Source organism: Erpetoichthys calabaricus, chromosome 12 (genome assembly GCF_900747795.2).
Source record: "Erpetoichthys calabaricus chromosome 12, fErpCal1.3, whole genome shotgun sequence".
Lineage (NCBI taxonomy): Eukaryota > Metazoa > Chordata > Cladistia > Polypteriformes > Polypteridae > Erpetoichthys > Erpetoichthys calabaricus.
This window is the reverse complement of record NC_041405.2, coordinates 122,706,439-122,778,527: the sequence shown is the minus strand read 5'-3', so window position 1 is coordinate 122,778,527 and position 72,089 is coordinate 122,706,439. Positions and strand designations below refer to the sequence as shown.

Genomic DNA, 72,089 nt, shown 5'->3' with positions numbered 1-72,089 from the left:
CGGAGAAGAAAGTATATGGAACCGTTATAAATGTTACATTAGCTTTTGATTACAGTGGCAATTTGAAATTTATGTTTTATAACAAGATGGTAAGTTAAATAGCACCTCATCTGATCCCCAGAGCATTTTACTAAAATGAAAATTGTTAAATATTAAATACGCAGTCAAGACATGCAGGATAGCATTCTCCAGTCTGCTAATGTAGCCCTGACTCATTACAGCAGGTGATCATAAATACTGCATACGGCTTTCAACAGTGTCACATTCTCTTTTTATGTTATCACATTCTGAAAAATTCATTAGGATACAAATTTAGTATGAGGGTTATGACAAAAGACTCTATTGATGCTAAAATTAAGAAATGCTAGCATAATGAAGGCACCACTCGCATTTTATTTCTATCAGAGTTTTTTCCTTATTGTTTTCATCCCTGCTATGATCAGTGTGTCTTTTCAATTATTTTTTAGTTCTGATGATTTTTTTATGGAAAACTAGGTAGAATGGCATATGGGGATATTGTTGTGATTCATTGCACTCAAAATGGTGTGAGACCCCGAAAAAAACCCGTACGCCAGGCTGGGATCACCCTAGCCTGCCCAGAAACAGGCCTCACCCTAAGCAGCCTGATCCCAAGCTCTACTGGTAGGCTTTTGCCTACTCAGACCTAAAAAATGAGATTTGGATTTGAATTCAAAAGTCTTCCAACCTTACAGGACCTGTAAAATTCCAGAGTCATGAAACGGGATGGGAAAATCATCACTGGCACTCACATCCATGCCACAAATTCTTTGACCTTCTTCCATCTACCAGGTGTTAAATTATATCAGGGCAAGCAAATATAAGAACAGTTTCATTTCACAGGCCAGTAAACTCATAAATGGTTAATCCAGCTGTCCCTGAGCCCCCACCCCCCATGATCTTGTAATATTGTTACATATAGATAGTGCTTAACTCTATTTATTCAGTATTTCTGAAACTGCCTGTCACTTTGCAGACATATGTTAACACTCCTTGTTTTGTATTTGCTTCAGGTATATTATTAACAATTGTGTGTATTTTTGTCAAGTAACTATATGTGGAGAGTCAAAAACAAAAAAAAGAGTCAAATTCCTTGTATATGCATAAACTTAAATGTCCCAAAATATATTTAAAAATACCTCTTCTGGGAAAAGAAACTGCAAACCTCTGGCTAGGGAGACAAAGACATCAAGAACTCTGTATAAGTTAAACAGATATTTTAAAATAAGCCAGAGCTTATGGCAAAAAAGGCAGTAAGGTACACAAACAAAGGCTATCCAGAGCAAAGTCCCAACACACAATGCAATATTCAAATACCACAAAACTGAAGCAAAATACCCAGAATTCAGAAAAAAATAACACTTACAATAGAAATGTTCTCTCTGAACATCAATGAACCACTGAAGGATCTTCTCATCAGTCTGGCAATATATAGACTGGGGGGGCGGTCCTTCAGGCAGGGGGCCCCGCCTCTTGGGGTTCATCCCACAAAACACAACAAACACAGGAGAAAATGTCATACATTGTAATAAATAATAAATAGAACAATATTAATAAAACATAGATAAATACCATAAACATCTGAAAAATAATACTTAACAGCAAAGAAGAAAAAGGAAAATAAACATAAACCAGGGAACACCCCATGGCTGAAACATGATATACTTTATTAATCCCCTTTTGAGGTCAAGTGCAGGTGTCATTGAAAGTTGAAATTACACCTTCACTATTTAAATAAGATAAAAAGTACACTTGAGTATATTTTTGTCATTTTTTACCATACTAGCTGTGCTAACATAATCAGCGTAGACCTCAGCATTAATGTTTGCAGTGGACCATCTATGGGAATGTATTTTGTAATACATGCAGTAATAAAATGCTTTGCATTTGTCATTCTAACAGTTGGCACATCACACACATTAGTATTAATGAAATGCTTCACTGCAAATGCTTGTGATGCACCATCTGTTAGTAGCAATGCATTTTATGAATATGAATGTTTGTGATGCGCCATATGTTGGAATTGCTGTGACACTGGGTAGTCCCAAAACACATTCCCTCCTACTAGAGGGAGGAAAACAGCATCAACCCAATGAAACCCATAAGATCAGAGACAAATCTTAATAAAAAGGAAAGGTTTATTTTCACAAAGACTGTGCAATCACCAGGCTCCGAAGAGTATAAGGGGATGCCTAAAGAGACAAGGCAATACCACAAATGAGTCTCAAATCAGAATCCAAAAGTTATAGTAGAAAACAGAGGAAAGGTTCAAAAATCAATAAATACGGTCCTAATACAAAATCCAGAGGCGTAGTCAAAAAACAGAGCACCTGTTCATCCATCCATCCATCCATTTTCCAACCCGCTGAATCTGAACACAGGGTCACGGGAGTCTGCTGGAGCCAATCCCAGCCAACACAGGGCACAAGGCAGGAACCAATCATGGGCAGGGTGCCAACCCACCGCAGGACACACACAAACACACCCACACACGAAGCACACACTAGGGCCAATTTAGAATCGCCAATCCACCCAACCTGCATGTCTTTGGACTGTGGGAGGAAACCGGAGCGCCTGGAGGAAACCCACGCAGACACGGGGAGAACATGCAAACTCCACGCAGGGAGGACCCAGGAAGCGAACCCAGGTCTCCTAACTGCGAGGCAGCAACGCTATCACTGCGCCACCATGCCGCCCGCACCTGTTCAAAATCCAGAAAATCAAAAGGAAACCAAGACAGAAACTCACAATAACTCTCTAATCCCTAGCACATTCTAAATGAACCACCAGGGACTATGGGAGGTGACCCCTTGGGGAGCCAACCACAAAACACAAGAGTCATAACCTAGGCCATGCCCCTTTCCTGATACACATATAGAAAAATGTACATTATAAACAAAAGAAACATTAATGCAAAATTAAACACAACAGACTAAAAACACAACTGTGAACCACAGCCAGGGGGAAAATGCTGGCTGAAACATGACAAGAACGACAAGTCATGTAGTTTGACTCAGTTCAACTGGTTTTCTTCTTTTAAATTGCTGGGGCAGGCTTGTGCTGTGTGACAAGCAATGAGCACTCATTCAGAAGTGCAATGTATATAATGCGATGAAAGCAGATGTTTTAGACCTGGCAGAGAGAAGAAAGGCTTGTCTGTCTGATGTCTTGTGCTTTATGTTCCAAGACAAAATGGAAATAAAAGGGCCCAGATTGCAGATGAACTTCCCACACTTCCTACACATGAGCACCAGCTCTGCCAGGCAGCACGTTACTGGCTGTCTGAGACAAGGGTGAACTTGTCCTACACTGGAAATGTAAAACTATGCTAGAAAGTTATTACACATTTGTATAATTTGATATACCTTGCAATTTCTAGTTGTGGGATCTGACAGAGGATCATCATGTTCATGAGACAAGACATTCCACGTGCCTACCCAGATGGGCCACCACAAAATGGGACCCGCCTTGGGATCACACCAGTTCCAATCCTCAACAGGCCTGACCCCATTGGCTCTCTGGAGTTTTTTGACTCTTCTGGGGATGAGGCTCCTAAATGCTTCCCCCAATCCCCTTCATAATGTGAGCAGACTTCTGTGGGCGGCTGCAGCAGAGATACTCCTGCAGAGAGCAGAATGAAGTCCTGTCTCCCATTTTAGAGCTGCGTGAGGTTTTTACGGTGGCAGGAGTGCCAATCCTGCCACCAACCCCCAAGTTTTCCCTACAAGTTGGAGGACCAATTGGAGAGCCAGATTCAGTTTAACATCATACCCAGGTAGTGACATTCATGTCTCTGGTGACTCATCCTATAAAGTCAGTAGACAGAATGGGTGAGCATGGGGGGGTCATGAGGTCCCTGAAAAGGGGTGTGTGGTGCTCCCAATATCTTTGCAAAATGATGAAGGTCCAAGTCTTTAGAGTTCTGTTGCTTCCTCTTTTGCTATATGGTTGCGAGACATGGATGCTATCCAGTGACCTGAGATGAAGACTTGACTCCTTTGGTACTGTGTCTCTTTGGAGAATCCTTGGGTACCGCTGGTTTGACCTTGTGTCTCGAATGAGGCACATTACCTGCATAGTGAGGGAGCATCAGTTACACCACTATGGCGCAATTCCCCTGAGGGTGATAAGGCTCGCAGGATTCTTATTATTGAAGACCCGAGTGGCTGAACCAGGCCAAGGTGGACGCCCGCGTAACACCTGGCTGCAGCAGATAGATGGCCATTTCTGGGGGGTAGGACTGCATGTCTGCCTGGGGGTGTGGCCAACAGGAACCCTGAACCATTTAGTCATGTGGTGGGTGCAGCAATGCTCTGTACCAGTGTATCCTCCCCAGCTTGACCTGACCTGAATCTGACACACTCGGGCAATGAAATCAGCAACTTCAGTCTTCAAGTTTAACATCCCCTCTGACTAGAAGTTGTGTAATGTGCCACCGGCTCAAGTAAATATGAGTCACGTCAACATGGAGTATGTATGCGCCAGACTGTAGAGTTACCTAGAATTTTTTTTTCAGATTTTGCCATTTGAGGAGATGAAGAAATGCATTGTAGCTTCTGTGTCAGCCATTGTTGATGGCAAGCTACAAACTGATGTGAGACTTAATAGACACAAATCGAGTATCTGTAAGTTTAACAAAAACTGCAAGAGTTTCTTCCAAATTGGTTCAGACTAGATGATTACGTTACTGAGTACTGCACTGCATTATTGAAAGTGTTTGATTATTTTTGAGTCATCCTGTATTTACATAAATGTACCATTTGTCTGCTAGCAGTGCATACTTTATAATATACACTGAGACCAGAATTGTGGCTTGTTAAACTACTGTCGTTTTGTTTCATATATTCACTTGTCCAGAAGAGATTGGAAAAGCCATATTTTCCATTTAGATGAAAAACACAATTCAGACAGCCATTCAAAGACCTTTTAAATCAAACTGAGCCGAAGAGGACATCAGCCTGACTTGGAGCATTAAGAGGTTTTATTTTTAAGCAGGCTGTAAACAAGGTAAGCGCTGTCAGATTTTATATGGCAAAAAATCCCTACACATTCTCAGCGGAGCGGTGTGTTCGACTGCGATAGCCACGCTGTCACTCCTGCTGCCATTATTTGATTCCTTTTTTCTTTTGTTGAAGTGCCACGCGTTTGACCTTGACAGCTGGGCTCCTTTTCTCCTGCAATGTGATCAATGAACTAATTTGTCAAGGTTTTGAAAAGCGCAGACCCTGCTCTTTAAGCTGGTGTTATATAAAGAAGTTGTGAAGAATATTTTCATCACGTACTCCTGAGTGCTCAAAACTGCCCACTTCTGCCGTGAGGCACATTGTCAGATGAGTCCTTAAGCAGGCTGAATCTGTTGAATTTGATTAGTTTGAATACATTTTAACGACATACAGCATCTATGAACTGAAGGCATCTTTAACTGAAGTCCATGGTGCTTTCATCACAACCATGGCAGTGACCAGGATAAAGATTACATGTTCGTGGTGAGGGCTGTCGGAATTCTGTATATATTTATGATGATCCTGCACCTGTAATTCAGGGTAAAATACAATCAATCAGTCACTTTAATTGCTTAATCTAATTTCTTGGTGACAGGAGCCAACAGCCTATTCCCTTCATCATTAGGCTCAAGGTAGGACCAGAGCTGTAAAGGACACCAGTCAATCATGAGACCCACTTACACACACACACACTCAAACAGGGCCAGCTTAGGGTCACCAATAACCTCGCCTGTGAGTCTCTGGGGATTTGGGAGGAAAACTGGAGTACCCAAAAAAAGCACAGATCAGCAAATTCATCCCTAGTGCTGACCATTTGTTACAAAAAGAAAAAAAACCTAATAGTTCATTGCAGAATCTGCAGGTAAGTCTTAGCCATTCTTGGGTGCTTTTAGCTGTGTGTTTTGGGTTATTGCCCTGATGGAGGATCCACGACATGCGAATGAGACAGAGCTTTCTGACACTGGGCAGTACATTTTGCTCCAGACTGTCTTGATAGTCTTGAGATTTCTTTGTTCCCTGAACAGACTCAAGGCACCCCATGCAGCAAAGCGGACCCAAGACATAACTCAGCCTCCGCCATGTTTCACAGTAGGTATGGTGTTCTTTTCTTTCAAAGCCTATTTTTTTCATCTGTGGACAGAGAGCTGATGTGATTCTCCAAAAAGGTGCAGTTTTGTCTCATCTGTCCAAAGGACATTCTCCCAGAAGCATTGTGGTTTGTCAATGTGCATTTTAGCAAATTCCAGTCTGACTTTTTTCATGTTTTTCTTTCAACAGTGGAGTCCTCCTGGTTCCTCTTCCATTGAGTGATGGATGGTGTGATCAGACACTGATGGTCCTTGATCTTGGAGTTCATCTTCTGTGTCTTTGGAAGTTGTCCTTGGCTTTTTGTCTACCCTTCTCTCTATCCTTCTGTCCATTCCGGGGTTGATTTTCCTCTTCTTAATAATATTTGAAACTGTTGCTGGAACATCAAGTTGCTTGAAGATGGTCTTCTAGTCTTTTGCCTTTTAACGTGCTTGTCTATAATATTTCCTTCTGATCTCTTCAGACGTCTCCCTCCTTTGCTTTCTCTGGTCCATGTTCAGTGTGGGACACACAATGATTCCAAATAGCTGAGTGACTACTTTTCTCCATTTAAATAAGCTGAATGATCACACGATTAGAGACTATGTGATTGTCATTAAAGAAAATAGCTAGTTTGAAATATCACTCTAATCCAATTATTTATGATCTTTTGTATGGGTGCCAACAAATTTGTCAAGGCAAATTTAGAACATTTTTGTAGAGTAAAATTTTTTTTTAATTTCTTTTCACACTTGCTTTGCTTTACTTGTTGACATATCAAAGGCATGCAGGTACGTATGTCATGCCTGCGTTTCATTTAATCACTTTTCACAAAGCATACAGCACTTTTTCAATGAGCTGTAAGGACACCAGCAAATTTGTCCAGATCTGTAAATAATTACTCTAATTTCTGTCAATTTGTTATTTTCAATTTTACATTGTTCATTGACTTTATGGGTCATTGACTGCACCTGCCAGACATTGTACACTTATTTTTGAGTTCAAACTGAGTTGATACCTGCAAACTAGTTGCACGATTCACGATCACTTGATTTTCAGATTGAATTAAACCCGAGATTTTGGAGGTAATTAACAAACAACACAGCAAATCCCCGTGATGGTGCAGGTCCTGCTCCATACTCCCTCTTCCGAGATTTGGGAGCCTCTTGAACCCGACACCGTCGATAATGTAACTGAAGGAGCTGTGCAATGAGGACATCACACGAAGCAAGGGGAAGGTGCAAAAGTGTTAATTGTTTTTATTAAAACAAAACCAAAAGTGTTCAAATGAATAGGGTGGTTCTCAAAGATCAAAGAATAAATAATCCATTAATACCAAATGAAAAAGTGCAGGTTAAAATCCAAAATCAAATCCTTTAAAACAAGGTTAAAATGAATGGGATGGAAGCCGACCCTTTTAAAATAAAAAAAGACCCAGTGCCGTCTTCCGTCTAACAGGCGGCTCCCCTGCTCATCCCATACAGGTCTTACAGTAGGGGAGTCGCCTCTTTTAGCAGGTGCAGCTCCCTTTCAAACTGGTCAGATAGCCTTCTGTCCCCTGACTACGTACAGCTTATATGCTGGACCAAGACTCGGGTTTCCCAGCGACCAGGGCACTCATCTTGGGGCTCTCCCTCCCAAGCCTCTTCGACTCCTGCTGCCTTCTGTGATGAGTCATCCATACTGCCGTTCACTCCAGCTTCTTGAAACCACTCAGCTGCCCCCATCCGAGTGTTGGCCACACACTACTCCTTAGGAGCTCTCCATCCCAGCAGCCTGAATTCTTCAGTGATCCTACTCTGTCTTGCTCGCTCGCTCACACCTCACCACACCGGCTCTTAAGGTCTCCAGCCTTGTTCTCCCTTAACCTCCATACTGCCTGTTTTCTTTTTTCCCCAACCTCCACACTCGCACTTCACCGTTTTATAATGGGGACGTAGCACAGGTGTGGAGATTACCAGCTCTTGGCATCAATTGCGGGCACAGGCGATTCTGCACCCGTGCACATAAGTACTGTCACACGCATGCACATGGGAAGTAGCTAAAGGCCCTGGATGAGAGTAATTCCATGCCAGACCAGGGGGTGGCAGAGTGCACTAACTCTCTCGCTTCTCTGCAGACCAGTTACAGGAAATTCCACATGGTCCCAATGACGCCACTTTCAATTGTGGGCCCAATGATGACGCCACTTCCGGTCCCAGCTTCTATAACACAATTTCCGGTTCCGGCCCCAGTGATGACGTCACTTCCACAACTCTCCTTTAAAGCTGCCATCTTTGTGCCAGAGAATCAGTTCTGTCTTGGACTCAAACCTGTATGCACTGTACATCCTTCAAAACTACTTTTGCAGCCAGGAAATAATATACAGGTGGCTGCCCTAAACCTTTTTCATGTCTCCAGTCTATTCTTGTGACAGTGCGGAAAAACCTGTGCCGCATCGCACCCGGGAACCACTCCTGCCATGCTACCATGCCCAAAGGTGATTATTTATTTTAAAATTGGCCATCCGTTTGGAGCCGCAGACCCACTATATCACAATCCCATTAACAACTGCATGTTAGCAGTCGTTTTGGCAAGAACAAAATATTTGTTTATTACAGTGGAACTAAATAAATGCAACTAACTACAATGGCAAAATTTCCTCATTTTCCTGTTTTAATTATAATTTTTTTAACTATGTTATCATTCTTGTGTTTTACTTGAAGAATTCTGTCAAAGGCAATTCAGTTGAGTGAATGAAATATAAACTGGATATTATTATCATCAAATGGAAATTCTTTCATAAGCAAAACAAAATGAGACCACGGTGAGGGTAGGCCACTGTCAGGTTAGGTCAAAAGTGTATGTCTCTATGATAGGGGGGGGGGGGGGGGTATGTTACCAATAAACTGGCGTACAGCACTCCCTCATCCTTGAGAAGATCTAAACTGCTCACACGCTCATACAATGGCGATAATTAAACACTTGCTTCTTCCAAGCTGAAACATTATTTCCTGATGCTGGACCTGGAGCTTAGTGGGGAATCAAATCAATTAAATGAATTTAAACTAATTAAAGAAATCAAATCAGTGAAGTGAAATGTAATGCCCATCGCTAGTCTTTACCTATTTTGCCCAGTGAAGGCTCAAGGAGAGTCAAAGCTAATGTTAGAAGCCTCAGGCTCAAAGCAGATGATGCAAAATACCTGGAAAAAAAAATACAAGCAAATTCCACATAAAGAGAGCAGACTGCGACTCAAGTCTCCTGGAGCTGGTACACCAGAAGGAGAGCTAATTGATCGGACCTGCTCAGGTTCTGCTTCTATGCTGATGAGACCTCAATTTATTTGAATTTTACACATGGATGCACACTGGTCATGGGCAATGAGACCAGGACATTAATGTCTCTTAACAATACAATACAATTTATTTTTGTATAGCCCAAAATCACATAAGAAGTGCCGCAATGGGCTTTAATAGGCCCTGCCTCTTAACAGCCCCCCAACCTTAACTCTCTAAGAAGACAAGAAAAAACTCCCAAAAAAAACCCTTGAAGGGAGAAGAAACATTGGGGAAGGCAGTTCAAAGAGAGACCCCTTTCCAGGTAGGTTGGGCGTGCAGTGGGTGTCAAAAAGAAGGGGGTCAATACAATACAATCCAATACACAGAATAGAACAAATCCTCAATACAGTATAAAAATAAACATTTTAGAAGTACAGAGCAGAATTTAACGGTAGATGATATCACATAATATGATTTGGATTTGTTTAGAGTCCTGGAGACCTCAGCCATCAAGCCGCCTCCCCCTATTGGCCATTCCACAGCTGAAACAGCGTTGGGCCAGCCAATCCGATGAAAGGACCCCTCTACCCCATGATTCCTGCGATCCTACATCAGGGATGACTTTATCTTAGGCAGGTAAAACAACTTGGCAGGTGGGCCATGGAACTAAGTGCCACATTTGAATACTGAGAAGAGAAACAGAATAGGTGAGGGTTAGTATCCAATTATAACTATCATGTTACTTATGTTTTAGTGCTAATGACTAGCAAAAGAGATGCAGTCTGTACAGTTAATCAGCAGCTCTAGTCAGGATATACTAAGCTGAAGTAGTGAGTCTTCAGCCGGGATTTAAAAGCTGAGAACGAAGGGGCATCTCTTATAGTAGCAAGCAGACCATTCCATAGTTTATGGGCCCGGTAACTAAAAGCTCAACCTCCCACTGTTATTTTATTAATCCTTGGAATCATAAGCAGACTGGCATCTTGAGATCTTAATGTGTGCTCTGGTTTGTAAGTCATGATAAGTTCAGACAAGTAAGCCGGACCTTGGCCATTTAATGCTTTATATGTTAAAAGGAGGATTGTGAAATCTGCCCTAAACCTAACCAGGAGCCAGTGTAAGGATTTAAGAACTGGAGTTATGTGTTCGTATTTTCTTGTTCTTGTAGTAATTCTTGCAGAAGCATTTTGGATTAACTGGAGGCTGTATAAAGATCAGTTTTGAACATCCAGTGAACACAGCATTGCAATAGTCAATCTTACTAGAAATAAATGCATGAATTAATTTCTGAGAATCCTGTTTATTTAGAAAGCGCCTTAATTTCCCAACATTTTTAAGATGGAAGAAACATGATTTGGACAACTTTGTAATATGCGCTTTAAATGACATGCTAGAGTCAAAGATAAATCCTAGATTGTGGGCTGATTCAATAAAATTAATGGTGATTCCAACTGACTTAAATGATGACAAAATATTGCTGTGATCAGCATCATTCCCTCCAACAATTAACATCTGTTTTATCTTTGTTTAAAGACAAGTAGTTCTCATCCATTCACTCCTTTAATTCACTAACACAACTAATTAAAGACAACATTGGAGAAACTTAGTTTGATCTAAATGAAAGGTAAAAATGGGGGTCATCCTCATACGAGTGAAAATTAACATTATGTTTCCTAATGATAGATCCCAGTGGAAGCATGTAAAGTAAAGACAGTAAAGGTCCCAGTACTGAGCCCTGCAGGACACCATATCTCACTTCTGTGTATAATGATAGAGTACTGTCAGCACATTTCTGTACATATTGGAATCGATTTGATAAATAAGAACTAAACCAAGCGAGCACGGTGCCTGTAAGCCCAACATAATTTTCTAGCCTGTGCAGTAAAATAGAATGGTTAATGGTGTGAAATGCTGTGTTTAAGTCTAACAACATAATTACGGTGAAGTTTCCTTCATCAGAGGATATCAGAATGTCATTTACAACCTGCGTTAGTGCCGTTTCTGTACTATGACCAGTGTGGAAACCAGACTGGAATTTCTCAAATAAATTGTAATGCATAAGGTGTGACTAAAGCTGATTGGCGACTACTTTTTCTAGTATTTTAGAGAGAAAGGGTAAATTTGAAATAGGCCTATAATTATTTAGTATGTGTGGGTCTAGGTCTGACTTTTAAGTAATGGTTTAATGACTGACACTTTTAGTGCATCAGGCACTGTGGCATGCAATAATGAACTATTGATAATGTTTAGAATAGATGCTGCAAGAACATCCATTGCACTTTTTACTAGTTTTATTGGCACTGGATCTAGGGAACAAGTAGTGGGCTTCATTTTAGAAATAAAGTTAAGACTTCCTTCTCAGTTACAGGATTCAAATTACTACATTGCTGAATGCAATGTGAGACAGGGTCTGCAAAGCTAGTATTTGGTTTGTACTGTGATGCTGAGATCTGGGATCTTATATTTTAAATTTTCTCATTGAAGAAGTTCATAAAGTCTGTTCTGCTAATATCTGTTGGTATTTTGCACTGTAGATCTGAATTTCCATTTGTTAATTTAGCCACTGTTCTAAACAGTGCCCGAGGATTTTTATTATTGCTATCTATTATTGTAGAATAGTATTCTGAGTGAGCTTTAAAGACGGCTTTTTTATATTTATTAACACACTCTGTCCATGCAATTTGAAAGACATGTAGTTTTGTTAAAATCCTACACTAAATTGTTTCTTGTGGAATCTCCAGCTCTCTTCATGAAAATTTGATTCCTTTGTACTAAATCTTTGCTCCTTCCTCCTCAGCCATTGTCCACATCACTCTCCCTTGTTTCCTCAGTAGAAAGGTCTCACCTGCCATTTGAAGCACTCTCTTGATTTTTTGTGGTCTACATGTTGACACTCTTTGACCTTTTTGGGTCCTCCTCATCTTTTTTGAATAGTGGGTAATGTTTTATGTTATACTCATCTCCGACTCTTACTTTAAGCTACTTCTGTAGTATCAAATTTTTATGCAATTGTTTACAGTGAAGTAGCATGATGGCACTGTGTTTAGTGTTGCTGCCCGACAGTCTCAGAGACGAGCATTTGAATTCCTAGCCCAAGTGGCATTTCCATGAACACTGCACAATCTTCTCATCTCTGTTTGTTAGGTTAACTAGTAGCTACAAATTAGGCTTGCATTAGTGAGTTTGGGTGTAAGCCAGAAAGCCCTATTGATGGACTGGTGCCCAGAGCACTCACCTTGAAATAAATTAAGAGGTTTTGATGACAAATGAATGGATGTTTCTCAGCCACAATCAAAGCACTTATCCTCCTCTGTGAACCACAGCAAGTTTACAACCCCCTCTTCGCCCCAAATTCACAAATGCCGTGTCACACTGTTGTTATTTCATGGTTGGATAACTAGGATTGCCTTTCCAAAGGCCTGCTTTCTCAAAGAATTATCGGAGTATACTAGACGCAAAATGCAGCTATAATTAAGACACATAAGTAACAACCATACAGTATCACCTTTCAATTTGATTCTTTTCCAAAATAAAACAATTTTCTATATTCTTCTGAGGAGTTCTAAGGCTGTAAATTTCCACAGCATACCTTAGACCAGGGGTGGGCAAACCTTTTGGCTCAGGGGCCACATTCACTTTTAAAATTTGACAGACGGGTCAGGCCAGTGCTAGATGCATACATATAAAACATAAACATGAAAAAGGCATTACAGTGTTAATGATTACATTCACTTTTAGTGGGAACAGTGTTGTTGATCACCTTTTTTTGCCAGTGCATCGAAGTCTGGTGTTAGGTTTGTTGTGGCAATTCTCAAAACAGATCTGAGGTGTTCATCACTCAACTGGGATCTGTGGGGTGCTTTGTTGGTGTTCATCACACTAAACGTCTGCTCACACACATACATAGAACCAAACAACAACAACATCTTCTGTGCCATCTTCTGGATGTTTAGAAATTTGGCTGCGCTTAATGAAGCATAAAACTCATCCAGTTTAAGAGAGTTGAACTTCTCCTTTAAGATGGTGTCACATTGGAGATCAATCAGTTCCAACTGCAACTCCTGTGGCGCCGTTTCAGGGTCTTGTGTGAAGGGACATGACACCAGCTGAAGTGACTTGTAAATTTTTCCAAAATCAGAGAGCCGACGGCAGAATTCTCCATGCAGGTCGTCCAGTGATTTCCTGTATTTTTTCACAAGTCGAGGGGCCTCTTTCAGCGTAGCGGTGTGGGGAAATGAGCGAATGAGTTGTTGGACATTTGCTTTGAGAATAAAGCTAGCTTGGTTTTTATGGCTCTGACGTTTGTGTACATTTCATGCACAAACTGGTCTTTCCCTTGTAGCTTCACGTTCAGCTCATTCATGTGTGTCAGCATGTCCACAGCAAAAGCTAAATCACAAAGCCAATCTATGTCACTCAGCTCAGGAAAATCGCCAGCTTTCTCAAGTAGCTCCAAAAATTAGATAATCTCCTGTTTGAGCTCCCACACTCGTTGACATACTTTCCCCAAAGTTAACCAGCGGACATTGGAGTGGTAAAGCAAGTCCTGGTGATCAGCGTCAGTTTCTTCAAGAACCTTATTAAACTGACGATGCTGAAGTCCCCTCGCTCGAATAAAGTTAACGAGTTTTACAATTGGCTTCACTACGTAGTCAAGCTGCAAAACAGATTTACACAGTGCTTCTTGGTGGATTAGGCAGTGTAAGAAAATTACCTCCTGCTCAGGGTTGTCCTTCTACACCCTCTCCTGAACTCTTTTGAGCAACCCAACGTTTTTCCCAGTCAGATTTGGCGATCCATCTGTGGTAACGTTGGCGAGCGTACTCCAAGGTAGCTTGTGCCTTTTGATGACCCCCGACATGCTGTCATACAAGTCCTCTCCCTGCGTTTTCCCCTTTAGGGATTCCATGTCCAAAAACTCCTCCATTATCTCAAAATTGTCATTAATCCTTCTGATAAAAATTAAAAGCTGAGCAGTGTCCTTTATGTCATTACTTTCATTCAGTGCCAAGGAATATAATGTAAATGACTCCGCTTTTTTGTTTAGCTTGCTAGCTAAGTCTTCGTCAATTAGCTCAACATGGCGAGTCACTGTCCTGCGTGATAAGCTAATTTTTTCAAATGTGTTCTTGCTCTCAGGACACAAGATACCTGCTGTCTCTACCATGCACTCTTTGAGAAACTCCCCTTCGGAGAAAGGCTTGCTGGTCTTTGCTAATTTGAATGCCAGCACATAACTTGTCTTTGTGCTTGATTTTTGGATGGCAGTTTTTCAGCTAAAGGTGTTTTGCTGAGCCTGCAAACTAGCTGCCAACCTCTGAGTAGTAGCCGTCCGTTCTTGCATTGACTGGTTGTTAGCGTAATTGGCATGCTTGGTGGAAAAGTGACGGCTGATGTTGTATTCCTTTAAAACTGCAATGGTTTCTTGGCAAATAAGACATACATCCATTGACCGGACTTCAGTGAAAAAGTATTTAGTTGTCCATTCCTTATTAAACACTCGGCACTCACTGTCGAATTTTCTTTTCTTTGGCCCACTCATTGTTCCAAATGGGTTCAGAGCAGTAGCAGAGTAATAACAGAGAGTAACCCGGACTCTGCAAAATCAAGTCAATGTATCACTGTGCCTAATGCGCCACCTGGTAGAACACCAGGCATTACAGGACAAGGTCAAATGAATGCAGTCATAATTATGATATGATTTGATTTGGGCAATTCTGTACCAATCTTCAGCACGCCGGATTAAAAAGACCAATGGGCCGGAGCCGTAGTTTGCCCACCCTTGCCTTAGACTAACTCATTTTCATTGGAGTGTGCCAGACCCCGACAGGTCCTCATACTGACACTTGAACTATTCCAGAAGCTTGTTATGCAGCTCTTAGCTAAAGCTATGCTGGTGTTTTGGATGCTACTTTTTTGTCCTGTGATATTTTACTCTTTTCTCATATTATACAGTATCTGCTATAATATTAGAAAAAAAAATTAAAATATTTGGAATCTGAAATGTCATGTAAACTGTTTAAGGCTCATCTTCTCAGATTTGCAAAAAATAAATTAAGGATGGGCAAAAATTAATTTGATAAGAAAAGTAAACAATTACAATTTAAGTGGGGATCTGAACAAGACAGACTTTGCAGTTTGTGTTTATGTATACAATTTTGGCTAAATATGAAGTGAGGTTAGGAGGGTGCACTGACACATTGCTTTGCCGCATCCACCACACAACAAACCACCACAGGATCCCAACTTTTTAGGACCCGAGTGCAGCCATGCAACGGGTGACACCTCATATGAAGCAGACGCATTAATGGCCACTAATGCCACCCATCTATCTGACTACAGAATATCAGCAGAGCTCAAGCAGCATGGAAGAATCAAAAACACATCAGGGTTTACTCTCAGATTTATTTCTATGTAAAAAAAAATGTACAAATATAGAAAATGTATTTACTGTATTAATCTATCATATGACATTAATCTGCAGTTATAAATATTTATATTCCAGGTTTAAAATGTCTTTAAACTGTAGCATAGATTGGAATATCTACTTAAAGGAACACTCAATAACTGAAAGAACCACAACCCAAACTAAAATACAACACAGAAGAAGCAAAACATACATTAAATAAATTGTAACAACAAAAGATGGCAGAAAATTAAGGTGCATTTAAGGGTTCACAAAAACAAAATATACAGAAAAGACGATCTCACTGATAAAAAAAAAACAAAAAAAAAAACAAAGTTTCAACATTATATACAGGATTTTACATTATACACAGTTTAGATAAAATACCTCATGAAATAATGATTTCTTTCAAAGATTTTTACTGTCAGTTAGTTTTTAAATAATAACTTTTGTTTGGACTCATCATACCATTTGTTTGAAAGTAAACCATGGACATTGACTCTTCTTCCATATAAACAGTAAAAAAAAAAATCAAAAATAAGTTTAATATTTCCCAAATGATAAATGATTAAACATTAAGATCTATAATAAATTCTAAGCATGTCCAAATGATCGCAGGTTATTGAAATATAACATCACATTCTCAAACCCATGGGGTGCCATCCCTTCATAGGACCCACTCGTACACACATCCAGACTCGCATGGAGCCAGTAAAGAATCCTGAAGCATTCTAACCTGCATGTCTGCACAATGTGGAAGGAAAACTGAAGTTTCTGAAGAACACCTCGTGTAGACATGGGGAGAACATGCAAACTCAGTTCAGAAGTTAGTGCCGAACATGCACCCTGGACACTGGCTCTGTGAGTCATCAGTGCTAACCACTGAGACAACTAAAAATGATGAAACTTGAAATATTTGCAATGGTATCTGATAACCTATAACACAAAAGATAAAGCAAAACTTTAAAACAGATAGACATCTTTAGTTGATTTAAAAATTACTTCATATTTTATAAATGTCAGCTACACATTGATAAAAATAGATTGCCATCAAACAATCAAGCAAAACTGAAGCAATTCAACTGCCAGAAATAATTTATAACATGTTCATCATATAAAAGTCCGTAGACTCTGTTAATATTTAGCTCAGCTTTGTGTAAGTCCATTATATACTACAGTACATTTTATAGTTCAGGTGAGGCACAGTTGAATTGAGCAGGGTTGTGAAATGAGCATTGCTAAGACATACCAGTTGCTGATCTATTCAACTATCAATAATTCTGAATGAAAGACACCAAACGTTGAGTATACTAAATATTACATAACATTCCCTAACGCAGTTAATCCATTTCAGGATTGTGGGGTAGGAGCCTCTCTGTGCAGCACTGAATTTAAGGAAGGATGTGGTGTTAGTCCAGAATAGGGTCCATTCATGCACACAACCCTACTCACATACCGGACCAATTTAGATTTGACAGATAACCGTAATTACATGATAAGGAAACAAGAGTACCTGAAGGAAACACCACACAGTCAAGGGGAGAATGTGCAGACCCCATATGGACAACAAAACAAAATAGATTTCAAGCCCAGGTCACCAGATCTGTAAGCCACCAGTGTTAACCAGTGTGCCACCATCACAGTTTTTCACATCAAGTGAAATGATGGATTCACAGGCAAGAGTTTTGGGCCACTGGATGAAAATGTACACATGAAATAAGATCAAGAATGTGACCCTGAGGCATTTTCTAATGCCCATGTTACAACAATAGAAATACAGTTCTGGGTGGGATCAAAATAGAGTTCTGGTATAACTATCAGACATTTGAGTTTATCAAAGGGGATTTGGCAACCAATATGAGGTTTCTTTCTTTACTTGCTGTACTGGCAACAAGACTGCACTGGGATATAAATAAACTACACTAAGAAATAAAGACTCCCTGAATGAAACAAGTTAAAGAATTTCAAAATTACAGAGTGATTTACCTCATTTTTTTGGTGTAGACCAATTTCACAATCTATTCTTTTTTGAGAACATTTTTAGGGCCTGTCTAATACTATAAATTATTAGATTTATATACTGTAACTAGATAACATGCACTTGGTTCTGTTTTAATAGCAACAACTACTTTTGGCATTTTAGCAGGGCACCTGAATGGTGTTATATACAACAAAGGCATTTTTGGTTTGTATCATATATTTCTGGTAGAAGGTACATCATTTTAATCATAAAGCAATAATAATTCCTGAGTTGTAGAGCACTTTATAATACATAGAAAGTGTTGCTTTGGAATGAGGATTTATTCTTTTGCTTTCAGTTGGTCTTTTTGGGACTCTTACTTCCAGATTGCCTTTTTATCCAGACTCCATTTGGTCACAGATTCATCCCATTTCACCACCTGCATAATAAATTCAAATCAGAAAGACAATCAGCTAAGGAGAGGAGACTGGAATTTCTCAAATAAATTGTAATGCATAAGGTGTGACTGAAGATGATTGTCAACTACTTTTTCTAGTATTTTAGAGAGAATGGGTAAATTTGAAATAAGCCTATAATTATTTAGTATGTGTGGGTCTAGGTCTGACTTTTTAAGTAATGGTTTAATGACTGACACTTTTAGTGCATCAGGTACTGTGCCATGCAATAATGAACTATTGATAATATTTAGAATAGGCGCTGCAAGAACATCCATTGCACTTTTTACTAGTTTTGTTGGCACTGGATCTAGGGAACAAGTAGTGGGCTTCATTTTAGAAATTAAAGTTAAGAATTCCTGCTCAGTTACAGGATTAAAATTACAGCAGTGCTGAATGCAATGTGAGACAGGGTCTGCTAAGCTAGTATTTGGTTTGTACTGTGATGCTGAAATCTGGGATCTTATATTTTTAATTTTCTCATTGAAGAAGTTCATAAAGTCTGTAATATCTATTGGTATTTTGCACTGTAGGTCTGAATTTCCAATTGTTAATTTAGCCACTGTTCTAAACAGTACCCGAGAGATTTTTATTATTGCTATTTATTATTGTAGAATAGTATTCTGAGTGAGCTTTAAAGAGAGCTTTTTTATATTTTTTAACACTCTCTGTCCGTGCAATTTGAAAGACATGTAGTTTTGTTAACATCCTACACTGAATTGTTTCTTGTGGAATCTCCAGCTGTCTTCAAGAAAATTTGATTCCTTTGTACTAAATCTTTGTTCCTTCCTCCTCAACCATTGTCCACATCACTCTCCCTTGTATCCTCAGTAGAAAGGTCTCACCTGCCATTTGAAGCACTCTCTTTATTTTTTGTGGGCTACATGTTGACACTCTCTGTGGTGGGTTGGCACCCTGCCCAGGATTGGTTCCTGCCTTGTGCCCTGTGTTGGCTGGGATTGGCTCCAGCAGACCCCCGTGACCCTGTGTTTGGATTCAACGGGTTGGAAAATGGATGGACGGATGGATGTTGACACTCTTTGACCTTATTTGGTCCTCCTCATCTTTTTTGAACAGTGGGTAATGTTTAATGTTATACTCATCTCCAACTCTTACTTTAAGCTACTTCTGTAGTAACAAATGTTTATGTGGTTGTTTACAGTGAAGTAGTATGATGGCACTGTGTTTAGTGTTGCTGCCCAACAGTCTCAGAGACGAGCATTTGAATTCCTAGCCCAAGTGGCATTTCCATGAACACTGCACAATCTTCTCATCTCTGTTTGTTGGGTTAACTGATAGCTACAAATTAGGCTTGCATTAGTGAGTTTGGGTGTAAGCCAGAAAGCCCTACTGATGGAATGGTGCCCAGAGCACTCACCTTGAACTAAATTAAGAGGTTTTGATGACAAATGAATGGATGTTTCTCAGCCACAATCAAAGCAGTCATCCTCCTCTGTGAACCACAGCAAGTTTACAAACCCCCTCTTCGCCTCTAATTCACAAATGCCATGTCACACTGTCGTTATTTCATGGTTGGATTACTAGGATTGTCTTTCCAAAGGTCTGCTTTCTCAAAGAATTATCGGATTATAATAGACGCAAAGTGCAGCTATAATTAAGACATGTAAGTAACAACCGTACAGCATCACCTTTCAATTTGATTATTTTCCAAAATAAAACAATTTTCTATATTCTTCTGAGGAGTTCTAAAGCTGTAAATTTCCACAGCATACCTTAGACCAGGGGTGGGCAAACCTTTTGGCTCAGGGGCCACATTGACTTTTAAAATTTGACAGACGGGACGGGCCAGCACTAGATGCATACATATTAAACATAAACATAAAAAAAAGCATTACAGTGTTAATGTTTACATTCACTTTTAGTGGGAACAATGTTGTTGATCACCCTTTTTTGCCAGTGCATTGAAGTCTGGTGTTAGTTTTGTTGTGGCAATTCTCAGAACAGATCTGAGGTGTTCATCACTCAAGTGGAATCTGTGGGGTGCTTTGTTGGTGTTCATCACACTAAACGTCTGCTCACACACATACATAGAACCAAACAACACCAGCATCCTCTATGCCATCTTCTGGATGTTTGGAAATTTGGCTGCGCTTAATGAAGCATAAAACTCATCCAGTTTAAGAGATCTGAACTTCTCCTTTAAGACGGTGTCACATTGGAGATCAATCAGTTCCAACTGCAAGTCCTGTGGCACCGTTTCAGAGTCCTGTGTGAAGGGACATGACACCAGCTGAAGTGACTTGTAAATCTTTCCAAAATCAGAGAACCGACGGCAGAATTCACCACACAGGTCGTCCAGTGAGTTCCTGTATTTTTTCTCAAGTCGAGGGTCCATTTACAGCATAGCCAGTGTGAGGAAATGAGCGAATGAGTTGTTTGATATTTGCTTTGAGAATAAAGCTAGCTTGGTTTTGATGGCTCTGATGTTTGTGTACATTTCATGCACAAACTGGTCTTTCCCTTGAAGCTTCACGTTCAGCTCATTCATGTGTGTCAGTATGTCCACAGCAAAAGCTAAATCACAAAGCCAATCTGTGTCACTCAGCTCAGGAAAATCGCTAGCTTTTTCAAGTAGCTCCAAAAATGAGATAATCTCCTGTTTGAGCTCCCAAACTTGTTGACATACTTTTCCCAATGTTAACCAGTGGACATTGGAGTGGTGAAGCAAGTCCTGGTGATCAGCGTCAGTTTCTTCAAGAAACGTAATAAACTGACGATGCTGAAGTCCCCTCGCTCGAATAAAGTTAACGAGTTTTACAACTGGCTTCACTACGTAGTCAAGCTGCAAAACAGATTTACACAGTGCTTCCTGGTGGATTAGGCAGTGTAAGAAAATTACCTCCTCCTCAGGGTTGTCCTCCTTCACCCTCTCCTGGATTCTATTGAGCAACCCGACGTTTTTTCAAGTCAGATTTGGCAATTCATTTGTGGTAACGTTGACGAGCGTACTCCAAAGTAGCTTGTGCCTTTTGATGACCCCCAACATGCTGTCATACAAATCCTCTCCCTGCGTTTTCCCCTTTAGGGATTCCATGGCCAAAAACTCCTCCATTATCTCAAAATTGACATTAATCCCTCTGATAAAAATTAAAAGCTGAGCAGTGTCCTTTATGTCATTACTTTCATCCAGTGCCAAGGAATATAATATAAATGACTCCGCTTCTTTGTTTAGCTTGCTAGCTATTGTAAGTCTTCGTCAATTACCTCAACACGGCGAGTCACTGTCCTGCGTGATAAGCTAACTTTTTCAAATTTGTTCTTGCTCTCAGGATACAAATTACCTGCTGTCCCTACCATGCACTCTTTGAGAAACTCCCCTTCGGAGAAAGGCTTGCTGGTCTTTGCTAATTTGAATGCCAGCACATAACTTGCCTTCGTGCTTGATTCTTGGATGGCAGTTTGTCAGATAAAGGTGTTTTGCTGAGCCTGAAAACTAGCTGCCAACCTCTGAGTAGTAGCCGTCTGTTCTTGCGTTGACTGGTTGTTAGCATAATTAGCATGCTTGGTGGAAAAGTGACGGCTGATGTTGTATTCCTTTAAAACTGCAACGGTTTCTTGGCAAAGAAGACATACAGCCTTTGACCGGACTTCAGTAAAAAAGTATTTAGTTGTCCATTCCTTATTAAACACTTGGCACTCACTGTCAACTTTTCTTTTCTTTGGCCCACGCAATGTTGCAGATGGGTTCAGAGCAGTAGCAGAGTAATAACGGAGAGTAGCCCGGGCTCCGCAAAATCAAGTCAATGTATCACTCCGCCTAATGCGCCACCTGGTTGAACACCAGGCATTACAGGACAAGGTCAAATGAATGCAGTCATAATTATGATATGATTTGATTTGGGCAATTCTGTACCAATCTTCGGCGGGCCGGATTAAAAAGGCCAACGGGCCAGATGTGGCCTGCGGGCCGTAGTTTGCCCACCACTGCCTTAAACTAACTCATCTTCATTGGAGTGTGCCAGTCCCCCACAGGTCCTCATACTGACCCTTGAACTATTCCAGAAGCTCGTTATGCAGCTCTTAGCAAAAGCTATGCTGGTGTTTTGGATGCTGCTTTGTTGTCTGTGATATTTTACTCTTTTCTCATATTATACAGTATCTGCTATAATATTAGAAAAAAAAATTAAAATAGTTGGAATTTAAAGTTTCTGAAGAACACCTGGTGTAGACATGGGGAGAACATGCAAACTCAGATCAGAAGTTAGTGCCGAACATGCACCCTGGACACTGGCTCTGCAAGTCAGCAGTGCTAACCACTGAGACAACTAAAAATGATGAAACTTGAAATATTTGCAATAGTATCTGATAACCTGTAACACAAATGATAAAGCAAAACTTTAAAACCGATAGACATCTTTAGTTGATTTAAAAATTGCTTCATATTTTATTAATGTCAGGAACACATTGTTAAAAATAGATTGCCATAAAACAATCAAGCAAAACTGAAGCAATTCAACTGCCAGTTATAATTTATAACATGTTCATCATATAAAAGTCCGTAGACTCTGTTAATATTTAGCTCAGCTTTGTGTAAGTCCATTGTATACTACAATACGTTTTATAGTGCAGCTGAGGTACAGTTGAATTGAGCAGGGTTGTGAAATGAGCATTGCTAAGACATACCAGTTGATGATCTATTCAACTCTCAATAATTCTGAATGAAAGACACCAAACGTTGAGTATACTAAATATTACATAACATTCCCTAACGCACTTAATCCAATTCAGGATTGTGGGGTAGGAGCCTTTCTGCGCAGCACTGAACGCAAGGAAGGATGGGGTGTTAGTCCAGTATAGGGACCACTCATGCACACAACCCCACTCACATACCGGGCCAATTTAGATTTGATAACCTTATCTACATGATAAGGAAACAAGAGTACCTGAAGGAAACACCACACAGTCAAGGGGAGAATGTGCAGACCTCATATGGACAACAACACAAAATAGATTTCAAGCCCCGGTCACCAGATCTGTAAGCCACCAGTGTTAACCAGTGGGCCACCATCACAGTTTTACACATCAAGTGAAATGATGGATTCACAGGCAAGAGTTTTGGGCCACTGGATGAAAATGTAAACATGAAATAAGATCAAGAATGTGACCCTGAGACATTTTCTAATGCCCATGTTACACAATAGAAATGCAGTTCTGGGTGGGATCATAATAGAGTTCTGGTATAACTATCAGACATCTGAGTTTGTCAGATGGCAACCAATGTGAGGTTTCTTTCTTTACTTGCTGTACCAGCAGCAAGACTGCACTGGGATATAAATAAACTACACTAAGAAATAAAGACTCCTTGAATGAAACAAGTTAAAGAATTTCAAAATAACAGAGTGATTTACCTTACCTCATTTTTTTGGTGCAGACCAATTTCACAATCTATTCTTTTTTTGAGCACAATTTTAGTGCCTGTCTAATACTATAAATTAATAGATTTATATGACTAGATAACATGCACTTTTTTCTGCCTCACTCCACGCTGTCCATGCAACGCGGCCGCAGAGAGCTTAAACAACTGGGCACATCCACATAAAAATGACAAGGGGTGAGCGAGCTTTCTTGAAGGCTTTTTACTGGACATACCTCGTTGTAAACTGAAATATATAGAAAAGAAACATACAGGCATTTACAGGTGTACAATCAAAGACAATAAAGAATGATTTACAAAACAATGCAGTACATAGCAGACAGTGTACATTTAACAATAAAGCTTTAAAAGACACTTACAAGGCGAGTGATTTCCACGGATGGATCAAGACAAAGAGAAGCGCGTAGACAGAGGTTCAAATTGCTGCGTACCACAACTAACCAGACCCAGGGGTTTATATACCCTAAAGACACGTTTTGGACGTGACTGGAACAAAAGATAAAGGGGTGCCTACGTGAGATACATGGGGTGTATTGTATTCAAATGTTTATTATGGGACCTACGTGCTTTACGTGAGTTTCATGGATTTTTATAGCACCACTGTAAGTGTGGGACGTAACTGACTGGTGTGTTAGTAAATGACAAGATGGAGGGAGAGCACAGTTCAACAAATAACAGTCGCAACTAACAAGATGTGGGGCAGAACACTCCCCGTCTGATATAATAACATTATATCACTTCTTCTTCTTTCGACTGCTCCTGTTTGGGGTTGCCACAGCAGATCATCTTCTTCCATATCTTTCTGTTCTCTGCATCTTGCTCTGTTACACCCATCACCTGCATGTCCTATCTCACCACATCCATAAACCTTCTCTTAGGCCTTCCTCTTTTCCTCTTCCCTGGCAGCTCTATCCTTAGCATCCTTCTCCCAATATACTCAGCATCTCTCCTCTGCACATGTCCATACCAACGCAATCTCACCTCTCTGACTTTGTCTTCCAACTGTTCAACTTGAGCTGACCCTCTAATGTACTCATTTCTAATCCTATTAATCCTCGTCACACCCAGTGCAAATCTTAACAACTTTAACTCTGCTACCTCCAGCTCTGTCTCCTGCTTTCTGGTCAGTGCCACCGTCTCCAACCCATATAACACAGCTGGTCTCACTACCGTCTTGCAGACCTTCCCTTTCACTCTTGCTGATACCTGTCTGTCACAAATTACTCCTGACACTCTTCTCCACCCATTCCACCCTGCCTGTACTCTCTTTTTTACCTCTCTTCCACAATCCCCATTACTCTGTGTTGTTGATCCCAAGTATTTAAACTCATCCACCTTCGCCAACTCTACTCCCTGCATCCTCACCATTCCACTGACCTCCCTCTCATTTACACACAAGTATTATGTCTTGTTCCTACTGACCTTCATTCCTCTCCTCTCTAGAGCATATCTCCTCCTCTCCAGGGTCTCCTCAACCGTCTCCCTACTATCGCTACAGATCACAATGTCATCAGCAAACATCATAGTCCACGGGGACTCCTGTCTAATCTCGTCTGTCAACCTGTCCATCACCATTGCAAATAAGAAAGGGCTCAGAGCTGATCCCTGATGTAATCCCACCTCCATGTTGAATGCATCTGTCACTCCTACCGCAGACCTCACCACTGTCACACTTCCCTCGTACATATCCTGTAAAACTCTTACGTACTTCTCTGCCACTCCCGACTTCCTCATACAATACCACAGCTCCTCTCAAGGCACCCTGTCATATGCTTTCTCCAGGTCCACAAAGATGCAATGCAACTCCTTCTGGCCTTCTCTATACTTCTCTATCAATATCCTCAGAGCAAACATTGCATCTGTGGTGCTTTTTCTTGGCATGAAACCATACTGCTGCTCACTAATCATCACCTCACTTCTTAACCTAGCTTCCACTACTCTTTCCTATAACTTCATGCTGTGGCTCATCAATTTTATTCCCCTGTAGTTACTGCAGTTCTGCACATCCCCCTTATTCTTAAATATCGGCACCAGTACACTTCTTCTCCACTCCTCAGGCATCCTCTCACTTTCCAAGATTCCATTAAACAATCTGGTTAAAAACTCCACTGCCATCTCTACTAAACACCTCCATGCTTCCATAGGTATGTCATCTGGACCAATGGTCTTTTCATTTTTCATCCTCTTCATAGCTGTTCTACTTCCTCCTTGCTAATCCGTTGCACTTCCTGATTCACTATTTCCACATCACCCAACCTCTTTTCTCTCTCATTCTCTTCATTCATCAGCCTCTCAAAGTACTCTTTCCATCTGCTCAACACACTCTCCTCGCTTGTGAGTACGTTTCCATCTTTATCCTTTATCACCCTAACCTGCTGCACATCTTTCCCAAGATGCATAATAACATTATATCACTAAACAGTACATATAAACAAATATTGTATGAATTTATCCATCTTTTTTAGGGACTAGTAGAATAGTTTTTGGAGATGCCTTAAGAGGTAGTTTTAACTTCTATTTTTCTTATAGTACCATCACTGCTAGGGAATACCGTGGTGACTAATCCCATAGGCCATTCATTGCGTGACAGTTGACTGTTCTTTAGCAACACAATGTCTCCTATTTGTAAATTTCTAGATGGGTGGGCCCATTTCTGCCTGCTTTGTAGAGTGGGGAGGTATTGATGTCTCCATATTGTCCAGAATTCATTTGCCATGGCTTGTACTTATCTCCACTGGCTTTTAAAAAGGTCATTCCTTGTGACATTACCTGGAGGTGCTGACACACCAGTTTTCTGGGTAAGCAGCATTGCAGAGCTCAATAAAAATTGCATCTCTGGGTCACAGGAAATTGGGACAAGTGGTCTGGCATTTAGTATCGCAGATACTTCTGTCAGAAAGTTACAAAGGACTTCATGAGTGAGGTGAGACAGTCTACTCTGTAGAAACATAGAGTCAAGTATTCTACCTGTCATGCCAATCATACGCTCCCAGGCACCTCCCATGTGTGATGCGTGAGGGGGGTTGAACTCCCAAGTACATCCCTGTTCGCTTAAGTATCGTAGGATGCTCAGAGTCTTTTACAAATCCTAGTTCTCTGCTAGCTCCAATAAAGTTTGTTCCGCAGTCAGACCTAAGTTGCTTTGCAGGACCACGTATTGCAAAAAATCTTCGCAAGGCATTGATACAACTACCAGTGTCCATAGATTCAACTACTTCAATGTGCACAGCTCTAGTGCTCATGCAAGTGAAGAGTATTGCCCAATGCTTGTTTTGAGCCACACCTCCTTTTGTACGTTGTGTGGTAACTGACCATGGGACAAACACATCCAGTCCTACATAGGTGAAAGGAGGGGATGTGTTGATGCGTTCTTGGGGAAGGTCTGCCATCAATTGTTTTTCCATCTTGCCTCTGAGCTTACGACAGGTGGTGCAAAGATGAAGAACAGAACTTACAAGTCTCTTACCACCAACTACCCACAGACCTGATGCTCTAATGGCTCCTTCTGTGAATAGACGACCCTGGTGTTGAATGTCTTTGTGATAGTGCTCCACTAACAAAGCTGTAAAATGACTTTTTCTTGGGAGTATAATAGGGTTATTTTCGCTTTGGTCGATATCTGCATGCTTCAGTCGCTCTCCTACCTTGATAAAGCCATCATTCAGCATAGGGTGGAGTTTAAGAAGAGAACTGCTTATGGGGAGGTTTCTCTTTGCTGTGAGTGAATCAATTTCATTTGAGTATGCCTCTCTCTGGACTGACTTAAGAATTACATTCCTTGCAGCAGTGAGCTCATCTGGGGCATGCGGTTTGTTACATCAATGCCAGCCATTACAGTTTCTGTGTGAGTCAGAGCGTGTCTTAAAAGAACGGACTATATGGATGAGAAGTGCAACAACTCTCAGGGCAGAATGCCAGGTGGAGAAATGTTGGAAGCGCTTAGGACTAAGTGGTCTTGGTGATTTTAATAGAGCAAACCTCAGGCAAGAACTGCCAAAATTCAGTCAGCATATTAAGTGTCCTACCAGGGACAAAAACACACTGGACCACTGCTACACTACATTAAAGGATGCTTATCGCTCTGTCCCTCGTGCTGCCCTGGGACTCTCTGACCACTGTTTGGTTCATCTTCTCCCAACTTACAGGCAGAACTTAAGATCTGCAAAGCCTGTGGTGAAAACGGTGAAGAGATGGACCAACGAGGCAAAGCTGGAACTACAAGCCTGCTTTGACTGTACTGATTGGAGTGTTTTTGAGTCTGCAGCGACAGACCTGGTTGAGCTTACTGACACTGTGACATCCTACGTCAGTTTTTGTGAGGATGTGTGTGCCCATGAAAACTTTTCGCACATACAACAACAACAAACCCTGGTTTACTACAAAACTCAGGCAGCTTCGTCAGGCTAAGGAGAAGGCCTACAGAAGTGGGGACAGAATCCTGTATAATCAAGCCAGAAACACATTGACAAAGGAGATCAGAGTAGCAAAGAGGTGCTACACTGAAAAGCTGGAAAATAGGTTTACAGCCAACGACCCTGCATCAGTGTGGAGAGGTTTGAAAGACATCACCAACTACAGGAAACCATCCCCCCATACTGAAGAGAACCATCAACTGGCCAACGAGCTGAATTTGTTCTACTGCAGGTTTGATAATCCCTCTTTCACACCTCTCACCCACGCCAATCAAAATACAGTCCCAGCACTCACTACCAAGCCCCTGCCCCTCCCCACTGACACCATACCTGCACTCAGGATCTGTGAAGGGGACGTGAGTCAGCTCTTCAGGAGACAGAAGATCAGGAAGGCACCAGATCCAGATGGTGTGTCACCCTCCTGTCTTAAAGTCTGTGCTGATCAGCTGGCCCCCATATTTACACAGATCTTCAACAGATCCCTGGAGCTATGTGAAGTTCCCTCCTGCCTTAAGCGTTCCACAGTTATCCCGGTTCCAAAGAAAACCTCCATTGCAGGGTTAAATGACTACAGGTCAGTCGCCCTGACGTCTGTGGTCATGAAATCCTTTGAAAGACTGGTGTTGACCTACCTGAAGGACATTACAGACCCCCTGCTTGACCCCCTACAGCTTGCTTACCAAGCAAACAGGTCAGTGGATGATGCAATCAACATGGGACTGCACTACATCCTGCAACATCTCGACTCTCCAGGGACATATGCTAGGATCCTGTTTGTGGACTTCAGCTCGGCGTTCAACACTATCATTCCAGAAGTCCTCCACACCAAACTCACTTGGCTCACTGTACCAGCTCCCATCTCCCAGTGGATCAAAAACTTCCTGACAGATAGGAAGCAGCAAGTGAGACTGGGAAAAATCACATCCAGCACACGAACAGTCAGCACTAGCGCCCCCCAGGGATGTGTCCTCTCTCCTCTGCTCTTCTCCCTCTACACAAATGACTGCACCTCAAGAGACCCGTCTGTTAAAATCCTGAAGTTCGCAGATGATATGACAGTCATTGGCCTCATCAAGGACAGTGACGAGTCTGTATACAGACGAGAGGTCGAACAGCTGGCCCTCTGGTGCAGTCAAAACAACCTGGAACTGAACAAGCTTAAAACTGTGGAGATGACAGTGGACTTCAGGAGGAGCCCCCCAGTGCTGCCCCCTCTCACACTACTCAACAGCATTGTGTCTGCTGTGGAAAACTTCAGGTTTCTGGGATCCACAATTTCCCAGGACCTAAAGTGGGAACTAAACATAAACACAATTGTTAAAAAGGCCCAGCAGAGGTTGTACTTCCTGCGCCAGCTCAGGAAATTCAACCTGCCTCAGGAGCTGCTCATCCAATTTTACTCTGCAGTAATCCAGTCTGTTCTCTGTTCATCTATCACAGTCTGGTTTGGCTCAGCCACAAAACAGGACAGGAACAGACTTCAACGGACAGTCAGGATTGCAGAAAAAATCATTGGTGTTGATCTGCCCTCCATTCAAGACTTATACAGATCTTGAGTCAGGAGATGGGCAGAAAACATCATTGCAGACCCATCACACCCTGGTTACAACCTTTTTCAACTTCTTCCCTCTGGTAGGCGCTACAGAGCACTGTACGCCAAAACTACCAGACATGTGAACAGTTTCTTTCCTCAGGCCATCACTCTCATGAACACTTAAGTCAATCTCACAGCATCAGGGACAATACTAGGTAAAACCGGAGTCCAATTCCTTGTATGTGTACATATACTTGGCCAATAAAGCTAATTCTGATTCTGATTCTGATTCTCTCTAGTCAGAGTGATGAAGCTGGTTATTTCTGGGCGTACCTCCGCATCTAGCTCAGGATGGATAAGTTCAAAGTTTTCTTGTGCTTCATGGGAAATTTGTTGTTGCTTGTGTAGAAAAGCTGGTCCAGTAAACCAAAAAGTGTTGGCAAGCTGAGAAGCAGGTACTGATCTTGTTGCAAGATCGGCAGGATTCTGATCTGAGGGAACATAATACCACTACTCTGGCTTTGTCGTCTGACGAATGCATTGGACTCTATTGTGTACATACACAAAGAAACTCCTGGCCTCATTAAATATGTAGCCGAGAACGACTTTACTGTCGCAGTAGAACTTGACTGAGTCCGACTGGAAATCCATCTCATCTAGAATGAGTTCTGCCAATTCTACTGCGAGTACTGCTGCACACAGTATGGTTGGTTATGGCTGGGGGGTCAATTTGGCTTTTCCCAGAACAAATCCCACATGACACTGTCCACTCTTGGTGGTAATTTTAAGGTATGCTACTGCACCAATGGCCACATTAGATGCATCCGAGAAGACACACAATTCAGTATGCTTTGCCTGGGCCAGGCCACGAGGAGCATATGTGCATGGGATATGAAGATATTTTAAATCCTGTAGAGAGTTTTGCCAGATCTTCCACTCTTCTAATTTATCCTTTGAAAGTGGGGTATCTCAGTCACCAGGGCCATGGGAGATTTTTCGCAGCAATGCCCTTCCTTGTATGGTTACCGGGGCTGCTAGCCCAAGGGGGTCAAAAAGGCTGTTGACTGTGGACAAAACTGCACGACGTGTAAATGGTTTTTCTCCTTCTGAAATTGTAAATGTAAATGTGTCAGATTCTATCTCCCAACTGAGTCCTAGACTTCTTTGGGCTAGAAGAATCTCTTTAGTAATATCCACATCCTTTATGCTTTTGGCTAGGTCATCTGCTGTAAAGGCTTTCATTACTAAGGTACAGTTTGAAGCGATTTTGTGTAGCTTTAGGTTAGATTGTGCCAAAGATGCTTGTGTCCGTTTTAGCAGACTAATGGTTTCAGTTTCCGTTGGCAGAGAAATAAGACCATCGTCTACATAGAAATGTCTCTGTATAAACTGCCGTGTATCTGCTCCATGCTCATGTTCACCTTCCACAGCTGCTTGTCTCAACCCATAGATGGCAACTGCAAGGGAAGGACTATTTCCAAAAACATGCACTCGCATCTGATATTCAGTTATGTCTTTAGTTTTGTCATTGTCTTGATGCCACAGAAACCTCATTTCCGGTGGTCTTTTCTCACCATGAAACAATAGAACATTTGCTCAATGTCTGCAGTTACTGCTACGGGTTCCTTTCTGAAACGGATCAACACGCCAAGCAGAGAATTATTTAAGTCTGGTCCTTTCAGTAGAATGCTGTTTAGTGACATGCCACAGTACTGTGCACTGGAGTCAAAAACTACCCTTATTTGACCAGGCTTCTGTGGATGATATATTCCAAAAATTGGCAGGTACCAGCATTCCTCCCCTTCTTTCAGTGGAGGGGCTGGTTCTGCATGTCCATTCTCGAATATTTTCCCCATAAAGCTGGTGAACTGCTTTTTCATCTCGGTCTTCTGTCTAAAGAATGCTGCAGAAGGACAAGGCGAGAAAGAGCCTGTTCACGATTATTAGAGAGACGAGGTCTGGGAGATTTTAAAGGGAGTGGTGCAACCCAGCTATTCGCTTCATCTCTGCATCTCTTCATCTTTTTCCTTAATTTTTAAAAAGACTTGATCTTCAATAGAGAGGGCACATTTGTTGTCATTTTTTGTTCTTTCAAATATTGACTTGCCCAGCATATCATTATGAGCAGACTTGATCAAAGGGGCCAATGGTGTTGGCTCCCCGCCGTAAGTCACCCTTTCTCTCAAGCAAAGGTGGTTGTAGCAAGGCGTGAAAAGTGACAGTCGTCCATTTTCCAGCACACTTGTCTTGAAAGTACAAACTGCCAGCTTGTGAGCATTTCCGAGGCAAACTTCACCTACAAGAACCCAACCTAGGTCAACTTTTTGAGCAAAGGGTGCATTGTCAGGGCCATTACTTTGCTGCCTCACTTTGTGCACTCTGATGATGTCTCTTCCAAGCAGTAGCAGAATATGGGCATTAGTATCCAATTCTGGAGCAATGTTTCTTGAAGGCTTTTTACTGGATGTACCTCGTTGTAAACTGAAACATATACAAGCATTTACAGGTGTACAATCAAAGGCAATAAAGAATGATTTACAAAGCAATGCAGTACATAGCAGACAGTGTACATTAAACAATAAAGCTTTAAAAGACACTTACAAGGCGAGTGATTTCCATGGTTGCATGAAGACAAAGAGAAGCGCATAGACAAAGGTTCAAATTGGTGCATACCACAACTAACCAGACCCAGGGGTTTATATACCCTAAAGATACGTTTTGGACGTGACCGAAACAAGAGATAAAGGGGTGCCTATGTGAGACACATGGGGTGTATTGTATTCAAATGTTTATTATGGGACCTACGTGCTTTACGTGAGTTTCGTAGATTTTTATAGCACCAATGTGAGTGTGGGATGTGACTGATTGGTGTGCTAATAAATGACAAGATGAAGGGGGAACACAGTTCAACAAATAACAGTCTCAACTAACAAGATGTGGGGCAGAACACACTTGGTTCTATTTAATGGCAACAACTACTTTTGGCATTTTAACAGGACACCTGAATGGTGTTATATACAACAAAGGCATTTTTGGTTTGTATCATATATTTCTGGTAGAAGGTACATCATTTTAATCATAAAGCAATAATAATTCCTGAGTTGTAGAGCACTTTATAATACATAGAAAGTGTTGCTTTGGAATGAGGATTTATTCTTTTGCTTTCAGTTGGTCTTTTTGGGACTCTTACTTCCAGATTGCCTTTTTATCCAGACTCCATTTGGTCACAGATTCATCCCGTTTCATCACCTGCATAATAAATTCAAATCAGAAAGACAATCAGTTAAGGAGAGGAGACTGGAATTGGACTCAAATAAATTGTAATGCGTAAGGTGTGACTGAAGCTGATTGGTGACTACTTTTTCTAGTATTTTAGAGAGAAAGGGTAAATTTTAAATAGGCCTATAATTATTTAGTATGTGTGGGTCTAGGTCTGACGTTTTAAGTAATGGTTTAATTACTGACACTTTGAGTGCATCAGGCACTGTGCCATGCAATAATGAACTATTTATAATGTTTAGAATAGGCGCTGCAAGAACATCCATTGCACTTTTTACTAGTTTTGTTGGCACTCGATCTAGGGAACAAGTAGTGGGCTTCATATTAGAAATAAAGTTAAGGCTTCCTTCTCAGTTACAGGATTCAAATGACTACAGTGCTGAATGCAATGTGAGACACGGTCTGCTAAGCTAGTATTTGGTTTGTACTGTGATGTTGAGATCTGGCATCTTTTTTTTTCTCATTGAAGAAGTTCATAAAGTCTGTACTGCTACTATCTGTTGGTATTTTGCACTGTAGATCTGAATTTCCATTTGTTAATTTAGCCACTGTTCTAAACACTACCCGAGGACTTTTTTTATTGCTATCTATTATTGTAGAATAGTATTCTTTAAATAGTGAGCTTTAAAGAAAGTTTTTTTAATATTATTTAAAACTCTCTGTCCATGCAATTTGAAAGACATGTAGCTTTGTTAACATCCTACACTAAATTGTTTCTTTTGGAATCTTCAGCTTTCTTCAAGAAAATGTGATTCTTGTACTAAATCTTTGTTCCTTCCTCCTCAGCCATTGTCCGGATCACTCTCCCTTTTATCCTCTGTAGAAAGGTCTCACCTGCCATTTGAAGCACTCTCTTCATTTTTTGTGGTCTACATGTTGACACTCTTTGACCTTTTTTGGTCCTTCTCATCTTTTTGGAATAGTGGGTAATACAGGTGCTGGTCATAAAATTAGAATGTCATGACAAAGTTGATTTATTTCAGTAATTCCATTCAAAAAGTGAAACTTGTATATTAGGTTCATTCATTACACACAGACTGATGTATTTCAAATGTTTATTTCTTTTAATTTTGATGATTATAACTGACAACTAATGAAAGTCCCAAATTCAGTATCTCGGAAAATTAGAATATCAACTAAGACCAATGCAAAAAAAGGATTTTTAGAAATGTTGGCCAACTGAAAGTATGAACTTGAAAAGTATGAGCATGTGCAGCACTCAATATTTAGTTGGGGCTCCATTGGCCTGGATTACTGCAGCAATGCGGTGTGGCATGGAGTTGATCAGTCTGTGGCACTGCTCAGGTGTTATGAGAGCCCATGTTGCTCTGATAGTGGCCTTCAGCTCTTCTGAATTGTTGGGTCTGGTGTATTGCATCTTCCTCTTCACAATACCAAGGTCAAGCGAGTTTGCTGGCCAATCAAGAACAGGGATACCATGGTCCTTAAACCAGGTACTGGTAGCTTTGGCACTGTGTGCAGGTGCCAGGTCCTGTTGGAAAATGAAATCTGCATCTCCATAAAGTTCGTCAGCAGCAGGAAGCATGAAGTGCTCTAAAACTTCCTGGTAGACGGCTGCATTGACCTTGGACCTCAGAAAACACAATGGACCAACACCAGCAGATGACATGGCACCCCAAACCATCACTGACTGTGGAAACTTTACACTGGAACTCACGCAACGTGGATTCTGTGCCTCTCCTCTCTTCCTCCAGACTCTGGGACCTTGATTTCCAAAGGAAATGCAAAATTTACTTTCATAAGAGAACATAACTTTGGACCACTCAGCAGCAGTCCAAAGGCGAGACGCTTCTGATGCTGTCTCTTGTTCAAGAGTGGCTTGACACAAGGAATGCGACAGCTGAAACCCATGTCTTGCATACGTCTGTGCATGGTGGTTCTTGAAGCACTGACTCCAGCTGCAGTCCACTCTTTGTGAATCTCCCCCACATTTTTGAATGGGTTTTGTTTCACAATCCTCTCCAGGGTGTGGTTATCCCTATTGCTTGTACACTTTTTTCTACCACATCTTGTCCTTCCCTTCGCCTCTCTATTAATGTGCTTGGACACAGAGCTCTGTGAACAGCCAGCCTCTTTAGCAATGACCTTTTGTGTCTTGCCCTCCTTGTGCAAGGTGTCAATGGTCGTCTTTTGGACAACAGTCAAGTCAGCAGTCTCCCCCATGATTGTGTAGCCTACAGAACTCGACTGAGAGACCATTTAAAGGCTTTTGCAGGTGTTTTGAGTTAATTAGCTGATTGGAGTGTGGCACCAGGTGTCTTTAATGTTGAATCTTTTCACAATATTCTAATTTTCTGAGATACTGAATTTGGGACTTTCATTAGTTGTCAGTTATAATCATCAACATTAAAAGAAATAAACATTTGAAATACATCAGTCTGTGTGTAATGAATGAATCTAATATACAAGTTTCACTTTTTGAATGGAATTACTGAAATAAATCAACTTTGTCATGATATTCTAATTTTATGTCCAGCACCTGTATTTTATGTTATACTCATCTCCGACTCTTACTTTAAGCTATTTCTGTAGTAACAAATCTTTATGCGGTTGTTTACAGCGAAGTAGCATGATGGCACTGTGTTTAGTGTTGCTGCCCGACAGTCTCAGAGACGAGCATTTGAATTCCTAGCCCAAGTGGCATTTCCATGAACACTGCACAATCTTCTCATCTCTGTTTGTTAGGTTAACTGATAGCTACAAATTAGGCTTGCATTAGTGAGTTTGGGTGTAAGCCAGAAAGCCCTACTGATGGAATGATGCCCAGAGCACTCACCTTGAACTAAATTAAGAGGTTTTGATGACAAATGAATGGATGTTTCTCAGCCCCAGTCAAAGCACTTTTCCTCCTCTGTGAACCACAGCAAGTTTACAACCCCCTCTTCGCCCCTAATTCACAAATGCCGTGTCACACTGTCGTTATTTCATGGTTGGATTACTAAGATTGTCTTTCCAAAAGGCTGCTTTCTCAAAGAATTATCGGAGTATACTAGGCGCAAAATGCAGCTGTAATTAAGACACGTAAGTAACAACCATACAGTATCACCTTTCAATTTGATTCTCTTCCAAAATAAAATAATTTTCTAAATTCTTCTGAGGAGTTCTAAAGCTGTAAATTTCCACAGCATACCTTAGACCAGGGGTGGACAAACCTTTTGGCTCAGGGGCCACATTGACTTTTAAAATTTGACAGATGGGTCGTGCCAGCACTAGATGCATACATATTAAACATAAACATAAAAAAGGCATTACAGTGTTAATGTTTGCATTCACTTTTAGTGGAAACAGTGTTGTTGATCACCCTTTTTTGCCAGTGCATCGAAGTCTGGTGTTAGTTTTGTTGTGGCAATTCTCAGAACAGATTTGAGGTGTTCATCACTCAACTGGGATCTGTGGGTTGCGTTGTTGGTGTTCGTCACACTAAAAGTCTATTCACACACATATGTAGAGCCAAACAATGCCAGCATCATCTGTTCCATCTTCTGGATGTTTGGAAATTTGGCTGCGCTTAATGAAGCATAAAACTCATCCAGTTTAAGAGAGTTGAACTTCTCCTTTAAGATGGTGTCACATTGGAGATCAATCAATTCCAACTGCAACTTCTGTTGTGCCATTTCAGGGTCCTGTGTGAGGGGACATGACACCAGCTGAAGTGACTTGTAAATTTTTCCAAAATCAGAGAACTGACGGCAGAATTCTCCATGCAGGTCGTCCAGTGATTTCCTGTATTATTTCAGAAGTTGAGTTGCCTCTATCAGCATAGCCAGTGTGGGGGAAATGAGCGAATGAGTTGTTTGATATTTGCTTTGAGAATAAAGCTAGCTTGGTTTTGATGGCTCTGACGTTTGTGTACATTTCATGCACAAACTGGCCTTTCCCTTGTAGCTTCATGTTCAGCTCATTCATGTGTGTCAGTATGTCCAAAGCCAATCTGTGTCACTCAGCTCAGGAAAATCGTCAGCTTTCTGAAGGAGCTCCAAAAATGAGATAATCTCCTGTTTGAGCTCCCACACTCGTTGACATACTTTCCTCAAGCAAGTCCTGGTGATCAGCGTCAATTTCTTCAAGAAACTTAATAAACTGACGATGCTGAAGTCCCCTCGCTTGAATAAAGTTAACGAGTTTTACAACTGGCTTCACTACGAAGTCAAACTGCAATACGGATTTACGCAGTGCTTCCTGGTGGATTAGGCAGTGTAAGAAAATTACCTCCTGCTCAGGGTTGTCCTCCTTCATCCTCTCCTGGATTCTTTTGAGCAACCCGACGTTTTTTCCAGTCAGATTTGGCGATCCATCTGTGGTAACGTTGACGAGCGTACTCCAAGTTAGCTTGTGCCTTTTGATGACCCCTGACATGCTGTCATACAAGTCCTCTCCCTGCGTTTTCCCCTTGTCACAAACTCGACTCAGGGTCATAGAAAGATTTGGGGCATCCACCCATATAATGGATTTCCTGGCTTCAAAGTCGTGCAAGTGAATACAGCACTGATGTGCACAAAACCGAGTCCAAAACAGAACTGAGGGAATAGGGAAAAGGTGGAGGCTTTTAAAGGGGAAGACAGAAAGTTAGGTCGAAGGGGTCAGGCTCATGAAGGTCTTCCGCCATAGGTTCGAGCTCAGACGTGACATCACAGGGGCTGGAGCCAGCAAGGTCTCCTTCCATAGGCTCTGTCCCGGAAGTGACGTCAAGAGGGCCAGATGGGATCTCCCGTGAATGGTCTACAGGAAAGGGAGAAAAAGAGTCAGTGCACTCTGCCACATTCCGGTATGACTCAGAATTGCCCTTACTTAAGCCCTTTAGCTGCCTCCCATGCGCACGTGTGTGACACCATTTAGGGATTCCATGGCCAAAAAATCCTCCATTATCTCAAAATTGTCATTAATCCCTCTGATAAAAATTAAAAGCTGAGCGGTGTCCTTTATGTCATTACTTTCGTCCACTGCCAAGGAATATAATGTAAATAACTCTGCTTTTTTGTTTAGCTTGCTAGCTAAGTCTTCATCAATTAGCTCAACACAGCGAGTCACTGTCCTGCGTGATAAGCTAAGTTTTTCAAATTTGTTCTTGCTCTCAGGACACAAAATACCTGCTGTCCCTACCATGCACTCTTTGAGAAACTCCCCTTCGGAGAAGGGCTTGCTGGTCTTTGCTAATTTGAATGCCAGCACATAACTTGCCTTTGTGCTTGATTCTTGGATGGCAGTTTGTCGGATAAAGGTGTTTTGCTGAGCCTGCAAACTAGCTGCCAACCCCTGAGCGGTAGCCGTCCGTTCTTGCGTTGACTGGTTGTTAGCATAATTAGCACGCTTGGTGGAAAAGTGACGGCTGATGTTGTATTCCTTTAAAACTGCAACAGTTTCTTGGCAAATAAGACATACATCCGTTGACCGGACTTCAGTGAAAAAGTATTTAGTTGTCCATTCCTTATTAAACACTCGTCACTCACTGTCGACTTTTTTTTTCTTTGGCCCACTCATTGTTCCAGATGGGTTCAGAGCAGTAGCAGAGTAATAACAGAGAGTAGCCCGGGATCCTCAATATCAAGTCAATGTATCACTGTGCCTAATGCACCACCTGGTGGAACGCCAGGCATTACAGGAGAAGGTCAAATGAATGCAGTCATAATTATGATATGATTTGATTTGGGCAATTCTGTACCAATCTTCAGCGGGCCGAATTAGAAAGACCAGCAGGCCAGATATGGCCCGCGGGCCGTAGTTTGCCCACTCCTGCCTTAAACTAACTCATCTTCATTGGAGTGTGCCAGACCCCCACAGGTCCTCACACTGACCCTTGAACTATTCCAGAAGATTGTTATGCAGCTCTTTGCAAAAGCTATACTGGTGTTTTCGATGCTACTTTCTTGTCCTGTGATATTTTACTCTTTTCTCATATTATACAATTTCTGCTATAATATAAGAAAAAAAATAAAATAGTTGGAATCTGAAATGTCATGTAAACTGTTTGAGGCTCATCTTCTCAGACTTGCAAAAAATAAATCAAGGATGGGCAAAAATTAATTTGATAAGAAAAGTAAACAATTACAATTTAAGTGGGCATCTGAACAAGACAGACTTTGCAGTTTGTGTTTATGTATACATTTTTTGGCTAAATATGAAGTGAGGTTAGGAGGGTGCACTGACACAGTGCTTGCCGCATCAACCACACAACAAACCACCACAGGATCCCAAATTTTTAGGACCCGAGTGCAGCCATGCAATTGGTGACACCTCATATGAAGCAGACGCATTAATGGCTACTAATGCCACCCATCTATCTGACTACAGAATATCAGCAGAGCTCAAGTAGCATGGAAGAATCAAAAACACATCAGGGTTTACTCTCAGATTTATTTCTAAGTAAAAAAAAAAAATGTAAAAATATAGAAAATGTATTTACTGTATTAATCTAGCATATGACATTAATCTGCAGTTATAAATACTTATATTCCAGGTTTAAAATGGCTTTAAACTGTAGCATAGATTGGAATATCTGCTTAAAGGAACACTCAATAACTGAAAGAACCACAACCAAAACTAAAATACAACACAAAAGAAGCAAAACATACATTAAATAAATTGTTACAACGAAAGATGGCAGAAAATTAAGGTGCATTTAAGGGTTCACAAAAACAAAATATACAGAAAAGACGATCTCACTGATAAAAAAAAACAAAAAAACAAAACAAAGTTTCAACATTATATACAGGATTTTATATTATACACAGTTTAGATAAAATACCTCATGAAATAATGATTTCTTGAAAGATTTTTACTGTCAGTTAGTTTTTAAATAATAACTTTTGTTTGGACTCATCGTACCATTTGTTTGAAAGTAAACCATGGACATTGACTCTTCTTCCATATAAACAGTAAAAAAAAAATCAAAAATAAGTTTAATATGTCCCAAATGATAAATGATTAAACATTAAGATCTACAATAAATTCTACGCATGTCCAAATGATCGCAGGTTATTGAAATATAACATCACATTCTCAAACCCATGGGGTGCCATCCCTTCATAGGACCCACTCGTACACACATCCAGACTCGCATGGAGCCAGTTAAGAACCCTGAAGCATTCTAACCTGCATGTCTGCACAATGTGGAAGGAAAACTGAAGTTTCTGAAGAACACCTGGTGTAGACATGGGGAGAACATGCAAACTCAGTTCAGAAGTTAGTGCCGAACATGCACCCTGGACACTGGCTCTGTGAGTCAGCAGTGCTAACCACTGAGACAACTAAAAATGATGAAACTTGAAATATTTGCAATGGTATCTGATAACCTATAACACAAAAGATAAAGCAAAACTTTAAAACCGATAGACATCTTTAGTTGATTTAAAAATTGCTTCATATTTTATTATTGTCAGCTACACATTGTTAAAAAATGATTGCCATCAAACAATCAAGCAACACTGAAGCAATTCAACTGCCAGTTATAATTTATAACATGTTCATCATATAAAAGTCCGTAGACTCTGTTAATATTTAGCTCAGCTTTGTGTAAGTCCATTGTATACTACAGTACATTTTATAGTGCAGCTGAGGCACAGTTGAATTGAGCAGGGTTGTGAAATGAGCATTGCTAAGACATACCAGTTGCTGATCTATTCAACTATCAATAATTTTGAATGAAAGACACCAAACGTTCAGTATACTAAATATTACATAACATTCCCTAACGCACTTAATCCAATTCAGGATTGTGGGGTAGGAGCCTCTCTGTGCAGCACTGAACGCAAGGAAGTGTTAGTTCAGTATAGGGACCACTCACATACTGGGCCAATTTAGATTTGACAGATAACCTCATCTACATGATAGGGAAACGAGTACCTGAAGGAAACGCCACACAGTCAAGGGGAGAATGTGCAGACCCCATATGGACAACAACACAAAATAGATTTCAAGCCCCGGTCACCAGATCTGTCAGTCACCAGTGTTAACCAGTGGGCCACCATCACAATTTTACACATCAAGTGAAATGATGGATTCACAGGCAAGAGTTTTGGGCCACTGGATGAAAATGTAAACATGAAATAAGATCAAGAATGTGACCCTGAGACATTTTCTAATGCCCATGTTACAACAACAGAAATGCAGTTCTGGGTGGGATCATAATTGAGTTCTGGTATAACTATCAGACATCTGAGTTTGTCAAAGGGGATTTGGCAACCAATGTGAGGTTTCTTTCTTTACTTGCTGCACTGGCAACAAGACTGCACTGGGATAAAAATAAACTATACTAAGAAATAAAGACTCCCTGAATGAAACAAGTTAAAGAATTTCAAAATAACAGAGTGATTTACCTCATTTTTTTGGTGCAGACCAATTTCACAGTCTATTCTTTTTTTGAGCACAATTTTAGTGCCTGTCTAATACTATAAATTAATAGATTTATATGACTAGATAACATGCACTTGGTTCTATTTAATGACAACAACTACTTTTGGCATTTTAACAGGGCACCTGAATGGAGCAATATATACAACAAAGGCATTTTTGGTTTGTATCATATATTTCTGGTAGAAGGTACATCATTTTAATCATAAAGCAATAATAATTCCTGAGTTGTAGAGCATTTTATAATACATAGATAGTGTTGCTTTGGAATGAGGATTTATTCTTTTGCTTTCAGTTGGTCTTTTTGGGACTCTTCCTTCCAGATTGCCTTTTTATCCAGATTCCATTTGGTCACAGATTCATCCCGCCTCGCCGCCTGCATAATAAATTCAAATCAGAAAGACAATCAGTTAAGGAGAGGAGACTGGAATTTCTCAAATAAATTGTAATGTGTAAGGTGTGACTGAAGATGATTGGCGACTACTTTTTCTAGTATTTTAGAGAGAAAGGGTAAATTTGAAATAGGCCTATAATTATTTAGTATGTGTGGGTCTAGGTCTGACATTTTAAGTAATGGTTTAATGACTGACACTTTGAGTACATCTGGTACTGTGCCATGCAATAATGAACTATTGATAATGTTTAGAATAGGCGCTGCAAGAACATCCATTGCACTTTTTACTAGTTTTGTTGGCACTGGATCTAGAGAACAAGTAGTGGACTTCATTTTAGAAATTAAAGTTAAGACTTCCTGCTCAGTTACAGGATTAAAATTACTACAGTGCTGAATGCAATGTGAGACAGGGTCTGCTAAGCTAGTATTTGGTTTGTACTGTGATGCTGAGATCTGGGATCTTATATTTTTAATTTTCTCATTGAAGAAGTTCATAAAGTCTGCACTGCTAATATCTGTTGGTATTTTGCACTGTAGATCTGAATTTCCATTTGTTAATTTAGTCTGCTCATTTGGATTCTGAACCACATAAAATGATGATGATAAAGATAAATAGAATAGTCTTAGGTAACTCATGTTCTGTATAGTGTAGTTTAACCATTATGAATATTTAAACTTACAGTTAAAAATATTACTACAATTAAGATTATGTTCATAAAAAAGATTCTATATTAAAAGCAAACATTTAATGACAAAGTAACCATGTTTTAATTTTTTAACTTATCTCTTCTTAATGTAGTGTTAACAAGCTTTACAGCAGGATACTGTCAATTCTGAGTTTCAAGAAGCTAAAGTTAGAAGCTAAGTTAGAAAACAGACTTTACCAAATTTTTAAAGACTGGTATAAGCCAGGCAGCAAAGAATATTCACAATACAGTTAAGGCTACTGTCCTGTAAAACACAGGCATGCTGTTAAAGGTGTCTAATGGCTTTGATTTATTTAGCTTGTATCCGGAGTGATTTCACATCACAGTGTGACTACTGGCAGGTTAAGTGATATGCTCAAGATCACAGAGTGGGCCATGTCAGCACTGTACTGGAACCATTATGGCTTTACAGTTCAAATTCCTCACTCCTGTTAGTTTACTGCTAGGGGTGCCACATAAATTAAGACCAGAGGCAGCCATGCACACTCGTCACCTCTTTAATGAATAGCCCTCCAGTAGAGAGTACAAAAGTCAGAAAACGGAAGGCCACACAGTTACTGGCCTGTTTGCTGGGCTGCTCAACCACATTTGCCAGTTCAGTGCTACATCAGTGCACTTGATTTGTAAATCATTAAGTTTTAAAATGAAGCACTATAGACTGTATTATGTACGTCACTGAAATTAATATGTAAGGCCTGAAGGGTTTATTCCAAGAGCAGCAACATTAATATACTGTTATTATTTTTTCTTTAGTACACACTAGTCTTAAAGTAATTCCAGCTATTAGAAATATTAAGCACACCACTTGCAAAGCTCACCAAATCCTGAGCAGGTCTGCAGGAGGCTGGAGCTTATCCCACCATTTGCAAAGGGTGCAAGGCAGGGACAATCAGTGGACAGGGTGCCAGCCCAATGCAGGGCTAACACAATCACACACACACAAACCCCTGCGCACACACACACACACACACGCACACCCACGCACACACACACACACACACACACACACTAAATACAGACTAGGGCCAATTTAGTGTCACCAATTCACCTAACCTGCATTAGTTTGGACAGTGGGAGGAAACCGGAGCACCCAGAGGAAATTCATGCACACACAGGGAGAACATGCAATCTCCATGCAAAGAGGACCTAGGACGCAAACCCTGGTCTCCTTACTGCAAGGTGGAGGTTCTACCACTGCACCACCATACTGCAACCCTCACCAGGAAAAGCAGAAATGAAGATGAGACAAGAAGAGAATTATTATGGTGTATTTTTACGTGATGCAAAATTTCACTACATACCTATCCTCCCCTTTTCATCAGTAGTAGATATGTAACAGAAACTAGGGATGCTTTTAATTTTGGAAGGGACTATTGTTAAAATTCTAAACAACAGAAACTTTCTAACCAAAATTTTGGACAGTTTTAAGCGAGACAGATGAGCTCGATATATAATTTTTAGTTGAATAATTCTATGCTTTGCACATATGGAGCTCGAGTGAATTCTCTGCAATGCTACCTTCCACTCCTTTTCTGATATATTAATTATGAGATCTTTTTCCCATTGTCCTCTTGGATCTTTGAAAGGAAGAGACTCTAATAAAATTTTATATATTGCAGAAATGGTTGTCTAAGTCCTTGAAATTGAGCAGTATTTTTTCTAGTCAGGTGGAGGGTACAAGATGAGGAAAATCGGGCAGGTTCTGTTTAACAAAGTTTCTAATTTGAAGATAGTGAAAGAAATGTGTAGCTGGAAGGTTAAATTTGGAATGTAATTGTTCAAACGATGCAAAGATATCGTCTATATAAAGATCTCTGAGCAATTTAATCCCAAATCTTTTCCAGATATTAAAAACTAGATATGTTTGCGAGGGTTGAAAGAGGTGGTTCTCCTGCAGAGGTGCCACAGATAAAAGATTTTCCATCTTAAATTGCGTTCTAAATTGGTTCCATATTCTGAGTGAGTGAAGCACAATTGGGTTATTAGCATATTTGCGATAACTTGCATTTATTGGAGCGCAGAGCAGGGAATATAAAGAAGTACTACAGGATTTTACTTCTATTGCAGACCAAGCCTGTGTATGTTCATTTATTTGTGTCCACGTTTTTATGGCTTGTATGTTTGCTGCCTAGTAATAAAACCGAAAATTAGGTAGAGCCATGCCACCTTCTGCCTGAGGTCTTTGTAGGGTCGCTCTTCGGATACGTGAATGTTTTGAGTTCCAAATAAATGAGGTTATGGTTGAATCTAATTGCTTAAAAAATTATTTATTGATATACGTATATTGGAATGTTTTGAAATAAAAAAAGAAGCTTAGGAAGGATATTCATCTTAACAATGTTAATTCTTCCGGCTAGAGTAAGATGAAGGGTTGATCATCTATGCAAGTCTTGCTTAATTTTCTAGTTTCTGTAGATTTTTAAATTGTCTTCAATTTTTTCTGTTTTGCCCTTTTAATGGAATAGTACTGAAAAAAAATTGCTGGATCTCTTAATTCCCCCTTAATTTTTTTAGCTTCTCAATTGAACTTTTAGAAACTTTTAATTCTTAGTTTCAGATTCTAGTATTTCTTTCAGTCTGTATTTTTGGTCTTTGATGTTAAATTATTTTTTTAATCATATATTTTTATTATTGTTTTTGTGTATAAGTCAATCTGTTTGTCTTTTCATTTTGTTCTTTTTTTTGAAAATATTGTTTTTTATGATGGATTCATACTGTCCCTGAAGTGATATCATTTATTATTTATACTACAAATGCTTTTTATTTTCTCATTCCCCTAGTGTTTTTGCAAATTACGGCATCTTTGTTTAAATAAGTATTTTGTATTTTCTACAAGACTTTAAAGTTAGCCATACATGGTAAATCAAAGAATCACACTGTTCAGTCAAATGAGTAACAAATCATGTTATTATATTACTATTTGTTATTAGTATTTGTTAATAACAAATCATGGATGGGATGGAGACATTGGCACTGACCAGAAAACAAGAGACAGAGCTAGAGGTGGCAGAGTTAAAGATGTTAAGATTTGCATTGGGTGTGACGAGGATGGATAGGATTAGAAATTAGTACATTAGAGGGTCTGCTCAAGTTGGACGGTTGGGAGACAAAGTCAGAGAGGTGAGATAGTGTTGGTTTGGACATGTGCAGAGGAGAGATGCTGGGTATATTGGGAGAAGGATGTTAAGGATAGAGCTGCCAGGAAAGAGGAAAAGAGGAAGGCCTAAGAGAAGGTTTATGGATGTGATGAGATAGGACATGCAGGTGATGGGTGTAACAGAACAAGATACAGAAGACAAGAAGATATGGAAGAAGATGATCCGCTGTGGTGACCCCTAACAGGAGCAGCCGAAAGAAGAAGAAGTCAACTGAATAATAAATATTCTACAGTGTAACTGCTGTCATAGAGATGCTCAAAACTGGCATCAAGAACATCATTTTGGCTTGCTCTGATACATGTATACCATATAGAGCTCATGGGGTAAATTAAGTTCAACTGTAATGAGATGATATAGGAATCTATAGGGTGAAGAAAAGCCTGTGCCTCTTTTGAGACATCTAGTCTGTATACTCATGTAGCAAAGATACTTGAATGATATCTCCTATTTATAAATATGCCTTCCACCTTATTATAATGATAGCAAATACCATTTCCACAGTGAGGTACTCCAATTAAAAATTACAGCATTCATTTCAAAAATTGGCAAGTAATACTTATGTTTCATGATACATTTCAGTTCTGAAGCGTTTATCAAATCAGACTTGACTCACTTTCAATTCCAAGTTTAAAAAAAACAATTAAAATATCAGTTGTAATTAAGTTAAATGATTTTAGCACAGATTCAAGCTTAAATATTAAACAGTTCAGGGATCGTTACTCACATTTTTTCCTGATATGATCATGGCCACACATGCAGCTATTAAAAGGCCTATCATTCCATAGGCAATCTTGATTCTTATTTTATTTCTTGCAGAATGCAATATCTCATGGCTAAATAAACAGAAACAAAATGTAGACAGCAATGTTTTTGTTAAAAATACATCCATCCATCCATTATCCACTGCTTATCCAAGGTCGGGTCGCGGGGGCAGCAGCCTAAGCACAGAAACCCAGACCTCCCTCTCCCCGGCCACCTCCTCCAGCTCCTCTGGGTCTGCCCCGTGGTGTTCTCTTGTGGGGCACGCCCGGAACACCCCCCCCCAGGGAGGCATCCAGGGGGCATCCTGACCAGATGCCCGAACCACCTCAACTGACTCCTCTCAATGCGGAGGAGCAGCGACTCTACTCCGAGTCTCCCGGATAACTGAACTCCTCACCCTATCTCTAAGGGAAAGTCCAGCCACCCGGCAGAGAAAACTCATTTCGGCCGCTTGTATCCGCGATCTTGCTCTGTTGGTCACTACCCAAAGCTCGTGGCCATAGGTGAGGGTAGGAACGTAGATCAACTGGTAAATTGACAGCCTCACCTTTTGGCTCAGCTTTCTCTTCACCACGATGGACCATTGCAGAGCCCGCATTACTGCAGATGCCGCACCGATCCGTCTGTCAACCTCCCGCTCCATTCCTCCCTCACTTGCGAACAAGACTCCAAGATACTTGAACTCCTCCACTTGAGGCAGCACTGTGTTCCCAACCCAGAGACAGCATTCCACCCTTTTCCGGCTGAGAACCACGGCCTCGGATTTAGAGGTGCTGACTCTCATCCCCGCCGCTTCACACTCGGCTGCGAACCGCTCCCGTGAGAGCTGGAGGTCACTGTCCGATGAAGCCAACAGAACCACGTCATACGCAAATAGCAGAGACGAGATTCTGAGGTCACCGAACCAGACCCCCTCCGCTCCTTGGCTGCGCCTAGAAATTCTGTCCATATAACTTATGAACAGAATCGGTGACAAAAGGCAGCCCTGGCGGAGTCCAACCTCAACAGGAAACGTGTCCGACTTATTACCGGCAATGCAGACCAAGCTCCTGCTCATCCTGTATAGGGACTGAATGGCTTGTAACAACGAGCCTTGTACCCCGTACTCTCGAAGCACACCCCAGAGGATGCTACAAGGGATATAGTCAAATGCCGTCTCCAAATCCACAAAACACATGTGGACTGGTTGGGTAAACTCCCATGCCCCCTCCAGGATCCTTGCCAGGGTGTAGAGCTGGTCCTGTGTTCCATGGACGGGACGGAATTCGCATTGTTCCTCTTGAATACGAGATTCAACCATCGACTGAACTCTCTTCTCCAGCACCCCTGAACAGACCTTACTGGGAAGGCTGAGGAGTGTGATCCCCCTATAATTGGAACACATCCTCCGGTCACCCTTCTTAAAAAGGGGGACCACCATCCCGGTTTGCCAATCCAGAGGCACTGCCCCCGATGTCCATGCAATGTTGCAGAGACGTGTCAACCAGGACAGCCCCACAACATCCAGAGCCTTGAGGAACCCAGGGTGAACCTCGGAGCTTTTTAACTACCTCGGCGACCTTGGCCCCTGATATGGACGGGCCCCACCCCGGAGTCCTCCAGCTCTGCTTCCTCTAAGGAAGACATGTTGGTGGGATTGAGAAGTACCTCGAAGTATTCCTTCCACCTATCAATAACGTCTGCAGTTGAAGTCAGCAAGGCCCCATCTCCACTGTACACAGTGTTGGTGGAGCACCGCTTTCCCCTCCTGAGGCGCCTGACGGTTTTCCAGAACCTTTTTGGTGCCGACCAAAAGTCGTTTTCCATGGCTTCCCCAAACTCCTCCCATGCCTGAGTTTTTGCCTCTGCAACAGCCGATGCCGCCACATGCTTGGCCTGCCAGTACCCATCAGCTGCCTCTGGAGTCCCACTGGTCAACCAGAACTGATAGGACTCTTTCTTCAACTTGACGGTCTCTTGAACCTTAGGTGTCCACCACCGGGTTTGTGGATTGCTGCCACAGGAGGCACCGACAACCTTGTGGCCACAGCTCCATTCTGCTGCTTCGACAATGGAGGCTCGGAACATGGCCCATTCAGACTCAATGTCCTTCACCTCCCTCGGAATGAAGTTTAAGTTCTGCCGGAGGTGACAGTTAAAGATCTTTCTGACCAGTTCCTCTGCCAGACGTTACCAGCAGACCCTCATTATACATTTGGGTCTGCCTGGTCTGTCCGGCAGCCTCTCCTGTCATCTGATCTAACTTACCACCAGGTGGTGATCAGTTGACAGCTCAGCCCCTCTCTTCACCCGAGTGTCCAAGATATAAAGTTGCAGATCCGATGACACGATTACGAAGTGCACTTATGGACACCCTTATGCTCGAACATGGTGTTCATTATGGACAATCTATGGCCAGCACAGAAGTCCAATAACTGAACACCACTCGAGTTTAGGTCATGGAGGCCATTCCTCCCAATCACAACTCTCCAGGTTTCACTGTCGTTGTCAATGTGAGCGTTTAAGTCTCCCAGCAGGACGATAGAGATCCAAGGACCTGTGCCTCACAGCGCTTCTTCCAGGTACTCCAAGAAGGCTGGGTACTCTGAACTGTCGTTCAGCGCATAAGCGTAAACAATAGTCAGAGTCCTTCCCCCAACTCGAAGGTGCAGGGAAGCAACCTTCTCGTCCAATGGGGAGAACCTCAACGTGCAGGCCTTGAGCCGCGGGGCCATAAGCATGCCCACCCCTGCCCGACGTCTCTCACCCACAGCAACTCCAGAGTCGAACAAAGTCCAGCCTCTGTCAAGAGGAATGGTACCAGAGCCCAGACCGTGCATAGAGGTGAGCCTGACTATATCTAGCCGGTACCTCTCAACCTCTTGCACCAGTTCAGGCTCCTTCCCCACCAGAAAGGTAACATTCCATGTCCCAAGAGCCAGTTTCGGCAACCGAGGGTTAGAATGCCAGAGTTCCCGCCTTCGGCCACCACCCATATCACATTGCACCCGACCCCTATGGCCTCCCTTGCAGGTGGTGGGCCCACTGAAGAAATTGTTTTATTATACAAAGAATGCACAAATGCTTTTACACAATGTTCATAAGCATGCATGCATATATATCAATCTGTCCAGAATACAGCCCCTTTACTACCAATCTATCTACAATATAGTTTCTTTACCATCTATCTTATCATATAGTGTCTTTCATATCTATCTATATATCTAAAATACAGTGCCCTTACTATCTATTACAGAGTGTCTTTCATATCTGTCTTCTTATAGTGCCTTTTCATCTATATACTGTATCTATAATGCAGTGCCTTTAATATTCATCTATGTATAAAAACAACTTACGAGATTATTTCAGGTATTTCTTCTTCCTTTTTGAAGCGCCCAGCCCACAGCAAGATTTTTTTATCGAATGAAGATGGATTTAGTCCTTTGAAGTTGAAAGCTGAGCTTTGTCCTTGAAAAGACAACAAGGTAAAAGGGGACATGAATTAAGGTAATATAATTTACAGTAGCAGTAAACATATACAATACTATAAACTGCCCATTTTTTTCCCAGACTTGTACATTTTTATCTGACCATTCTGGTTATACATTTTTTTAGGTACCCACAGTTACACTGTGCTTACAAGCTGTAGTGACTAGTATGAAACTAATAAGATTATTTTTTGTCTTTCACAGTTTGCTGAGAAGCATCTTCCTATTGTTACAAATTACTTTTTTCAAGAAGTAATGAAATTTCTAATTTTTCACTTGTGGTAAAGTTGACTAACACTATTGCCTTCCTCACTCAAGTTTCTTATACAACTCCAAACAGCAATTACAATATGTGAGGAACTCATCATGGCTCGGTACTGGATGATGATTGTTATGCCTCTGTAGTAATAGACAGGTCCAAGAACTTCCAGCAGGTCCTGTCTAAGAAAGGAGGAAGCCACCATAGTATTAAAATCGATTATATGGGGAACTGAAAGGCAGGGTGCACCACCAAAAAGGAGGTCCACAAGGAGATGTTGCTTGGAAATATCCCTTGATATATACATGGATAAGATACTTGTTAGAACTACAACTGGATCTAGTTGTCACTACCTATGTACGAAAAAATAAGAGTGTAAGAACTGCAAAACAAAATTAAAAAAATGCTTAAAGGCTGAACTAGCAATTCCTCTTTGAATTTTGGTTATGTCCTGTACATTTCCAGGCATTTGAAAATATAAGAAAGTTTACATGTGGTTTAAACCACAGAAAGTGGGGCATCCGTCGATAAGGGCTTCAAGGTGAATTTTCGTTTTGACTAATGAGAAGATGTCTTTTGCTTGGAGACACAGGACACGGATACTGTATGTACTTAACACAAACACAGATTAGGTCAGGTCACTAGACAGTAACATCAGGTTAACAACTTACAGCTTTTCTGCAGCAATGTACATTAACTAACCCTTGAAAGTCAATGCAAACAATTCCTACAAGGGTCTCAACTTTTGTTGATTACTTACAAGCCCTCTGTTTGTATAAAAGCAGTCCTGGAACAGACTGTGCTGCAACACCTTCTAAAACATTTTTTGTACAATACTGCACAGTATATTGCTATCATATAGGTGGGGAAAAGGCAGTTAATAAAGGAATACAGATGAACAATTAGAGCCCTTAAAAGTGTAGCGCTGTCCTTTGGGGAAATTTCACATAAAGCCAAGGGGTCAGTGACTCAGCCGTTATACACAGTGTTATGATTTTAAGGTTCTGAAACCTGTATAACTCAATTTTGCCTCTTTATTTAGGTTTACTTTTATTTTTGACCTGTTGATTGTTAGCAAACATGTTTGACTTTGTCTTTAGATGTAGAGACAGGCTCAGTATGCATATAATGTACAATGCATATAATGCATTGAGGATTAAGGAACTCAAGTGTTTTGAACTTCACAAACAGAAGTTAGCCTATCTGATGTCTTCTGTTTTATGCACCATGACAGAATGGAATAAAAGAAAAGAAAAGAGCCAAGACTGTGGCTGTACTTGCTGTACCCTTTGTACAGCCCCAGCTCCATCAGGCAGAAAGTTACTGACAGTCACAAAAAGTGGTGAGTTCAATTGTGCTGGAAGGTCAGTGAGCACTTGCTAAATTTGACATGCCCAGAGAGTTTCAATAGTGTAAATTGACAAGGTCTGGCAACGTTTGATATACCCAACGACTAAAAGTTGCCCAATGTGACGTTGGCTTTAGCAGTGACTTGCTACAATAAAGTCAAAACTGCTTCATTTTTAAATGCAGGCCAGGAAGTGTTGTACAGTGCTCTGACTGAGCTGTTGGAGGTGTTGCACCAGCCCACAGAATGTAACTGGATGTCTTTAATTTGCTTGATTTTCTTAAGATTACGTAAATGATGGCCAAGACTGAAAACCATGGGAAGTCATATAATGTGATGCCATCCTTAGTGCCTGTCTGTTACTCTAATTGCCCTTCAGGCCTCGTGTAGGACTTCAGGATGCCCTGTGCCCTCAGGTTGCTGGCTATGCCTTGGTAATTCTTGACTCTTGAATAGTGAATAGTAACGTTTTGCTAGCTGAGCACTTTCACTATGCTATTTACAAGAAACGGTGTAAGTAAATGAAACTTTAGCAGGCTGTTTTACTCATTGCTACAGGGCTTTTTAAGTGTAGCCCTTACATGGTTAACAAGCAAAACTATAATATTTTATATTAAAAATTTAAAACAGGGTGGATGATGATGTTGTTAAAAGAAACCAAACCTGTCTATATGACTGTCTTTCACAAATGTAAGTCCTATCTTATTAAGCAGATATTCCTAAAACTTAAACACCATGTAAATCTATCAGCAATCCATTTTTAAACCGGCTTATTCCAAGCAGGGTCTATTCCAGCAAGCATCGGGCAGAAACAATCCCTAGAAAGGAAAGGGTGCCAGTCCATCACAGGGGGAACACACACACAAACACACATTAGGACCAATTTAACAATTCCAGATAACCATAATGTTTATTATTAGACATAATGTAAAAAGCATTAAAGTCGTAAAACATTTATTTGTAAAACATTTATTGAAATGGACTCATAAATAAAAATGATCAGTGAACTTTATGGCTGCATATCTGCTGCCTTTATGTTTTAACGGACCTGCAATCTGGCATCTACAGTAGGTGGAACCTTATCATGTACACATTATGAACAAACACTTTGAGCAAATCCCTGCAAGCAATGAACAGCTAACTTTGTAAACAACAAAATGACCTTTGTGGTGGACCAACTTCTTGATGAATCACTCATATTAAACTAAATATGACTTCACACCATTCTGGAAGTCTTTACTAAACATATTTGACTGTCCAAAACTCAGAGAACAACTGGACAGCTAGTTATTGTGTCAGTTGTATTCCCATTAGAGACCTCATCTCCTCTGAGATTTAGTTCTGAAACTTTTAATCAGGCTGAAGTTTTCAATTTCACCATCACTGTTACCATCAGCATACGCTACATTTTCCTCCATCAGTCCATTTTCTGTGCCCACTTTGTCCAGTTCTGGGGTTGTGCCCTATCCTGGCAGCATCAGCTAAAAAGAGAGATTCAACCCTGAATCCCAGTCCATTATAAGGTTCTCACACACACACAGCTAATTAACCAGGCACATGTTAGGCACCAAAACATTACAAAAAGTTGACATACTGCATTAATTTGCCTTTTCTAGCTTTATTAGTCATTGCATTTTTATTTTGCATTTTAAAACTTGATACCAAACTAATATGAACAAAACATAATCTAAAACTTGGCAATACTGCCTGGTATCTTCTGCTCGGCTCCAAACCTAAAACTGAGATTTTCAAAATAAAAGCTAAAGGAACCTGTGGTTATGTGGATGGCATTCCTGTGCCTTCAGAAAAGGTCATTTACATTTGGCCTAAAAACAAATCACCTGGCGTATGCACTGACTCCAACTGTCACTGCTAAAATGCCAGCAGGAAACATCTCTGTGAAAGGACCTTGATCCTATCACATTTTTTTTTATAAAATCATCAGATGTTTCCTCAAAGTCACCTTTCCTTGCATATTTCAGTGAGCTTCTTTGAACTGCAAGCACAATTCAAACACAACTTTGAATGTAGCATCAAACCAGTCTTCGGTTACTTTCAAAGTGTTCTCGGTATTTGAAATATTAAATTTGCTGTTGGGTATGGTTTTCTGTGAAGGAGGAAATAATTACAGTATATAAATAAATATCCCAAAGAAATACACTGTTTTCTAACAATACATTGAAAAATAAGTCAACAAATTGTATCATTTTATTTTAGAAGAAATAAATAATACAAAACATTGGGTATGGGCAATGGTTAGCACCAACAGACTGGATTCAAATCTTGCTCCACTCACTGTCTGTGGAGAATCTACAAGTGAATGTTTAGGCTTTCTTTATGTGCTTCAGTTTAAGCCAACATCCCAAACACAAGTCAATTATGTTGTCTAAACTATGAACTGGCCCTGTAGGTATGCACATTGCCTTCTCTTATCTCCTGCTTTAGGCACAATGCTGCTATAACAGCCTCCATCCAACTGTGACACCCCACTGAAATAATTGGGCCCAGAAAATGGATGGGTGATGAAAGACCACATTATTAGCTACCAGTAACCCCGCGATTCTCGAAAGAATCGCAAATCCAAGAATGGCAATCACTTTCTGTTCCCTCCGATATTTGGAGAGATGCAATATGGAGGGTGGGTGCGTCCTGGGACATTTTTCATTTAATTGAATAAACATATTTGTACTAAAGCGGTTTCTTTTGGAGCTGTGACGCATCTGGTTCTGGTGTTTCAGAAGCACGTTGTAGGCGCCTTCATTTATTGTTTTTATCCATGCAGTCTGTTTTTTGTGTTTCTATGGCTGTGTCGTCAGCTAGAACTTGTTTGCTGATGGTGGCGGATTCGCATGCTGAAGTAACCATGGCGGCAGATCCGGGCATGGAGGGCTACTTTACTAAACAAAGGTGGTATATGCGGTGATGTGGGCGGTCGCGTTCAGGCGGCTGTACAACCTGGCGTGCACGCTTTACCTCAGGTTTAGTTCACAGGTCGTAGCCATACGGGCTCGTTGTTGTATTTCTAATCGGTGAGCTGTTTCTTTTTGGAGCCATGACTCCTTTGCCTGTGCTGTTTCAGAAGCGCGTTGTAGGCGCCCTCGTTCATTGTTTTTATCCATACGGGCTCGTTTTTGTATTTCCGTTAGTTGAGCTCTTTCATTGTGGAGCTGTGACGTCTTTGCTTCTGGTGTTTCTGAAGCGCGTTGTAGGAGCCTCCGTGTATTGTCTTTATCCATGCGGTCTCGTCTTTGTTGTTCTGTGGTTGTGTCATTAGGTAGAAGTCGTTTACTGTTAGGAATCATAATCCAATTTACTTTTAATACTGAATTACTGTTATGTGATTCACATATGCCACACTGACTGCTGGCACAGTGGATTAGAGAAAGTTTAGTTTACAGTTTGTGTTGTTTGGGCGCCACGTACTGACTCTGGGAAGTACGGGCTCGGTTTTGTATTACTAATCGTTGAGCTCTTTCCATTTGGAGCCGTGACTCCTTTGCCTCTGCTGTGTCAGAAGCGAATTGTCGGCACCTTTGTTCATCGTGTTTATCCATATTGGCTCGTTTTGTAATTCCGTTATTTGAGCTCTTTCTTTTTGGAGCCGTGACTTCTTTGCATCTGGTGTTCCTGAAGCGCGTTGTAGGAGCCTCCTATGCGGTCTCGTTTTTGTTTTTCTGTGGCTGTGTTGTTAGGTAGACGTCGTTTAACTTACTTTTAATACTGAATTACCGTTATGTGATTCAAAAATGCCACACAGACTGCTGGCACAGTGGATTAGAGCAAGTTTAGTTTACAGGTTGTGTTGTTTGGGCGCCACCTACTGACTCTGGGAAGCCGCTGGGTTTGACTCTAGGGCGCTGAGGTGCAGTGCGCATACGTTTCGGTGCATCCGCCGTCCGTGCATAAATTAAACTGTTGTTTAGTAATATAGATTAAATACATGGGACAAGAAAAGAGTAATTTTTTACTTTGGGAGGCATTGTGATGTGTTTAGTGGTATTGCCTCATAGCTAGGCAATCCTGGCCAGAATGCTTTCTGAGTGGAGTTTGCAGGTTCTCCCTATGTCTTCATCGGTTTTCCTCTGGACCTTCTTGATTCTCCCCAACCTCCCAAAGACACGTGTTACTTTTAAATCCAATTCTAGATTCGGCCAACCTGTGTGAGTGAGTGTGCCCTGTGATGGACAGGCATCCCAGATAGAGTTGGTACCTGCCTTGATACCAGTGAGGCCAAGGTCAACTCCACTATGATAGATACAGTGGTGTGAAAAACTATTTGCCCCCTTCCTGATTTCTTATTCTTTTGCATGTTTGTCACACAAAATGTTTCTGATCATCAAACACATTTAACCATTAGTCAAATATAACACAAGTAAACACAAAATGCAGTTTGTAAATGGTGGTTTTTATTATTTAGGGAGAAAAAAAAATCCAAACCTACATGGCCCTGTGTGAAAAAGTAATTGCCCCCTGAACCTAATAACTGGTTGGGCCACCCTTAGCAGCAATAACTGCAATCAAGCGTTTGCGATAACTTGCAATGAGTCTTTTACAGCGCTCTGGAGGAATTTTGGCCCACTCATCTTTGCAAAATTGTTGTAATTCAGCTTTATTTGAGGGTTTTCTAGCATGAACCGCCTTTTTAAGGTCATGCCATAGCATCTCAATTGGATTCAGGTCAGGACTTTGACTAGGCCACTCCAAAGTCTTCATTTTGTTTTTCTTCAGCCATTCAGAGGTGGATTTGCTGGTGTGTTTTGGGTCATTGTCCTGTTGCAGCACCCAAGATCGCTTCAGCTTGAGTTGACGAACAGATGGCCGGACATTCTCCTTCAGGATTTTTTGGTAGACAGTAGAATTCATGGTTCCATCTATCACAGCAAGCCTTCCAGGTCCTGAAGCAGCAAAACAACCCCAGACCATCACACTACCACCACCATATTTTACTGTTGGTATGATGTTCTTTTTCTGAAATGCTGTGTTCCTTTTACGCCAGATGTAACGGGACATTTGCCTTCCAAAAAGTTCAACTTTTGTCTCATCAGTCCACAAGGTATTTTCCCAAAAGTCTTGGCAATCATTGAGATGTTTCTTAGCAAAATTGAGACGAGCCCTAATGTTCTTTTTGCTTAACAGTGGTTTGCGTCTTGGAAATCTGCCATGCAGGCCGTTTTTGCCCAGTCTCTTTCTTATGGTGGAGTCATGAACACTGACCTTAATTGAGGCAAGTGAGGCCTGCAGTTCTTTAGACGTTGTCCTGGGGTCTTTTGTGACCTCTCAGATGAGTCGTCTCTGCGCTCTTGGGGTAATTTTGGTCGGCCGGCCACTCCTGGGAAGGTTCACCACTGTTCCATGTTTTTGCCATTTGTGGATAATGGCTCTCACTGTGGTTCGCTGGAGTCCCAAAGCTTTAGAAATGGCTTTATAACCTTTACCAGACTGATAGATCTCAATTACTTCTGTTCTCATTTGTTCCTGAATTTCTTTGGATCTTGGCATGATGTCTAGCTTTTGAGGTGCTTTTGGTCTACTTCTCTGTGTCAGGCAGCTCCTATTTAAGTGATTTCTTGATTGAAACAGGTGTGGCAGTAATCAGGCCTGGGGGTGGCTACAGAAATTGAACTCAGGTGTGATACACCACAGTTAGGTTATTTTTTAACAAGGGGGCAATTACTTTTTCACACAGGGCCATGTAGGTTTGGATTTTTTTTCTCCCTAAATAATAAAAACCATCATTTAAAAACTGCATTTTGTGTTTACTTGTGTTATATTTGACTAATGGTTAAATGTGTTTGATGATCAGAAACATTTTGTGTGACAAACATACAAAAGAATAAGAAATCAGGAAGGGGGCAAATAGTTTTTCACACCACTGTAGATAGACAAGCCAATCCGTGTCAGACCAACATATTGGATAGATAGATAGATAGATAGATAGATAGATAGATAGATAGATAGATAGATAGATAGATAGATAGTCGACCCATGTCAAACCAACAGATTTTACAATTTGCTTCATATATGCTGTCAATAATGTCATTTTACCCAATAACTGGTGTGAAACATTTAGGCTGTTCAGTAGTTTAGTAGTTCAGTAATTTAGGTTGTTCTGTAGTTTCTGAGGATTTAAAATTAGATGTGGTCTTAATTTTATTGAAAAGATGAGTGCTACTAAACAAAGCGCAATATTCTGTAGGTCATAACTTTTCAACAGTTAATGCTAGATGCATGTAAATTTCAGCGATTGTTATGTAGTATTAGATGTCTTTAATGTTTAAAATAGTTGGTCCACAGTCGTATATTTGCCTGATTATGCCTTGCTGAAAATTGCATAAAAAAATTATTTTGTGCTTTAGTGCAACTTTGGCCCTCTAGATCTCCACACTAAATCACATCAGATCTTTCAGATTTTGAGAAGTATTACTCATGTTATAGTTCTTATTTAGCAGCTAGGTGCCTGTTTGAAAGAAATAAAACTTTCTGATTTATGAGGCATTAAAAATGGAAAAAAAATAATTTCATGCCTATAATTCAATTGTATATTGCCCATGTACTGCAAAGCCCACCATAAAAAGGATTGTGTGACTGGAAAGAGCATGATTTAAGTAGAAAATGCATATAATATTAAGTTGGTACCTTGAACTGACTATTGAGGCCCATCCATTTCACCTGGGTTTGTAAAGAGGAAGTGTTACAGAGTGAAGAAAAAATCCACAGCTGAGATTTTGTAGGTCAGCCACCTTTCCTGGAACGCGAGACAACCACTCATTCGTTCCACTCCTGCCAAACCATCTGCTGGTCAGCGGGGTGCCAGGTGCTCCTAGTTTCATTGTGGATCTGAGTGGGATTCATCCAAAAGAAATGGTTCAAACTGTTCTGAAATCAGGAGTCTGTCTCACAGATATAATTCCTAGGAAATACGCTGCGTCTGTCTATGACCAACAGTGGGAATAGCCAACATTATTGTAACACCAAATAAGTAACAAGATGGCCAAGTAATATTTATGCATCCTCATGGCTCCTCTTGGCCCAAGAGAGCACATACCTTTTGTGCATATCCTGAATATCACTGAGGCATCACTTACACCAATAGGCAGGCAATATAAAGATCCAAATGATGTGGAAAAAGGCATCTTTGCATTCTTCAAAGTCTTAAAGTTGACACTATTTCTTTGCAGTTTGTTTTGATTACAGAAATGGGTTTAGTAGAATATAGCTGAATAAAACAATCGACTATTTAGACATAAACACATATAAAACTTGTCTCTATTTGTTTTGTTTCATTTCTTTCTGTCTTGTTATAAGATGCAACTGAGAAGGCAAATTTCGTGTTTTCTTATGACTAAGTAAAGCAACCCTGATTCGATGCCTATGTACTTTGCATTTCTCTTTGTAGTAAAACATGACATGTTTGATACCTTACTCAATATACTTTGTTTCAATGTACCAACTTAATATTTTGTGCACTTGTAATTAAATCATGCTCTGTCCAGGGTATAATTATTTTTATGGCAAACTGGCCAATATGAATTTGAAATATAGACATGAAATGATTTTTTCCTTTTATAATGCCTCAAAAATCAAAAGGTTTGATTCTTTCAGATGAACTATACCATGAGTAAGAGTGTACTCACACTAGGAATGTTTGTTCAATACCATGCCCAAGTGTGATTGTCCCCCCTTCCTACTCCTCCACTGGCCTGAACTCACACTGCACTTAACGTTCTGGGCCTGGGCACACTTTCGTCAAGACCATGTGACTTCTTGTAAAGCCAAAACAAGATCCCGACACGTTGTGAAAACATGCATGTCAAAATGATTTTACTTATTTTGTGGTTGTTTTGGAGTCATGTAGGGCAGGAGAACACTCCACCCTCTTACAGATTTATGAAGCGTGCAGTGCAGCGTTTTGCTCTTAATCATGCCACACATACAAGAAGATTTTTATGGAGACAAATGATGTTCAGGGAGGAATTTGCAGCTTTTCTTGCCAACTATAATTCACATTCATGTGTAAGGTGAGAATTAAAACTCAAAAGACAGTGCGATTCTCATTTCATTCAATATTTGACTTGTTGCATCATTGACGCTATGTCTGTTTTCCATGCTCGGGCACATTTATTTAGTGATCACCTCTTCCGAGTAGGCCAAGTCGGCACGGAGCGATCACACTAGTCAAACGAACTACACTTTGCGGATTTATATGCAGACAAATGTGCTTGGTCACAGAACAAATGTGTACACCCTAATACCTATCAAACGTTGTGGAGCTATGCACGGCTAAAGTTGCTCCACAGCACAAAAGAAAATCTTTTTATACCATTTTCAGCAAGCCATAAATTGTAAAATATGCAACTGTGGACCAACTAGTAAAGAAATCTAATACTAAAGGACAATCCCTGAAAATTTCATGAGCCTGGCATTAAATTTAAAGGTTTTGACTTAGGGAATGTTGTCACTTTTATTAGCACTCGTTGTTTTCAATAACATTAAAGCCATGCCACTTTTTTAAACTTCTCAGAAACTAATGAAAACAGAACACTAAAACTTGACACACATCAGTTTTTGGGTACAGCAACATTATTGCCAAAAAGTACAAAGCAAGTCAAAGATAATTTATCTGAGAGGCTTCTGTTGATTTCATGTGAATTGACCCAGATAGATATGAAAGTCACTATAGGAAACAGAGAGAGATAGGAAAGGTTCTATAAAATTTTATTTTTTAAACATCTTTATTGAATCAGATATTGACATAAAAAAACAGAGATATTAGCATTCATATAGCATTTGTTAGCTAAGAGAAACCCTCAGCTCCCTTTCTTCTATGCACAGTTTAAGTGTTCACAATTGTAAACAAAAAAACAACCAAACTTAAAGCTCCTTCTCCAGCGCTACTGATCTCTAGCAACTCCAAACAGTTAAAAAAACCATTATTATAACATGATAAGGTGGCACAGTGGCGCAGTGGTAGCGCTGCTGTCTTGCAGTTAGGAGACCTAGGTTCACTTCCCGGGTCCTCCCTGCGTGGAGTTTGCATGTTCTCCCTGTGTCTGCGTGGGTTTCCTCCCACAGTCCAAAGACATGTAGGTTAGATGCATTGGTGATCCTAAATTGTCCCTACTGTGTGTGCTTGGTGTGAGTGTGTGTGCGCCCTGCGGTGGGCTGGCGCCCTGCTCGGGGTTTATTTCCTGCCTTGCGCCCTGTGTTGGCTGGGATTGGCTCCAGCAGACCCCCGTGACCCTGTAGTTAGGATATAGCGGGATAGATAACATGATAAACTTTACCCATGTAAATAATAAACATATTGCACACTTAAATTAATACAAGAGGTTATTGATAGATATGAAAGACACTATACAAAAAGATTGACAGATTTATATTAAAGGCAGACACTTTATTGATGCTGAAGTAAATGCAGCAGAACAGCTGCCTTGTGGTCCCAGGGGTATCTTGGTCTACTTCATGGATTTCATATATTCTGTCTTTATGGTTTATTTATGGTTCTCGATTTATCCCACTTTTCAAAGACTAGCAGGCTAGTTTAACCGACAACTGTAAACTGGCTCAATATGAATTCATGTGAAGGCCTTGGGCATAAATGTGCCCATGATGGACGTGTGCCACCTTCAGGGTTGGCTCATGCATTGCACGCTGTGATCCCTAGTGGATCAAACCGGTTTTGATAATAAATCAGTTCATTATCCCATTAACATTTATTTTGCACAACATATCTATCGATGTCCATAATTTGTAGTTTTAGAGACTAAGCTGTTATTTTAACTATAAGTACCTTTAGAAGCACACATATCTAACCTTCACTGTCCAGTAGCCCTAAAAGAGAGACGATTGACGGGGAGGTGGGTGGGTGCCTAGTACCCCACTCATCTTTGCACTGCTTACCGGCAGACTGAGGTTTGGTCAGCCCATTGTTTCCTGTGGCTTTGGTACACAACGATCTCTCTGACGTTCTCAGATGTTGACTCAGGTGTCTGGACACGTCTCCGGTGGCTTTCACTAAACATCTGATCATGGCTGCTGTAGAATATAATTCAGAGTGTAGCTGCTGCAATCATAAACAAGGATGTGTGTGTCCTGAAGCTGCACCGGCTGTACTCGATCGACTGAGAAGGGAACAGAAATGGCAGCAGCGGCAACAGAAGGCCACAGAGGCAGCTTATGTCGAGTCACATGACGCGTCCAGGAAGTGCAATATGCCTCCAAGCAATGGTGGTTTTGTCAAGTCATGCAGAATTGCAGATTTGATGTCATCACCTGTACAAATCCTGTTCTGAAGGTAGTGCCTCATAAAACTTAACAATGAAAACAGTTGGCACGCGAATGAAAATCAGAATGACTTGGCACTTGCACAAATCCTGTTCTGAAAGTAGTGCCTCATAAAACTTAACAATGAAAACAGTTGGCACGTGAATGAAAATCAGAATGACTTGGCACTTTCAGCATAGGTATTACGCCACACCTGAGTCTTCCGAGGACATACGGATGTGGGAGGAAAATCCAGACAGACATAAAGACAGCCAACAAACACACACACACACACACACACACACACAGGAATCAGACCAGAATGTGAATACAAAGCTGGAGGTCTATGTAGCAACAGTGCTAGCCATTCTACCCCTGTGTTCTCAGTAACAGTCTGGAATTAGGGTATAAAATACAGATATTGTCAAATGAAAATGTAAGGGTTTTTAATCTCTTAAATTTTATAGAATCTCCATTATTAAATATCCAGGAATCCAAAGTAAAAAAATAAGAACTGAATTATCGTAACCTGTCCTAATTCGGGGTGTTCATAAGAAATGTAATGATTTATTTCATGAGGTAGGAGTACGTAATAAATAGGAATAGCTGTGTCATATATTTGAAATAATAAAATGTGTGCTTTAGTTTAAATGTCATTTTCTAACCCGCTTAAGGATGGGCACTGGAGCCTGTACCAGCTAGCACAGGACACAAGGCAGGAACAAATCCGGGCCAGGGTGCCAGCCCATCACAGCTGGGATAGGCTCCAGCACCCCACTGCAACCCTGTTCAGGAAAAAGTGGTTTAGAAAATGACTGACTGAATCACTTAGCCAGACCAAACGCAGGAACCAAGCTTGGAATGAAGAGGAGTCCATTACTGGGCACATGCACACACAGTCATGCTAATAAACTGGAAATAATAGAAGTAAAAATATCAAGGGTAGTTAAGGCTGTTTCAAATTTGAATCCTTTTATATTCTTCCAAAATTTGTCCACAGTGTATGTTACTGTGTAAAACAGCGGTGGGCACTGGACAGCAGGCTGGCCCACACTCACAGCCACATAAAGTCCATTTGGTCTGAGATTTAGCTTGGGCTGAGGTCACAAGCAGACAACACTATGAATGATCCGAGAACTTTAAAGACATTATTATTATTATTATTGTGTATTTAGCTGATACCTTTATCTGAGGCAACTTACCTGCTCAGGGTGTATTACAAATGGTTGCTGATATTTTTTACAGTTGGAACACAGAAAGGTTAAGGGTCCTGCTGAGGGTCGGAGGGAAGGGCAAGAGTTGAGCCATCAGCTATGTGGCTTAAACCACAAGTCTTTGCCATGACACCACCAGCCACCACCCCATAATTTCGTAATTATGAACTGGGATTTCTCGAGATCCACACATCATTGCCATCCTGTTTCCCTCAAGTCAGCCATCACTTGGAAGATAAATCAGGGCCACTTAAGAAGCCCACCTCAGAACACATCTTTCTCCCATCTTGCACCTTTAGCATTTTGTCAAAAAGTGACCATGAATTTAATTCCTGAACATTGAAAAAGACAAAATATCAAAAGTGTGGTGGGAATGCCGTTGCTTTGCTATATCTCCTTTGCATTGTGTCTGAGCTTCATTTACTTCGTGACAGACGATGATGTCTCTTTCACAATAAAACGCTCGCATCATAAAATGCCCGCGGGTGTCGTTAGAACAAATGGCAACAGGCGCGTCCTGCCTCGCAGTAATGATTTGGTGCTGAACAAGCTACGTGACTTCTGCAGTGTTGCCGGCTGATAATTTGAGGTTATTGCTTAACAGCCTCGTCTTTCCAAGGGCTTATTAGAGATGTCATTTTACGGTCATCGGGAAACTAGACAAAGGGGATCTGCACGTGAAGACCTTGAACAAGCTGGGAGCTCAACTTACACGCTCATCGCCAGTGTCTCGTTGTTTGCCTGCTGACCAATGGCATGCCAAATTATATTTGGAGAGACCGTAAAATGAATTTCAGATTTGATTAGATATCTAAAAACCTTTGCAAGACATCGAGATCCAGTATGTTTTAAGATAATTGATGCACATTTTGAGAACGAAAAACATTTAGGTACAGTTCTCTTTTTTAGCATTCAAAATACTACTAAATGCATTTTGAGATGTTTGCCATTCCCAGTTCAGTGCGTGTAAGGGAGTTTCCGGTCAGATTTTTGCGATAGCCTAAACGCGATGTCGTCATGATTTTGAGGGGTCTGTCAAGAGGAGTGCAATTAACAATAAGCTCCATTTTTTCGTGAAAATAATGAGCAAACTAAACGTATTAACGGAATATCATGTTGCCCCAGATGTAATTCAACCACAGAAAATACCTGACAAGATAATATTTTTTTTACGTTTATACAATTGACTCGGGTTAAAGGTCCGTGTTACGTCATAGAATTCGAGCTGTACGGTGAGCGCTCACGGTGCGCTCCGCTGAATCAGTTCGTAGGACTCACTGATAAGATTCTTCACAAATCGCATTTTCTCCGATTTGCCCGGCTCGGTGCTCGAATATCGTAGGACTTTCACGTTATGTCCAGTATTTCTGATTGCACGTTAATGCAAACAAAAAAAATCCAGCTAATGGTTATGGGACTCCAGCAGCACTTGGACGCATGACAGAAGCGTTCATTTGCTGCGGGAGTTTGTGGAACTCCCTTTCGTTACCTTTCAGCTTCCCTACTTTCTTCCAGTCAGATTTTTGGGAGAAACGTGGGGTCGCTGTTGCGTTGCTCTACCTCCATGCAAAAACTAAAGTTAAGTTCATTTTTGGTGAAAATGTAGACGAAAGTCAACTAATTAAAACGGTAGTCGTGTCGCTCCAAATACAAATACAATTATTTCTTTAAAATGGTAAGCTCGGATCGCAGGATCCTCTCACGGACTCAACAGTACAGGGTCAATTTGTAAATACCTATTACAAATCCTGCACTTATTGGGGAAAGTGGAATGGGGGAGAAACCGTATGAAAAACACGTACGGAGCGTGGGACTATGAGAGATATCTGAAAACGCATTTACGAGATCTCAGCTGTCCATCCATTTTCTTAACGGTCTTAACCGCATTCTTAAATATGTATAGCGGTTTCTTAATGGCATTTTACTGGATACTCTAGTTCCTCGTAATCTTTGCTGGATAAAGAACAATTCAAATCTGTTTTTTTTTTTTATTTTTGCGCATTTGAAATCGGTCCTTTGGGCTTTAAAATGGTTCCCAATATACGGGCAAAACAGAAATATTTCACATATAATAGACAACCTAGCAGGATATTAACAGATCGAGAAAACCTGAACACAGCCTTTACTAATGTAAGCAGGAAGAGTGCTTTTAAAATCAGCAACCCATGGGTGTTTTACAAATGACCTGTCTTTTTCTAACTTGCTTAATCCAGACCACAAGTACCATTGCAGGGCAAATAGACACATACACACACACACACACCAGGGCCAAATTAGCATCATCAGTTCTCCTCACCTGCATGTCAGCTTGGGAAAACGGGAACAACTAGTTATAATTACTGTGCCAATTCCAATATTACAAGGTGGGTGACAAAGGCCATGTCATTTAATACTTCATTCAGCATTCAGACCAGGGTTGTGGGTAGTGCTGGAGCCTAACCCAGCCAGTATGAGGTGCAAGGCCATCACAAGATAAACACAGACATGCACCAGACACGCACGATGGCCACATTGGCATCACCAGTTCACCTAACCCAAGCAGACACATGTGGAACATGCAAACTCCACGCAGGACACAAACCCAGGTCTCCTTACCGCAACCTGGCAGCAGCGCTACCTTTGTGCCACCATGCTGCCCCATTTCACAAATGTGTTATTTATTCATTATGGGTCCAAATGTATGTTTTTTTTTTTCTGGAACCTTTACTTGGATGGTTCTTTTGGGAACCAAAGATGGTTCCTCTATGGGATCTCTCTCTGAACAACCACTTTGGAAGCTTTATTTTTACATTTATATTTATTTGCTTAGCAGATGCTTTTATCCAAAGTGACATACAAAGGAAGTCCACATAATTGAGTAAAATATGGGAACTGTTTTTGAACAAGAGTAGCAGGACAGGTTACAAACATTGACCACCACAAGTGAAGAGCTAGATAGAAAAAAGACTTCATTGCTGGGCCACACATTTTACATATCTCAAAATGGTTTTTAGATATCTTGAAATAGCATCCTGTCTATTTAAATATTATTAACATGTATTTCACATTCATTGAAATCAGATTTGAGCTACCTTGAAATGCATATTAAGATACCACAAACAAAAGGGCATTCTGCTATATGATATCAGCAAGTTGTTTTGTAATAAAGTATATAAAAATGCATTTTAAGATAATGGCTGTATACTGAACTGTCAGCTTAGGACAGTTTTAGAATGTTTGTATTAGGCCTCACAACCCATTAAGCACCGGATTGATTAACTGTCGGTGGAGTTTGCATGTTCTTCATGTGTTCCAGTGTGAGTAAATGCGGGTGCGGTTAAGGATGCTGTGTGATGTTCAGTTCTTGTCACTCTGCACACAGCGCTTCCGTGACGGGTCCAAGCTCGGAGTTCCCACAGCCCTGACAAGGAAAGAGCACATCCATGCCTTTGTGGGTGCCTTTCTCCAGGTGCTCAGGTTTTCTTTCATATGCGAAAGAGGTCATGAGTTGGGTTCCTCTGGTGAATCTAATTGTGACAAAAGTGGAAGAGTTCATATAAGCTTGGACTACAGTATGCTTATGTCCCGTTTTAGGTTTATTCCTGCTTTCTGAAAGATGTTCTCTGGACAGGCTCTGACCATCCAAGAACGTGAAATGGTGGCAACGGTTTCTAAAAATTTAGGAATGAATATCGCTTAAAAGTCCACCACCTATTCATTCTCTGAATGAGCAAGGATTCTCAGGTCTGTTCAGTAGGAGGCAGTGTTGTTTAACTACAGTATTCATATGGAAGGTCCTCAGAAAAATGATGTCCTTCTAAACCTGTTTTAGCTTATTATATACTTATCACTCACGTGCATTAGATACTAAAACGTTAAATACTTTATAGTTTAACTGGGACACTGTGAAAGTAAAATTTAGGGTCAATACCAGGGCCGGATTTATATGAAAAGAGGCCCTAGACTATTCCACTTATGAGGCCCTTTCACCTTCCATTTTTAAGTTTGTAAATTACATGAGAGATAATAAAATACATCATTACTGTGATATATATCAATATGTTAAATGAAACATGTTGTGATTATTACTAACCTGTGTGGAAAATTAACGCGTTGATCTTAACCAATACATTTTTATGTTTGTTTATTAGTCATATGCGTAGAATTTCTCCTTATTTTCGGTTCAGTGTTTTAGTGTTCACTGTTTTTAGAATAGTGTAATTTTAATTTTGCTAACAATTTGAATGTAGGCCCCTCTTGATCTTGAGGCCCTAGGCTGAAGCCTAGTTAGCCTATAGGAAAATCCGTCCCTGGTCAATACCAAGAGTGCCAGAGAGCTAGCTGAATCTTGGCTCTTTAATGAAAACACCATTAACAGACACTTGGACTTGAACTCAGCATATGTAGGCTTAAAAAGAACATCTAAATAATAAAAAAGACTTTATAACCAACACCTTCTGAACACCACATTATTAACCCAACATACAACCTCCCCCTCCCCCCCCACCCTTCATCTGCTATATATTGTCTTTGATTCCTGTATGTCTAATCATTTACCTCTGATGATGACACCTGGTAGGTTGTCAGACCTTCGCGTCCATTTATATGTATGTTATGTTATGTTATGTATGTATGTATGTATGTATGTATATATTTATTGTGACCATCGTTACCAGGGTATTCACTGGCTCTTTTAAACCTTGAACCACATAAGGGGCTTCTTTAACAGATCTAGACTCGATTAGGGCCCATTACAGTCAACTCCACCTGCTTGGAGCTCCAGGGTGGAGGTTATGGGCTTCAGACACATTTAGGACACAATATAGGATTGTAGCGTTTTAAGCACGTTTTGAACAGTTCTTCGTAAAATTAATATATTTTTGTAATGTGTCAAGTATGACATTTTATTCCAATTTACTGCGCGCAAGTTCAGATAGATTGGTTTTTTTATAATTGGGCTTCAGTGGTTCATTGGAGCTTCGAAAATAAAGTTCAGCACTTTGAGTAGTGAGAAGAGCGCTATATAAATGTAATGATATTATTAATTATTATTCCAGGACAGACATTTAACTTTAAGCCAATTGTCTTGAACGTTAGCCACAGCTTTCGCAAAGTTGGGATTCTAAAAAAGGACACAGAAAATGGCACTTTACTTTAGGGGAGGTGGAGCGGAATCGTCAAAAAAAAAACATTACTTAAATTTCCAATTTGAACGGATTTTTAATACTATTATTAAATGATGAACAAAAATTGCAAGTGCCCAGCGGACATATATATCCAGCTTTATGAAGTCAGAGGTTCACTTTAAAGCGCTTTACTTTATGTGAGTGACTGTCCAGAACTCAACTCCTGCACGCTGCCAACCTTCCTGCGTCGGCCAGTTACCGCAGAACAGACCCATTGGGATGGGGGGTATCGTGGGGCACAGAGTCCTTCAATCCATTAGACAACATAGGCTGCCGCCTAGGTTGCCGTCACACGCAGAGAAAGTTAAGGGGCGCGCGCTCCAGACACCGAGAGGGATCTCCCAGGTCGTCGAAGTCTAATAATAATGTCCGAGGTGCGCATCATTTCACGCGGTTGACGTTTATGATCGTAAAAGGGCGCACGCAGCGGACACCACGGGGCTCTTAATCAGTAAAGCCGTCTGCGATCAATGAGCTGCATCCGTTCCTATGTACAATGGTTAGTTTTTATTTTACCTTTTAAACTGTAGTTGGCTATACTTGCCACGAGAGGGGGCTCAATCTATTAGGAAAGTTGTTTTTTGATCCTTTTTTCGTATAATCTGTTTTGGAGGAAATAGGGACTCATCAAGCGTAAAGAGAACACCGATTCTGGACACGGAGTGGAGGGGGGATTTACTATAACGAAATATATTTTTTTATTGCGACAAAAACTCGCATTGATATTCCATCAATATGAAGACCCCGAACAATAATTTGTGATTTCGTTTATAATAACCTATTATCCTTATTATAGCTAAAAGGAGCTGGGGAAACATCACAAAGAAAGGCCAGCTGGGAAAAGCAAAGAAAATGCCACACCATAACAGCAGAAGGAGGCAGGGGTAGGAACTGAATATCAGATATTACAAATGGAGGTTGTATGAATATTGATGCTTACAAACAACACTTTAAAAGATCCCAAAGTGGAATCACTGGAGCTGTAAAGCACTTCATTTTTCACTCTGACCAATCATTCTTCTAAACTTTTGTTCCAGTAAAGATTTGCTGGTCTTTTGTCTTGACCAGTCACAACAGATCGGGTGCAAGGCTGGAATCACCCCTGAGCAGGGTGCCAGTCCACAATCATCCTTTTAGAGCTGTTGGAAATTGATATAAAAAAAAGAAACAAAAAACAAAACACTTTTTAGTATGTCAAACAAATCCAATGAACTTGGATTAAAAAAAATCTACAAATACGCACAATATGCAAACTCTACACTGTTAGTGCCAGGCTAGGAATAGCGAGGCTTACTGTGTCAGTATTTTCAAATTCAGCACACAGTGCTTGTAAAAAGTATTCATCTCTTAAAAGTTTTTACATTTTATTATTATACAACATTGAATCACAGTGGACTTAATTTGGCCTTTTTGACACAAATCAACTGTTTGCACATCTGGACACTACCCCTTTTCCCCCTTTTGTCTTTGCAAAACTGTTCAAGCTCTTCAAGCTCTGTCACGTGTCATGGTGATCTTGAGTGAATGACCTTTCTCAAGTCCAACCACAAATTCTCAGTTAAACTGAGATCTGCACTCCGACTCAGCCACTCCTGGACATTGACATTGGTGTTTTAAAGCCATACCTCTGTAATTTCAGCTTTATGCTTGCAGCCATTGCCTTCCTGGAAAACAAATCTTCTCCCAAAGTGTAGGTTTCTTGCAGACCACATCAGGTTTTATTCCTGTGTTGTTATCATTCATTTTACCCTCCATTTCAGTGTCCTGAATGAAGATATCTGCAAAAGGATGAACATTGTGCCAATAGTTGAGAAGATGCATGATGTAAGACTATAATGGTATGGTCCTGTGATACGTAGCAACAAGAATTCAGCTGAAGAAATTGCAGTATGCCTTAAAAAAAGGTTTAGTGAAGATACCCAATATGTCAGCATCATCCCGGGGGCGATCCAACACTTTGGATTGAGCCAAGTGGAGACAGATGTGCAGAACAGTGCACCCTACAACTGTGTGGAACAAACACTAGGAAAGAGATTTTACCTTCCACCCTCCAAAGCCTTCTAGGGCCTGCTGCAAAGAAGCATTCTCACAACATGATGCTATAACCACCATGCTTCACAGTGGGGATGATGTATTTTTGATAATGTGTAGTCTCTGGTCTCTTGGTGGCCTCCCTCACAAGTCTTCTTCTTTCATGATCACTCAGTTTTTGTGGGAGGCCTATTTTAGGCAGATTTACAGCTGTGCCATCCTCTTTTTATTTCTTAATGATTGATTTAACTGGACTCCAACAGGTATCAGTCACTTGGATATTTTATTGTCTCGATCCTCTGACTTGTGCTTTTCAATCACTTTTTCATGTAGGTACTTAGAGTGCTCCTTTTTGTCTTCATTGTGTCAGTTAGGCCCCAATTCTGACTCACTACATGCTGACCCTTCCAGGTATTAATATGACAATCAACTGGAACACCTCGACCACAGACAGCTGATGTCCATTAACTAATGCCATGACTTCTAAAACCAAATGGCTGCACCAGTGATGATTTAGACATATCATATTGTGTGTTGGGTATGTGGTCACATTGTGATTAACATTTGTAATTAATCATTTTTAGATCTGTTTTCACATCAACACTGAAGTCTTTTTCTGTTGATCGATGTCAGAATCTTCATTAAATCCACTGTGATTCAATGTTGTGTAGAAGTAAAATGTGAAAACTTCCAAAGGGTTGAAGATGTTTTCTAGTCACGATACTTTAAACAAAAGACTAAGGACTGAGGTCCACATTTGGGCCTCAATTTATGACTGTTGATGAACTGCGGTGTAAATGGAATTTGGAGCCCATTTCCAGATTAACCAAATAAACAAGTTCTAAAATTGAATTTTAATTTAAGCTTTACTTTTCTATAAGCAGGGTCTTTTAAACAAATCCTGTTACTTTGGTAGCATTGAATGGCTAGGTCATGTCTCACTAGTGTAACCAGTAGGGGGCACCACTGAGCCCCAAACCTAGAGCCAGTAATGCCTAACACACTGACGGGTTCATGTAATGGATTTTTAATCCACCAAGCACTTTATACAAATAAGCACAGCCAATAATCACACAAAACCATGAAACTCTTTCCTCTCCCTTTGCCTCCAGTTGAGTGTCCCACTGCCTCCTGAGATAAAGCAGCAGGCTCCTCTTTTACTAGGACCATAATGGCTCCTGGTGACCTGGCATGACTTGTGGGGAGCACTTCTGGGTTGTTTGGGAACCAGGTCAGTCCTCCCTCAACAGCACCCTACACTGTGGCATCCAAGGACTCCAACAGGACTGCACTTCTGTATTCCAGTTCCCATAATCCCATGTGGGTGTCCAAGCTAGGACACTATCACCTAACATATGAGGGATGAAACAGTTTCTGGCCTTTAGCTTCTGCTCATCCATTCCCTGGCACCTTTCATCTTGGTAGGAGGTCATGGCGTCATCCAGATGGGATGCCCATCTGTCCTCCATTGTACTCACACTAGATTACTAAAAAATGTTTTAGGTGACATGCTGGTGTAGTGGGTAGCATTCCCAAATTACAATACTTAGATCCTGGGGTTGTACCTCCTATGTAAACTTTGTGTGTTCTTCTTTTAGAACTCAGATCCATTCTGAGACCAGAAAGGAATGACCAGGAAGAAGAATCCTGGCCTCACCCGAATGCATTCTCTAGGCACTTCTCTTCTGGATGAAACAACATAAAATTTTCCCATGCCTAGGAGATGGGGTCATTTGAAAGTAGACCACTGTGGACAGTGCACCAGAGTTGCCTGTCTTGACATTTTTGGGAATTGCTTATTGTGCCTGCAATGGATGTGCGCCCTGTCCACATATTGTTTCTGCCCTGCACTCTGTGATTGTTGGAATAGTCCCAAACTGCCCCACAATCCCTGCCCTGGATAAGCAGATTAGGAAGACGGATGAATAGATGGATGGATGTGTACTGTGGTCCATCTTGCCTATTCCTGGTTATGTAAATGTAGTTACCACCTGGCACAATAATCTAATTTGTTTACCTGGGATAATATTATTCCAGTAAAGGTAACACACACAGGTTTAGGATGTGTCTTGAGAAACAATATAGAAATAGGGAGAGAATGTGCAAATGCCCCCTCCTCGAACCGCCACCTTATCGTGGTGGAGGGGTTTGCGTGTCCCAATGA

General features: G+C 40.8%; 1 protein-coding gene and 1 long non-coding RNA gene across 2 annotated transcripts; both read right to left on the bottom strand.

Moving 5' to 3' along the window:
* Window positions 1-15,786: 15,786 nt before the first annotated feature.
* Window positions 15,787-23,657, bottom strand: LOC127529984 (uncharacterized). The gene is made up of 2 exons (XR_007936551.1): window positions 23,545-23,657; window positions 15,787-17,741 (listed from the first exon to the last, which is right to left on the bottom strand). It is a non-coding gene; the product is annotated as an uncharacterized LOC127529984 (long non-coding RNA).
* Window positions 23,658-39,142: 15,485 nt separating this feature from the next.
* On the bottom strand, window positions 39,143-61,414 carry LOC114662553 (protein FAM162A-like). The gene is made up of 4 exons (XM_028816085.2): window positions 61,153-61,414; window positions 49,514-49,625; window positions 46,141-46,249; window positions 39,143-41,533 (listed from the first exon to the last, which is right to left on the bottom strand). The coding sequence occupies exons 1-4, from the start codon at window positions 61,280-61,282 to the stop codon at window positions 41,435-41,437; spliced, it is 450 nt and encodes a 149-aa protein (XP_028671918.1). The 5' UTR covers window positions 61,283-61,414; the 3' UTR covers window positions 39,143-41,434.
* Between the last annotated feature and the right edge of the window lie 10,675 nt (window positions 61,415-72,089).

Coding starts and splice junctions, on each gene's coding strand:
- LOC114662553 (XM_028816085.2), bottom strand. CDS start 61,282: ATGATCAGATGTTTAGTGAAAGCCACCGGAGACGTGTCCAGACACCTG. Junction 49,626..61,152: donor GACCAAACCTCAGTCTGCCG/GTAAGCAGTGCA, acceptor TGTCTTTTCAAG/GACAAAGCTCAGCTTTCAAC. Junction 46,250..49,513: donor GAAATACCTGAAATAATCTC/GTAAGTTGTTTT, acceptor CTGTTTATTTAG/CCATGAGATATTGCATTCTG.